Source organism: Phasianus colchicus, chromosome 27 (assembly GCF_987193195.1).
Source record: "Phasianus colchicus chromosome 27, bPhaCol1.hap1.1, whole genome shotgun sequence".
In the NCBI taxonomy this organism is placed as follows: domain Eukaryota; kingdom Metazoa; phylum Chordata; class Aves; order Galliformes; family Phasianidae; genus Phasianus; species Phasianus colchicus.
The window spans coordinates 4,351-60,140 of NC_143462.1; the positions used below are offsets into that span (position 1 = coordinate 4,351).

A 55,790-nucleotide genomic window follows, 5' to 3' on the forward strand; every position below is an offset into this window, starting at 1 on the left:
TATGAGGTTTGGAACTGGGCTTGGGAGCTGGGGTTGGGATGTTGGATGTGCATTGGGATGTGAAATGTAGGGTTGGGGTGTGGGGATATGGATATGGGGTGAATATGGAATGGGAGATAGGAAAATGGAATATATATGGGATGGGCTTGGGATGGACATGGGACCAACATTGAAGAATGTGGGATGGATTGGGGATGAAATATGGACACTGGATGGGATTGGGATGATAGTGGCATGGGATAAGTAGATGGAATGGACATGGGATGCATGTGGGGATAAGGATTCGGAATGGCTATGGATATAGGGTTAGGGATGGGGATAGGATGTGGGGGTATGGATGTGGGATGGGTTTGAGATGGCTGTGGGGTGGATATGATGGATATGGGATGGGATAACGTTGTGGGATACGGACAAGGGATGGCTACGAGATGGGGCTGTAGTGGTTATGGGGCCATAGGGGCGATGGGGCCAGAATGCTGCAGTCACCTCTGTTCCCAGAGTTCATCCCCAGTGTGACACACGGAGCCCCACAGCCGCTCCTCTGCCCTTTACCACTTACATGGGGAGGACATCCCCCATCCTCCATTATCAAAAATAAACCTTAATTAGAAAAGTGAGGGGTGTCAACCCCGCCCCATGGGAACAATGTTTTCTGTGGGGGAGGGCACAGACGGCGTCTCCAGAGGGCTGTCCCAAACTCTGGGGGGTGTTCACAACTCTAGGATATGACACCACCAGGGTGCCGTGAAGGTGTCCCAAGCTTTGGGGTGTGACACACGGATGTTTCCAATTTTGGTGGTGTGACATTGTCATGTGGTGTTCCCACTTCCCCGGGAAGTCCTCCAGGTGGTCACGGTGTCCCCAGCTTCGGCCCAATGTCCCCAGGGGGTCCTTTTGTCCCCTCTGCATGACGGTGACACCCGGCGCCAGCTGCCAGGAGTGACGCCCAATGGTGATGACACCGCATCACGGCTGTGACACACTGGTGTCACACAGTCCCCTCTGGTGGTGGCACAGAGTTCACCACCGTGCATGTCCCCGTCCTCATGGCAGACGATGGTGACAGCAACAGAGGTTTCCGGTGTCACCGGGTCCTGCGGTAGGCAGGTCTGGAGGGGTGACAAAGAACAGTGAGAGGCTCAGTGACAACATGGTGACAACGTGGTGCCGCCAGTGCCTGCCCCCACATGATGGTCAGAGTACAGGGAATGGTGTCACCCGATAGATGGTGGCACACAAGTGATGGTGACACCAGATGACGGTAACAACAGTGACAGCCAGGGATGGGGACACTGCGTCACGGCTGTTCCACATCGAGGTCACCCTGTGTCACGGCGTCACCTGAAGACAGTGACATTCAGTGACACCCAATGGCATCCAGTGAAGGTGACACTCAATGATGGTGACACCACCAACCCCATGTCACACCTGCACCAGACCCCACGTGTCCCCCAACTTTCCCCTGCCCCCCTCCCTGTACCCCTCCTCGTCACCTCTTCAATGAGGATGGCACCGTGCTGAAGTTGTGCCACCATGGCAGGGGGGACAGCATGGGACAGTCATGGACAGCCAGGGTGACAGCGTCCAGGAGCTGTAGGACGCGGATGGGGCTCTCAAGGTACGTTGGTACGGCCCCAGGTTCCATGGTTACAGTGACGGTGAGAACTTTGGGGACAAGTGGTTGTCCGGTGTCACCCGGTGGCCCTGGGGGGATTGTTTCCGTGGGGCTTTGCACAGGGATTGGTGGGAACCATCCATTTCTGAAAGGAAGTGGCAAAAAATATACAAGAAAAGTGACATAGTATTGATTTTAATGGAAACAGACATTATTGGGGGTGATCCCACGGGGACAAAGAAGAGCGAGAACGTGTCACTATGTGAGGTTGTCCTCAAAATCCCCATTGGAGACCTCTGGAGGACTCCAGGAACGCCTGGGGACCCCAAGACACCCATGGGACATCTCCAGACCCTTCCAGAAGACAATAGGACCCTCTGAACCCACCTCAGGACCCCCCCACATTCCACAGGATCATTCTGGGACGTCTGCAGACCCTTCTGGATGAATCCAAGGACCCCCTGGATCAATTTGAAAACCCCCTGCACCCTCCAAGTCCTCTCTGGGACATCCCCAGAGATGTCTCTGATGACGGGATGACTCCAGGACCACTCAGACCCACATGAGAACTCTCTGGACCCTACCAGACTCTACTGGGACATCTCCAAATCATCCCAGTGGCTCCTCGGAGCTCTTGGACCCATCCTGGGAGCTTCCAGATCCTTCCAGGGACCCCCAGGACCATTCTCGCGAGCCCCTGGACACCCCAGGATCCCTCTGGGACATCTCCAGATCCTTCCGTATGAATCCAAGGACACCTTGGATCCACCTGGGGACCAACTGGATGCCCCAAACCCCTCTACAACATCTCCAGATTCTTCTGCATGCCTCCAGGGCTATATAGGGCGGGGCTCGTGGGGAATCTATGGGCGGAAAGGTGTGAGTGGGGCTTCTGTGAGGTGGAAAGAGGGTCTGGAGGTGGAGAAAGGTTGGAAGGGGAAACTGAGGGATTGTGGAGGGCTTCCGTGGCGTGGAAAGGGGCTCTGAGGATGGAGAGAGGGGGTTGTGAGGGGGAAAAGAGCAGAACAAGGCTTCTGTGAGTGAAAAGGGGGCCTGGGGATGGACAGGTACATTGTGGAGGGGAACTTGAGGGGTGGAAAGGGGGCTTTTGTAGGGCAGAAAGGGGGGTCTGGGATTGGACGGGGGGTTGTGTGGGGGAAAAAAGGGGTGAGTTGGGTCTCTGTTGGGAGGAAAAGGGGTCTAGGAATGGAGAAGGGGTGGCAGAGGAAATCTGGAGGGTTGTGGGGGGCTTCTATGGGGTGGAAGGGGAGTCTGGGGGACACCTTAGGGAAGTATTGGGGGGGAGGAGAGTGGGATGTCTATGGGGTCGAAAAAGAGTCTGGGGGGAAACTTAGTGGCTTGTGGGGGGAAAGGGGTGAACAGAGTTTCTACAAGGCAGGAAGAGCATCTGGGGGTGGAGGGAGGGGTGGGAGGGAAGAGCCAGGGGTTGTGCGAGGCTTCTATGGGGTCTGGCTGAGGGGAATTGGAGGTCAGAATGAGGGAACTGACTCCAGGGGTCAGGGAGGAGCGCACAGGGGGGTACAGGGACCTCTAGGGGTCAGAAAAAAGGGGCCAGGAGGTGGGAGGAGAAGGGAGGACACGGGACCCTGGGGGTCAAATAGAGGGGAATGGGGGGTGGTAGGAGACTCTGGGGATCAGAATGGGGGAATTGGAGTGGGGGCACTCGGGGTGAGGAGAGGGGGTTCGGGGGTCAGATAGAGGAGACTGGGAAAGGGGGGGACTCTAGGGGACAGAATGGGGAGAGCGGTGGGGGGGGGGGGGGGGACACCAGGGATCAGAACGGGGGACTGGGGAGGGATGAGGGATCGGGGGGGGGACCCTGGGGATCAGAATGGGGGAGGCACAGAGGGGAGGGGTGGAAGAGGACTACGGCGATCAGAACGGGGGGACTGGAGGGGAGGGAGACCGGGGGAGGGTGTAACCCCGGGGGGCACATAGAGGGACTGGGGGGTGCGGGCGATCAGCGGTAGGGGGAGAGGGGGGGAGGGCAGCGGAAGACACGGGGTGGGGGAGGCGGCGAGACGCAGGGCAGCCGCCCCCGCCGAGGGAAGCCCCGAGCACAACGGAGACCCCGCGGGGCCGAGGCAGAGCGGCACGCGGCCCCCCCGCCGCCTTCACCCCGGCCCCCGCCCCGGCGCCCCCCGAACACCCACCTGTAGGAGCCGAGGCGGCGCCCGGAGCCCCGAGGCGCCCCGCACCGCTTCCGCACGGCCGCCTCCTCGGGTCGCGGCGTGATGACGTCACTCGGCGGGGACGGCGCGGCGCCGTAGCGACTGACCGGCGCTGAGGCGCCGTCGCCGTGGCGACGCCGTCGAACGGCACCGCTCCTGCGGGAGCCGCGCTGAGACGTGCGGCGTCTCCGGCTTCCCCAGAATCGCTTTCTCCAGGCCGATTCCGAGCTGCTGGCGCTTCTTGAAAGCCGAGCGCGCATCTCTGCCCGGTTTTCTCACGGCTCCTGCGGCGGCATCTCTGGCCGCTTGCTCCTCCGAGGAAGAACCGAGCGGTGGCCCGGCCGGGCTCGGTGCGTGGGATGTGAGAAGGGCACAGCCCGGAGCAGGACCTGAAGAACGAGCTCAGCTCACCGCTGGCACGTGTTCTGTAGTCCCCCGGGTCCTGCAGAGCTGCGCTGGACTCGCTGAGCAGCACGGCGTGGTGCGGGGATGTAAGAGCACACAGGTGCTCGGTAGACTTGCTGGGGCAGGAAGCTCTCACTGATGCTAAACTCGCTGAAACGAAGTGACTCGTTCAGGACACGTGCCTGAAACAAATGCTGGTTCTCTAGGCAGAGCTGCCGGACAGACCTGTCAGCACTGGGAATTAAGCACGGCAGTGAGATGAAGCCAATGATGCGTTCATGTAAGAGCAAGAGGTGCTTTGGAATGCCTTTATGGCTGCACTGCTCCTCGGGAAGCAGTTACACCTGCCGGCTCAATAAGAGCTGTCCCGTAGATGCTGTACAGCTGTGGAGCCTTTGCCCACCTGCACTGCATCTTTTAGATGCATCATTGAGAGGAATTGAACCAGCAAGGCTTCAGGGCTGAGCTCTAAGAATGGAAACTCCCTCAACTTTTGAAAGAGACCGGGTTTCTAAGGTCTTAAGACCTGGAGCTGGCAGGGCACACCCCTCTTGTGCCTTTCTCCCGACTGGTTTTTGGGAGACAGCAAATGGACACCCCTACAAGAAGTCTCAGGGTGTTTCCTTCTGACACTCTTATTATGGAAGTAAGAATACATTCCTGGCTCCATTTTGCTCCTGTGTCAGAAGGCAGAGATTTAAGCTACCTAAAGTCACTTTTCCACAAACGTTCCCACAGAAAGAAGCATCCAACATCTCTCTGTAGCTGCGGAGACCCTGACTTCTCAACCCTTTCCAGGTATGTTTTACTGTCTCTTTCCAAATTTAGAAACGGCAGCTGTGCAGAAAAACATGCCACAGATCCTGAAGTGTGGGCCAGCGGGGAGTTTTACCCCGTCTCCTCCCTGATGTCAATCTGAAGTGATCTCCTTTAGTCCTCAGTATAACAAACACATCCTGTGACCGTGCTTGAAGACAGTCTCCCTTGAGCGTTTTAGCTGAACTTGGTTAGCGCTCTTAAAACCAGCTGTGCAAGTGCTGCTTTCCTCCCCACTGTGAGGGATTGCTGTCAGGAGCCAACCAGTTATGCCAGGCACATCCAGCAAGGAGCTGCTGTGGCACGATGGGCGTGCGGAGCGGCTGTCTTCCAACCTGTCCTCTGCAGCAGTTAGCATTCTGCGGGTTACTCTTCCCCAGTTTGCAGAACAAATATCAGAAGTTGATGCTCTTTTGTGAAAGAGTAAATGTGGGTTGAAAAAAAGGCAGTGTGACATTCCTGACTGCAGGTGAACAGCAGCACAGATGCTGCCAGCCCCGCTGTAAAAGCTGGACTTGTTAATGAAGCAGCTTATCCATCTGTGTCGGGCTGTGGTATCAGGGCATTGCTCTTCAGATCTTTGTTTTCCATCTGAGGATTTTGTCCCAGCAGGGTTTGTGCCTCAGGATTTTGGGCAGGAGAAGGGCTGGCAGCAGCCCAGGGCAGGACGTGGGTCCCCTGGGGACAGCAGCTACATCCCCTGCCCCATCTGCACAGTGACCCTGGGCCATCCCTAGGACACCTCGAGACCCTCCTCCTCTGCACAGCCCCACAAAGCACGAGGGAAGGTCTGGGGTGGCACTGGTCCTCCTGGAATGGGGCAGGGATGGTGCCCTCCATCCCATCCATCCCCAGTGCTCAGGGCTCCAGAGATCCCCAGGGTCCCTCAGTGTCCCTGCACCAGTGCCACTCTTATCGTAACAGACTTCTTCCTTATGTCCAGTCTAAAGGAGAAGAGGAAAGGTTGTCAGGGGGTTTCCCCAGTGAGAAGTACAGTTTCAGAAAGGGACGTGTACAGAGAACCCAGAGGGATAACAAGGCAAGCCTAACAATGACTGCTACAAAACCAATGGTACAAAGAGAGAATTCACTGCCAGAAATATCTCACAGTCCAGTGATAAAGATTCACAGCTGCAAGGTTGTCTTCTAATTAAAAACAGTAATTACAAACAATCTGGATTTTTGAGCTGTTATAATAAATATTAGTAGGTGGGGATTGCTAAATGGTGCTGCAGTCTCCTACTCGTAACATCCTTGCTGCTTCATTCTGGGTGCCGTCACTGAGCAGCATCTAATGGAAGTTCTTCCCTGCTCAGCTGGCTGCCTTAGTTGGAGCCCTGATGGCAATGACGTGGTGATGGCAGGCTTAGTTTTGCTGTTTTCTCCTCGTCAGAATACTCCGACTTTTGAAGGAAGCAGCTTCTTGTTTCCTGCCTTCCTGCCTTCCTGCCTTCCGCCCTTCCTCCCTTCCTCCCTTTTAATTTTAATTCATTTGGAATATCTATATTCCATATAGATGTTTTGAATATCATTATTTGTAGTGCTGAAAACTTCTTTAGAAAACAGTCATACTCAGTTAAAAAGGTATAATAAGGATGTTAAAGAAAGAACCCTCTGATGTGTTGACCAGGGATGAACATAAAAACAGCTCCCAGTTAATGTATAGGCAGCTGATGTGACTGCCTCTGTCCTCAGCAGCTTGCTCAAAGGAGCCCCACAAAGCATTTCAGCGCTGGGCTGCTGAGGGAAGCTGTCGGAACAGGAGCACTGTGTCCTCTTGCAGAGGACCGGGATGCTTTTACAGCTGACTGACTGACGGCTGCTTTGGTTGTGGCCACAGCTCCTGAGGAGGGCAGCAGTGCTGAGAGCTGAGAGGAAATGGGGGAATGTTGCACCTCCTGGAGGATGCTGAGAAATTAGTGGCCTAGGGCAGGTGCTGGAGAGGAGCTGCAGGGTGCTATCGTGGCAGCTGGGCACTGCTGGTAGCACAACGGACTGTGCCTCTGCTAAGGCGACTGCAGTCACAGAGTGAGCAGTGAGGCAGCAGGCATACGAGGCTTGCAGCACTGCCTTCCTCCCGTCTCTCTCCACGTTCAGATTCTTGGTCCAGCCCACAAAGCAAAATGAAGTAGAGGAGGGAGGAAATGTGCTCATAGTTCTTGCTTGGTTCCTATTGCAGAGCAAATGATTGCCTGCTGTCTGGTAAAGCTCATGCAGAAGCACTGATGCTTTTGCATAATGAACTGCCACCCTTGTCTCCTGCCCGAGCCGGGACGTAGGGCACCCGCAGCCTCTGGGCAGCCTGGGCCAGGGCCTCGCTGCCTCTGGGGGAGGGATTTCTCTACACATCAACCTCAGTTTCCACTCTTGGAGTTCAAAGCCATTCCCACACGACAGTGGCTGTCTGCCAATGCCAAGTGGCACACAAGGTCTGCTCGTGGGTCAGGTAGTGACATGACAACAGTGTGGACAATTGTGATGGTACTTTCTATTTATTGGTACAGCACAGCCTAGAAAGCCCCGGTTGATGCCAGCTGTGGTTCTCTGGCTGTCAGATGATGCCCCCAAACGCACACACGGGGTGCTCCCACCTCCTGACTGATGGTGGAGAAGTGGGAGGGCAGAAGTGATGCTGGGGGGGGAAGGGGCGGGAGTCAGGGGGCTGCTGTGCCTGTCATACTTCCCCCAGACAGTTTTTTTTTTACAGGTGTTACATGATGATCCCCCTGAGGGGGCCGCTCCCACCTCTTGATGGATGGTGGAGAGGAGTGGGAGGGCAGAGGTGGTGTTGGGGGGGCTGGGGGCTGCAGGGCCTGCTTCCCCCTGGCATTCTGGGTGGTTTTCTGGGTGTTGGGCAATGCCCCCAAACTGACAACCTAGGGGGGCCGCTCCCACCTCCTGAAGGATGGTGGAGGGGAGTGGGAGGGTGGTGATGATGCCCAGGGGGACGGGGGGCTGCTGGGCCAGTTGGCTTTCCCCAGGCAGCGGTTGTCTGTCGGTTGGCCAATGTCCCCAAGTCTACACACTGCTGGGCTCGCTTCCATCCCCTGATGGATGCTGGAGGGGAGAGCGAAGGCAGAGGTGGTGCTGGGGGCTGCCAGGCCTCTCAGGCTTCCCTGAGGATGTGGCTGCCCCCAGGCTGAAACCCTGAGGGACCACTCCCGACCCCCGAAGGATGGTGGTGGGGGACGGGGGGGTGGTCTTGATGCCCAGGGCGGCTGGGGGGCTGCTGGGCCTGTTGCTTATCCGCCAGGGTGCCGTTGTTTGGGTGCTGGCTGATGAGCACAAGCTTCCAAGCCAAGCGGGTTCCTCCCGTCCCCTAAAAGATGGCGGTGGGGGACGGGAGGTGGTATTGATGCCCCCCAGGCTGCAGAGCCTGGTGGGCTGTGGGGCCCACGGGTGCAGCTGGGCCCGGCTGCTGTCAGGTCTGGCAGGGGCCGCCCTGGTGGTGCCATCCGGCCAGTGGGCAGGTGGTTACGGCTGCTGGCATCATGTCCATCTGCCAGGCCCCTTGAGGAGAGCAGGACGAGGGCAAACTGTGGCCGCAGACATCGTGCTGGGCTCCATCAGCTGCAGCGAGGCGCCTGTGGAGAGAGGAACGTGCTGAGGGCCCCTGCTCTCCTTCCTCAATGGCAAAGAGCCGCCCTCAGCTCTCAGCCTGTCTCAGGCCCAGCACTAAGAACGGGCTGCAGGAACGGCCGTGCCAATTCAAACATCTGATAGCGTAAATCTCAGACCACGTTAGCCAACAACTAACCAGCCTCTGTGCTGCTGGAACTACAAGTGCCTCCTGGCTCACAGCAGCCCTACATTAAAGAGTTGGGCAGGATGGGGGTGGGGGTGAACAACAACTCACTGGTTTCTCTGCCTCCATCGCCGGATAAGCAGACAGCACGTTATCATGGCTGCCAGCATGGAAACCAGGAAAGCTGCAGTCAGTGCCAGGCAGTACTTCAGTAAAACTTGATCTTCTGTGGCGTTTGCACGTCCTTCATCTTCCACACCTGGAGGAACAATGTGCTCACTGCTGTGTCTTGTGCCCTACTGGCAGTCTCACGAGAGGTCTGACATGGCCAAAAATGTTGTCTTTCACTTTGTTGGCCTCCAGGAACATGTGAAAATCCTCGGGCTGCAATGCTTCCCTGATTCCAGCGAAGCAAAGGGAACTCCCTAAGGCACTGCACATCAAGGCAGCGCCATAGGGAACCTCTTTTTGGCCTCTCAGCTTTGTTTACACTCTGGCTCTGCCACGGTCCAGACCTTCCTGGGCCATGGATTTGCTCCTTCTTCTCCATCATGCTCTAAGACTCCTTTTGCACTCGCCCACCCTCGCCTCCTGAGGCTGGGTAGTTGTCTGACTAAACAAATCTCACTAGAGCAGAAGGAGAGCGTGTGGATCTGTTTAATCAGGGTATAGACAGAAATACACTCACCACGTGCTGCCTTCTTCATGATTTTCATTAGTAAATGGGACAGTCTCTTGGAATATTTTCCATCTTCCCATGCCACTTTCCATCCCCCAGGACCTTAACAGAAAGCATTAAGATAAATCTTAGAGAAACAAAGTATTGAACTGAGCGGTCTTTTCGGTGAAGTCAACAAAGACAACAGCCACCCTGGGATGCCTGTGGGGCTCCAGCACAGGAAGCAGCCGAGAATTTGGCACAGCCTTCCCTGGAGGCAATTCTGCAGCCAAAGCATGAGGAGAACTTCCCACCACGCACTGCAATCTACACAACTGCACAAGGGCATCACTGAAGAGCAGATGGTGCCAGGGGATCGTGTGAGGACAGGGCACGCACATGCAGCTGTGCATTCTCACTCACGCCTGCAGACATGCCCGGCTGACATTAGGACTGTGAGCTGGCATCTCTCAAAGGAAGCAAAAACTCATGGCATACCAATACGAGTTGCTGGGGCTTCTGTCCTTGAGCTCGGCTGGGAAGCTGGAGACCATTCGACTCCACCCACACCTGTACACAAACACAGAGCAGCTCCTGTCAGACATGGCCAGGTACTTGTTTAGACTACAATGCCAGCTCCACAGCACTCTTCTCTCCCTGCTACACAGCAGCATCTGGCAAATAGCTGCTAGGTGCCTGCAGCAGCACCGTGCCAGTCCAAGAAGGAACCGTGTGCAGAACTGTCTGCAGAAGGGAAGGGGCTGGAAGGGGAAGGGAAGATCTGAAGGCCCTTTCCTTTGGGATAGCCCCACAGGAGGCTTATGGAGCAGATTATGCTGAACCTTTGGCAAGACACTGCTTATAGGCGCAGCTGTAAAGAGAAACATTCCCATTGTGTGTTGTGATCTCTCTCTTCCTTAGGGACCTGCAGTGACTGGAAGGGGCTCAGCTGATGACGTGGCACTCAGACTTGGGTCGAAAGTTGCCAAGCTGGAGAGGTGGGCAGTTGGCTGGCACCCAGGCTTCTCGTGCAGGAGAAATCACCGGGCAGTGAAAAGCTGAACCCTTCCTGAACTACCACAACCACATATGAGCAGAGAGTGTGAGATGTAGGCTGGTGACTTACCTCTGGCATCCAGCCCAGGCTCAGGAACAGGACTCTGCTTTGGTAATTCACCAAGAGGACCTGCAGGCACAGATGTGATCAGACACAGGTGAGGAGAGCTTCCACTGCACCTTGGGGCCTGGGGTTTTTTTCTGCAGTGACCTGCGAGGACTGACGGCAGGTCAGGGAATGACATGGCCCAAACAGCAAACGTATAGGTTCTCTCCTCCAAAGAGTGGCAAGGGCTGCCTTCCCACAGATATGTGACAACTCTCCAAATAAAGAAATACTCAGGACAGATCTGTGTACAGCCTTTGAGGCACAAAGAGACTTGAAAGACCCTTGGAGGTTCCTGAGTCCATCTTGTCTGGTGCAGTCTCTATCCTCTTATCAGCTCTCACTGACTGCATTTCCCTCTTGGATCCCCACAATGCTGGCCCCATGCTGGCTGTACCTCCCTCTCCCTGACGGAGCTGCCATCTGTGTCACAGGGGTTGTGCCGCACTCAGTGACATCTCTGTGTCTGCTGTAATGAAAAATAGCCTTAAATATGACAACCCCTTTTCTGGACAGTGCTCCTTGAAGACTTTGTCTGCAACACTGTGACCTCCCTAATGAACAGTTCAAGCCTTCAGGATTTGAGGGAAATGGCTTGTTAGGTCTTTCTGCACTGTAGTGAGCCCCACAGCGTGTGTGGTGTCCATGAACTTCAGGCACTGAGAGAAGACTGCTGTAACCAAATGATGAAGGTGCATTTAAAATGCTGTCCAGAAATGTTGGAGAGTGTTGGAGTATTAATTGGTCCCTGTGGGGCCATTACCAACAAAGCCTCCCCATAGCTGTGTTAGAGCAGACAATTGGAGGCCATGATCATAGGCAAAGGCCCTGTGCAGGTGCTTTGAGGTTGAGAAAGCCCTTGGTTTGTCTGATGCAACAGAAGGGTAGGGCCATCGCTGCAGCCTCTGGGAAGGGTGGTCCTGTCCCTCACTGATGGCCCAAGGCTCTCTTACGGTCAGTGGGATGTGGGTGTGGAGTGTCCTGTGAGGGAGAATGATAGGACAACTACTGGGCTCCCCATAGGGCTGCAAGGCAGCAAGGAGGCCCCCGTGGCACGAGGACAACACGTGCCCTCTTGAGCCTCAGCAGCAGATACAACTGCCACAGCCTAGAGGACAAAGACCTTGGTTTTCTGTCGGGGCCCTCCAGCATTGCCAGTGCTGTTACACAGAATCACAAAATGGCCTGGGTTGGAAGGGACCTCAAGGACCATCAATCTCCAACCCCTCTGCCACATGAATGGCCACAAACCTCCACATTTCATACTAGATCAGGCTGCCCAGGGCCCCATCCAACCTGGCCTTGAACACCTCCAGGGACGGGGCATCCACAACCTCTCTAGGCAGACAGTTCCGTTTCTGGCACGAGAAACTCAAATCTAACAAGCAGGGACACTGCAGGGGTTGGTGGCACTGTGGGTGTTGGGATCAGATGCCTCACTCTGCTTCGAGGAGAAACGTGCAAATGAAGAGTAGGTACCCATTCGTGTGTGTAAATTCTTTCAGTACACTCGGAGGCGAAGCGATTTGCATTCCTGGTCCACAAAAGAAATCCTGTAGCACAGAAAAGGCACCTTAGCCTTGCGTATGAACCACTCAGCACTCAGCTCTGAGCAGAAATGAAACAAATATCTCACGTCAATCTGAGCAGATCAGATCCTGGCACAGCCCTCAATTTCGGGGAAGCTGGTAACCCATTTACAAGTAAGGCTGTTCTTGAGACACTCTGTAAAAGAATTAAGAATAATTAATTGGTATCGTAGTCCAGGCCGAGTGGCTTATAGTAGACTCCCGCAGTGACGCCCACTTTAGTTCCCTGTCCCTCAATCCATACCCAGAGACTTTCAACCATGTCATTCATTACTAACTGTAAGCTCCATTCCATCCAGCCCACCAGTACACGCAGCAACCCCATCCCATCTCACCTGCCCTGCATCTCCGCCCTAGAGAGCCCAGAGCCATCCATCACACACAGCACACTCCTCACAGCACCATTCCCACCATGTCTCACTCATGCTGATGATGCTGCAGCACACAGATCCTCCAACTCTGGATGCCTACATGAAAAACAAGTAACAAATAACAGCCTTGCACATGGGCACCCGGGGGGCTGGTTGTTCCCTCTTAATGCAACTAAACATGACGTGTGACAAACCATGAGGGGAAATCCACCATTAAGATGATTTGTTCAGGATAAAATAATGGAAAAACAGCTTCATTGTCTCACCAAAATCAACTCCAATTCCTGCAAGCTGCATTCCAAGCACAGCAAATGAGAAGGCCCTGCTGCAGGAGATGCCAGACACACCTTCCCAAGGACAAAGCAAAAACCTTCAAGCTCAAAAGGGATCACTTGCAAGGCAGGCATGCACTGGAGAGCACTCTGATATCTCTGTGCTCTGGGGATGAGCAGCTTGTGCACCGCGTGGGTTTGCATTGCCTTCTGCTCCCACCACCTCCAGAAACTTGGGATGGTGCACTGAGGAAGAACAAGCTCAGCTTTTTGGAGTTTTATTGCAGACAAACAAGGCTTGGCGTCATACAGCCGCTCTGACCAGCTGATTAAAGCATTCAAGAAGAGCAGCAGAACCAATGTGCAGCACAGTTAGGAAGGATGATGGGGCTGTGTGAAAGAAATGCCCTCCCAAAAGCAAGCACTGGGCTGGAGGAGGCACCAAAACCAAATCCTGCTTGCACCTTTCCCTCTCTTCATTCCACGTGCTGACATTTGTTTTCAGAACAAAAACAAGACCACAGTGAAGAAAGCTTCAGAACAACTCAGCTACTTTATTCACCCCCTTCCCTTTCCACTACAAATGGTTCTCAGAAAACCTCCAAGAATCACATTACTGCTCTCCTGACCCTTCTCCCAGATTCATCAGAGCACTCACAGATCACTGAGAGCAACACATGCACAGACACACAGAACATCCCTACACTGCCGCTTCTCCTTAGGAAATGGCATCAAAAAGCTGCTGGCAGGAAGAGCAGAAGAGGAAAGCGGGCATGGTGAGAGAACTGCTTAGGGCAGCAAGGAAAGGCCATCTGAAGCTCCTGGCTTAAGTCCCTTCTGCAGAGGGTGCCAGTGATGCACCAGAAACACCACCTGCAGGGCCAGCGAGGAGCTCTGCCCTCTGCACAAAGCCCTTCTCACACTTAAGGCAGTTCTAAGGCTTCCAGCCACGTGAACTCACTGGTGCAGGCACAGATTGGACTTCACCCAAGTGCAGACACTCCGGAACCTCAGCAGGTTCCAGCTGTGGCCAAAGCTCTTCTTGCAGGCTGCACATTTGTAGGGTTCCTCACGTGGATACACTGGTGTGCTCCCAGTTGAGCTCCCAGCTCTGGACAGACCTCTTCCTGCAGTCAAGGCACTCACAGGGACTCCCCTGGTTGCTTCTCTGGGGACTACTGACGGTAGAGATCCAGACGAAGCTCTTCCCACACACTCTGCAGACAGGATTTCTTCCTTCCTGGTGACATATCGGCCAGCTGAGGTCTCCTTTGGGTCCTCACCTGCTGCCCCACAGCAGAGGAGTTTCTACAGGGAAGGTAAGAGGTGACTCTCCTTGCACACAGCCCTGGCAGAAATGTGCCACCTGGCAGAGGATTTCCTGTGGCTGTGACACATCCCACCCTGGACTCTGCTTTGTATGACCACTCAGCAAAGCAACTGCAGCTGGAGGAGAGCAATATGCATAATTCTCATGGAAAGAAGGAAAAGAGGATTCAGTTTGGCCACAGAGCTCTTCCTCAACTCAAGGGATTTGTAAGGTCCATCACCACACAAAGCCATAGTTGGTCACCAAGCTGGGGCTCTGGCTGAAGCTCTTCCCACGTTCATGTGTCTGCAGGCTCTGTACCTTGTGTGGCTGTGCTGGTAGGTAACGAGACTGCAACTGCTTTTGAAGGTTCCCAGCGTCTTGAGATGCTTCTACAGCCTGCGTGCGCTGTGGATGTGCTGGTGGATGTTGAGACTAGACCTGCGTTTATAGCTCTTCCCACGCTCAGGACACTGAAAAGGTCTCTCCCCTGTGTGGATGCGCTGGTGTTGCTTTAATTCAGAACTGCCCCTGAAGCTCTTCCCACACTCAGGACACCGAAATGGTTTCTCTCCTGTGTGGATGCGTTGGTGGGAGGTGAGGTGGGATCTCCTTTTGAAGCTCTTCCCACAGTCAGAGCACTTGTATGGACTCTTTGTTGAGCGTATGCACTGGTGGTTAATGATGCTGGAATCTTTTTCAAAGCTATTTCCACACTCGGTGCATGGATTCTGCTTTTTCTTCTGGCACACAACCTTGCTCCTGGGTTCTTCAAGCTCCTCTTGACCTATGTTGAAGTCCAGTGGGATGCTTCCTGTCTTTCGCAGACACTTTCCCTGTGACTTCTTGATGTGCTCACCCTGACCTTGCTCCAGGCCTCCTTGGACATCCCTTCTGATTTCTTCCACACAGGCACTACTGCATCGCCTTTCAGCCACACCACTTTCCTGCTGATCCTCCAGTATATCTGTAATCCCGATTCCTGCTGGATGAAAGAGGAAATCCAGAAATAGCACACAGTGCCCAAAATAAAACACAGAGATGGCTCTTCCTGCCCCAAACCTCTTCCCTCCACCACCTCACCTGGGCTGAGGTCTCCTGGCACGGCCTCAGGGCTACGCACATCTGGGATCCAGGGCTCTTCTCCTCCTTCAAGCAGGGAGATCACCACGGGTCTGGGGGCTGCAAGTGGAGCTTCAACGAGAGAAACAGGGGAGATGAGAACATTTCCATCCTTCTGGCACAGTGCCTGTTCAACAGCTCCACTCTGTGTCCCTCCCCAGGGAGAAACCACACTTTGGGCCTGAATGATACTGGCCCACAGCTTCCTTTCGAGCAAAGAATGCTTTCACAACTCTGAAAATTATGAAGGAATGTTTTCTTTAAAATTAAATTGTGAACGGCCTGTTTCTTTTCTGAAAATATATCAATGACCAAGGCATCAAAATGTCTATGGCAACTGAATGCAAAATCCTACATGGTAAAGGAGTAACCAGGGAGTCGTGTATGAGCCGGAGCTGGTAGCACCGTGCAGCGCACCGACAGAAGGGCTGGTTTTCTCCCTCCTGGATGATGCCCGCGTGCCAGCACCGACCCTGGGGCGTTTATGAGTCTGCCGTGCATGGTAATCCCTCCTGAAACTCACGCTTCTCAGTATTTCCTTTGTTGCTGTCGTCGTTATCAATATGTAACTGCACAGCTATTATTCTAGGCCCTGCCTGCAGAGGCTCATTCTGCACAGCCAAAGGTGCCCTAACGAGGAGGAAAGGCAGCAAAGCCCTCACCCAGCGAGGCCACGCACTGGTACGTCTCCAGCATCACGTCCCGGTAGAGCGCTCGCTGCGCAGGGTCCAGCAGCGCCCACTCCTCCCTGCTGAAATACACGGCCACCTGCGCAAAGCTCACGGGCTCCTGCAAGCAAAGAGGCTCCTTGCTGGGAACAGCCAAGGCCCAGGGAAGCAGCTTGCACAGGACACAAACTCCTGTCCCAGCCGCTTCTCTGGCCCCAGCACACACGTGCTGCATGAGGGCACCTCCCTCTCCCCCGGCATTCGCATCCCTCGCCCCTCGCCCTCTCCTGCCTGCTTCCCCCAGCCCCTACCTGACACGGATGTGCTGTGGCCATCTGCTGCTCTCCTGCAGGTGAGATGATCACGGCCAGAAGGAAATGTCGAACTGGAACCTGCAGGGACAAGAGAAATGGCAGGGGAGCTGTGACGGAACGCAGCAGTCCCTGTCCCAGCCCAGCCCTCCACAGCCCATCTGCAGGACACTGCCTGGGCGATGGCACAGCAGGCCTTGCACAGGAACACAAGCAGCAACAGCACGGGCAGCACTCTAGCTACAGCTGATTACAAATCACACAGCTGACTCAAACTGGGGGGCAGAAAGCACTGACACCCGGTTCAACAGCTGAGGGTACATGAACTGTATGCCTAAAGGCAATGCAGAGCAATGAGTCAGTCATCTTACCCCTAAACAGGGAGCAGCCCAAGCGCCCCTTGAGCCCTCCTGCACAGCATTGGGTGCACAACAGGAGCTCCCCACAATCAGGGATGTCTCTTGAGGTCACACCTGTACAGAGATCCCTCTCAGCTTGATGTCAAGACACCTTGCTGACACAGACCTTCTTTAAGAGACCCAACATTAGTTTCGAGCTTCCTGAGCTTCTAAGGGGTTGTGTTACAATGAATATCTGAAGGTAATCATAGAACTATACAAGGGCCTGGGTTGAAAAGGACCACAGTGACCACCTAGATTCAACCCCCTGCTGTGTGCAGGGTTGCCATCCATCAAACCGGGCTGCCCTGAGCCACATCCAGCGTGGCCACGAATGCATCGAGGGATGGGGCATCCACAACCTCCCTGGGCTCTTCCCGTGTGTCACCACCCTCTGGGTGAAAAACTTCCTGCTAATATCCAACCTGAATCTCCCCTGTCTCAACTTAAAACTATTCCCTCTTGTCCCGTCACTATCCACCCGTGTAAGCAGTCGATCCTCCTCCAGTTTATGCGTTTCCCTCAAGTCCTGGAAGGCCACAATGAGGTCTCCCTGGAGCCTTCTCTTCTCCAAGCTGAACGAGCCCCGCTTCCTCCTTGCACCAAGAATGCCTCGGAGGCTGCATTTCCCTCCTCTCCCCCCCACCAGGGGGCGCTGCTCCCCACTCAGCTCAGCACGCACCCGGCGCTCGCTTCCAGGGCCCGTTCTCAGCACCGGGTGCCCTTTGCACGAGGCAGCCTGGGCTGCGCTTTGCTGACGTGCTGCTCGGGCGGTTCTCCACGCGTGCTCCAGTCAGCCCACAGGCTCTCAGCTTTCCAGCGTCTATCACACGGCCCAGTGCCGGAGCTGGCGCCGATGCTGGACGTGCTCAGGGCCCGCAGCTGAGCGCTAAAGGCATCTGCGGCTGCCCGGTCAGCCCGAACAAAAGCCTCGGGAAGGGTTTGCACGACCCCAGGTGAGCCATCAGCCCGGCGCCAAGCGCACAGAAGGTAACGCGGAAAGGGCCGCTGGAGGCAGGTGTTGCTGCTGCGTCCCCGAAGGGAAACTGCGGGCTGCCGGGGAGGGCGAGGGGAGCGGAAACTAAGACACTCCAAAGGACTTATCGGGGAGCTGAAAGCTTCCATGGATCCATGCGTGTACAGCTGCGGAGCGAGGTCACCTCGTGCCTCCCGTGGCCCAGAGGGAGAAACACAGTCGCAGCTGGGCTGTTACACAGAGCCAAGCAGGCAGCAGAGCACGCTCAGCTCCTCTGCTCGCTCCCTCTCTGTCCCAGCTCCAACCCCTTCCTGTGGCCCTCGGATCCCAACCCGGGCTGCAACACGCCTGGGAACCGCTGCTCCCGTCCCCTCGGGGTGCTGCTCGCAAGGAGAGGGAGAGCTTCCTGCAGCACGGGGACAGTGCGCGAGGGGACGGGTAAAAAAAAGCACACAGAGCAACGGGAGTAAGGGATACAAGCAACCAAACAACTACTGCTACTGAACAAAATCTAATTAGTATTAATACTGCTTGACGGTAAGAACTCTGTGCCCTGATTTAAAAAGAATCTCTTTCTTGACGTCCCAAAGCTGCAGGTCATCTACTAGTCCTCAAGTAGTGCTGCAGCCCTCCCCAGTCCCTGCCTCGAAACGGCGTTCACCTGGAAGAGAAAAATGCCTGCAGCTCCTCCGCACGAGCCACGAGGGGCACCTACCTCGGGTGCGGAGCAGGCTGCTCCCACCTCTGGCGCAGGCAACCGGGCTCCTGGGAGTCGCGGAGAGCAGAGGATGCCGAGTGCCCGCAGCCCGGAGTTGGCCACAGGACGGCCTTGCTGCACCTCCTGCCGCCGCGGTGCTGCCCGGATGGCTTCCAGCCAGGCTCTGGCCGCTTCGGCACAGCCTCAGGTGCCGGGCAGCAATTCCCACAGCGAGCACGCCCCGAGCCGGCTGCCAGACCTTGGCAGTTTCGCAGCTCGTTCTCATGGCACGTCTGCACCCGGGGGAGGGAGGGGGGATGGGGGCTGTGTGTTGTCACGCTAATGAAGCGTCGCTTTCTGCTGGGTCCCTTGCTGCCTTTGCTGGGGACATTCGCACATCCTTGCGGTCGCACATCCCCACGTTGCTGTCCTGGCGCTCCTTTAACTCCTCTCACCCGTGAGCAGGTCCCAGCTGGAGGCAATCTCCGGCTGCCCTGCTCTCGAGGGCAGCATCTCCCTGCAGCTGGCTCACTTCCTCGCTGAGCGCTGCCCATGGCACTCATGGCACGTTTCTCCTCACTGAGCGCTGCCCATGGCACTCATGGCACGTTTCTCCTCACTGAGCAAGTGACGTCTGTTTCTAACGACTTCCTATCCTGCTTTCTCAGTTCAGTCCTCTCTGCACGGCATGAGCATGGTTAAGCTCTCTGCTGTACGAGGGCCGGCGCTGCTGTTTGCTGCTGTAGATCTACAGACTTTAAGGTCACCCAGAAGGAACCGCCCTCGGGGTAACCGGGGGTTTGTGTCCAGGAAAGACTGCTTCCTGTTCTGCTTCATTTTCTGTGGGGCAAACATGGCCTGCAAATTTCACTTGGCAGTGTTTAAACTCTACGCATCTTTCTGCAGGGGATGTTCCTCTGAACTTTGCTGTGATCACAGCCGCATCTCTTTCCTTTGCGCTGATAACCCAGTTGTACACATGGCCAAAAGTACTTCCTCCGCTCACGTCAGAGCTTTCCAAAAAGAAATGGTTTTGTAACACATTCAAAGGGCCGTTATCCCTAACGCAGAGGGGGTCAATGCATCCTCTTCTGACACTAATTCACTTCACTAGAAATAAACCATCCAATAAAGCTGTGGAAGCCAGAGGGCCTGTCTATAAGGGGGTCATTCCCCGCTTCACTCTTTTCCAAGAAGTTCTCTGTATCCCTGGAGGAGGAGCCGTTCCACTGAAGCACTAAGTCTCCTCCTGCATAATGTCCTTTCTAGTTCTCAGGAAGGGTCTTACATTGAGGCCTGTCTATAGCTGTACATTGAATTTAGGTCCTTTTTCCTATTGTTGCCATTTTATTTGCACACCTACGCCTACTTCCTGCTGCACCCCATAGTGTCCAATTGGTGGAGAGAATCGCACACTGAGGGATTTCCATTCCTCCATCTCTTGGCAAGGCTGTACGTATCCAACAATCAGGGAGCTTTAGGCTAACTGCTATTCCTTTAGTGATGTTTAAATAGGTATTTTCACGCCAGGCTGAAGCAAGTCTTATATAACACGTGCAACATATAAAACACATTCTAAACATATTGTCTCTTAATCCTTAGCTTCAATGGTCTGGTCTTCTTAATAGTTCACTGCGGTTGAGATGTCTTCTTAACTCACGATGTTTACTCCTTCACCTTGATCGCTATATATGATGTTCTGGAACCCCAAATCTTGGAATTATATCTTGTAACAATATTTTAGTTACTCCCTGCACCTTGTTGGTCCTGCAAGGGAAAAGCCTCTGGCCAGCCCGAAAAGGTGTCTGTTAATACCAGCGTACACCTATATATATTTTCTTGGGAATTCAGAGAAATCAATTCACCATTGTTGCCCAGGATAACGTCCCTTCCCTATTTGTCCCATGGCACCCTGGGGCCTGTTCTAGGATTACTCTGTAACCAAATCTCACATTGCTGTGTTACCTGCTTAGAGGCGGTGGATAAATTCCAAGCCACGATCTGTTGGCTCAACTATTCATACAGGGCCTCGGTTCCCCAGTGAGTTTTCCTGAGCTCAGCCATGATTATGGCCCATAACAGGGAGGCGGGAGCTATTATCTTGTTTTGAAGCCTGCACCTCTGTGTCCTCTGTTTCTGAATGCTCTCCAAGCCCCCTCGATTAGTTTATCCAGGTCCTGTATTTTGCTTCCTTTACTCTGTGTATCGCCGGGAGAAAAGAAGGACATTCTTGCTCTGATTAGCAAAAGACCTTGGGAGATGTAAACAAGTTCAGCAGAATGAAGGGAGAAAGCCGAAAGATTGTAACTATCTGTGCCAGACCGAGCCTCTCGACGTGATCACGAGGCGTCCAGCTTGTGCACCTGGCACGGGAGTGAGCAGATGCTATCAAGGTCAAGCTGACCAGTGGCAAACCTGAGGTGGCTGACAGAGGTGAGTGGCCTGTGTGCCACGGGATGGCACAAGAGGGACGAGCCCAGCTCTAGTGCCATCTCCTTCAGGGCAGGATGGAAGATCCAGCACTGCCGCATGCAGCAGGAGGGTCACAATTCATAAGACACTTGACCAAGAGCATATTGTTCAAGTTCACTGTACACAATAAAAGTTTTTGTTCTGCACGAACAACAGAGTCTGTGTCTAATTGCCACAGGTAAACCTTAGTCTGCTTTGCCCTCCTCAACCTGAATGAGGACCTCTGGATAGGATTTAAAAAGGGCATAGAGAGTTTTTACCAGTATTCCATAGTTGTATATCCATACGCAACACCACCTTGTCATCCCTAGGAAAGTCCGGAGCGCCTTTGCTGCTTGAGGTTCCACAGTCTGGCAAATCGCTTCCTTCCTTGTTGTTCTCTAGGGTTTGGAATCCAGCAGCAATTTCGTAACCCAAGGTTACTTGTGGCCACGCCATCTGGGCTTTCTGTGGAGAAACTCAATAGCCATCAAGTCCGAGAAAGTTTAGCAGACTAATTGTCCTTGCTATGCATACCTCCTTTGTTGTGGTAGCTATCAGAAGGCCATCCATGTGCTGTGACAGGGTTCCTTGTCCTGGGGCCGTACCCATTGCTCCAGTCTTTGGCAAGTTGGTTCCTGAAAAGAGTGGGACTTTTGTTTGTTTGTTTGTTTTAACCTCTGGAAAAGTGCTGTGCATGTAAGTTGTGTTGCTCTTCCTGAATCAGGATTCTCCCACTCAAAGGTAAACATGAGCTGATTCTCTGGACTCAATGGTGGACAAAAATGGCATCTTCTAGGTCCAGAACAGCAAACCATGCCAATTCACCTGATAATTTTGAAAGCAGCGTGTATGGGTATGCTACCAATGGGTATAAATCCTACACTATTCTATTGATGGCCCTTAAATCTTGTGCTCACACTCCAGTAACAACCCGAATTTCTGAAAACTGTCAATTATTGGCTGGATTCCTTTCCCATCTCCGAATTTGAGGGGGTACAGTTTAATCCAAACCAGCCGAGCTCCCTGCTTTATTCCGATTGCTAGTGGTGCTGCATTCTTAGCTCTTCCTGGGGTCTCTACTACCCACACCCCAGGATAGACTTGATCACTTCCTTTGTCTGGGATCCTGGTCCCAGCAGGGGTAGTGATCAATGCTAAACTAAGCACCTCCATTAACTGTTCTTCTTGTACCTTACATTCCAATTTTCCTTTCAACTTGATTTCAAGATTCCAGTTGTTCTGATAAATCTCGCCCTACTAAAGGCTTTGGTGAATTTGGCACCTACAAACATTTGTGTATCCCTACCTGTTTACAAATACGAAGTTGTAAAGACTTAAGAAAGTAAACCTCCTCACTTTTGCCAGTGGCTTCCCTTACGGTTACAAATTCATCACCTAATGGAGTTAGAGAAGGATTTAACACCCAATTAGATGCTCCAGCCTCTTCTACGAATACCACCCTTTGCAGCAATTCCTTCCTTAGCTTAATCTTCTCCACCCTTAACTGTTATTGTATCTATTACCAAATCCAGCGCCTCTTTTCGCACTAAGTGCTTTCCCGTTCCACCAGGGCAGAACCTCCTGGGCCCTTCAGCTCCCCTCCTTCAGCTCTTCCTGAGGAGATCTCTGGGTCCTAGAGCCCTGCTCTCAGCTCCTCCCCTCCTAAGGCTTCCCGTGCTAACACTGGGATATCAAGTTTCCCAGGTCTCTGCAGATGAAGGCTATTCGCTTCCAGCGTCTCATCTCCTGCCTTCGCAAAAACAATATTCACTGCTAAGTGCTCATCACCTTCCAACCACCACTGATTACATTTTTTAATTAAAGTTTTCTTGCTCACGAGGCCCCCAGGATCCCCAGCAATACCTCAAGTGGAATTTGCCTGGGAACTTCCTTTCCCCGTGCTCCTCCATACTAAACTTCACTGATTCTTTATTGTTCCTCAAGCCCACACCTTATAGCTGTACGTTAGTGTGACCAAATACATATTCCTCTTTAAACCCCAGCCCACAACGCCAACCGAAATGCCAATTTCCTCTATTCCACTGTAATTCCTGAAACCAGCGTGGTACGGGCGCTGTGCCACGATTCGTAGTCAGCGGAACGGCAGGGTAGCGGTGCTGCGCTGAGGTCCGAATCATGGAACCGGTAATTAAGGTAATACTTCAGCTGTGCAAAGATTACTGTGACAAGAACATTCCTTCTAAGAAGGAGGTCGCTGCAGTTATCTCCAGGTTAGAGCAGGAGGGGGAGGTTAACGCCCCCCAAGAGATTCTTGACCACTGGAGGTGGGACAATCTCACCTCCGCGCTCACGCAACATATTGTGAGCGCACAGAAGGGTGGATCTGAGCTAAAAACTTGGGGCCTGATACTAGGAGCGTTGAAGGCAGCCAGAGAGGAAAAAAACGTATCGGTGGAGGCTCGGTTGCTTTTGGGTCTCAGCGACGGGGCTGGGACACCGGACCCAGGGGGCTCCGGAGGGGGCTCAGGAGCGGTGGTTGTTTACAGGGACCGAGAGGAGACGGAGCCGCGAGCTGAACTGACAGTGCCCAGTCTGAAAGAAGACAGACAACAAGATAGCAGAGGACGTTCGCTGACTCACCCCCCCGCCACCATATCCAGACCGGTTGGGTGAAACGTTGTATCCTTTATCTGAATTGTGTCAGTGCGCCCTGGGTCAAGGGAGCAGAGGAGGGTACGACCCACACGGGCAAGAGCAGCTTACTGCCGGCACAGGGAGAGGGCAGACAAAAGGCCTGCTGTCTCAGATTACACCCAAGGGCAATAGCTCGGGCAATAGCTGGAGCAACAGCTCAGCAGATGAAGGGGAAGTTAGTTCTGGGAGAAATGTTAGGGCATTGTTGCGGGCCGCCCCGGGAACGCTTAACACCCCAGGAGAAATTATCCAGTGCGTCAGCCTGCGACATCAAAAATCTCTGCAGCGACAAGGGCCGTGTTTTCAGTGTGGCCAATATGTGGAGATAGAGCCTGGCAGGGTATCCCAAAGAACCCCCTTGGTGGCCTGTGTTACTTAGGGAAGCTAACAATGCTTGCTCCAAATTATACTGGCTGTCTTAGTGTGTCTCATAGCTTACATCCTAATAGGTGCCACCGCAATATGAGCCTGGAACCTGAGTGTGATGATGCAGTTAAGTTGTGGAGTGTCACAGTATGCATCTTTGTTTCAGCGGTAGCAGCTTTAGTCCAAATAGAAAGACTGGCATGTTGGTCTGCGAAACAAGCCAATATGACAACGCTTATGCTAAATGCAATGCTTGAAAATCTTAGTAGTGTTTGCCATACGCTGTTACAAAGTAGAGCGGCTATTAACTTCTTGCTGTTAGCTCAAGGACATGGATGTGAGGATGTTGAAGGAATGTGCGGCTTTAACCTCAGTGTGTCAATACATAAACAGCTACAATGGATGCAAAAACATATGCAGAAGATTAAAGAAGAGAGTGATCCCTTTGGCAGTTGGCTGGATGGACTGTTCGGGGAAATGGGCTCATGGTTAAAGCAATTGCTTAAGGTTCTCGCAATAGGGCTCGCAATCTTTGCATGTCTTTTGATTTGCTTTCTGTGCTTTATAGGATGTCTGCAAAATAGCCTGCAACAAATGATTGAGAGGACTTTTGACCAACGAGTAGAGTGTCTTAAGCTATGTGAGAGACTGTAAGAAATGCAACATAGGGCTATTAGGCAGTATGCAAATATCGCGCTGTAACGGGGCAAGGCTTTACCGAGCACGGGGAGGGGGAGATGTTGTCATAGGCGCTAACGAGATATCAGGCTGTGATGTGAAAGGACCCCCTGCTGTGTTTTGGTAGGCGATAACGGGGTATCGGGTTGTGACGCGATAGGACCTCCCCCACTCTGTGAGTACGTGTGAGTAACACGTGACGCATGCTTAGGGGGCTTAGGCGATAGGGATGTGTATGTAAGGGGTTGTTGTGCCTTAATAAATTGTCATTTGCTTCTACATCATATTGGTGTCAGTGTTGCTATGGCCCTAGCGAATGCAGATCGCTAGCCCCTAGGCAGCGCGGCCTTTGTCACGGTGGTTGCCGGAGGTAACAGCAGAGGATATGGGGATAGGGGCCACAGGCTGCAGGAGCAGAGTGCTGCTCAGGAGAAGGCAACGTGTGAGGTAAAGGTGGCACATACGGGCTTTTGTGGTCACCTTGGGTTATGGCTCGTGGGGTTATGGCTCAGGGCCACACCTTCGGGTCACAGGGCCCCCCGTCCCCTCTCCAGAGGAATTAAAAGCACTCCACCACCACCCCACACCCCCCCTTTTCACCTCAACCCACTCCCCACATCCTCACGTTCCCCTTGTGTCCCTATACGACCCCATATCCCAGTGTCCCACTTGCAGCCCTGTGGGATAAACAAAGTCATTATCTTGCTAACGTGTAAAAAAGCTTAGCAGTAAGTTGAGTCAGACACAAACACACAGGAGACACCTGACTCCTACATGTAACCAGTTGTTTTTGCGCGGGTATAAAAGGTTGTGAGCACCTACAATAAAGGTCCTTCGTTCTGCACCAGCAAGGGAGTCTGCGCCTCTCTCGCCACACCAGCAAGGGAGCTCGGAGCCCTCTTGCCACAAAGAAGAGAGGAGAGGAGAGAAACGATAGAGCAGAACAAAGAAAAAGGGAAGAGAGGAGCTTTTAAGGGGAAGAACAGGAGAGGGATGAGCAAGAGGGGAAGAGAAAGAGGTAAGAAGAGCAGATCTAAAAAGGACAAGAGGAAAAGAGATGGCGGGGAGAACAGAGGGAACAGCAAAAGAGGGAAGGGCAAATGGAAGAAGAAAGGAAGGAATGGGGCAGAGAAAAGAGGGAGAAGAGTGCAGAAAAAAAAAGGAGAGGAGAGAAAGAGAAAAGGCCACAGCAAACTGAGTTACTGAGAAAAGAAAAAAAGAAGGAATATGAATAATTTTTAAGTTCTACTAAAGTCAAAGTCTTATTAAGACAGATTTTTTTTTTTTTTTTTTTTTTTTTTTTTTTTTTAGTGTTTGTATCTTCTAGACAATTAAAGAATATTCAGGAACATTTTCAGTACATTTTTGTAACGTCTGTTTCATCTCAGCTGCTCTAAAATGCCCAACAGGTGTCGGGGGGGGATCATCTCCTTAAAGGCACTCAGAAAATCCCACTTCTTGTGTCTAACATCGACAAGCTTACCTTCATGAAGGAGTAGAGAGACTTCCCATATACGGTCAGGAATTCTCTTCTGATACCCAGCATATCAATTCCGGAGCGGGACACCACCGCTCCGATCAGAGTGTTGTCATCTGCATCCAGGCCCTGGAAAGCAAAGCAGCCACATGCAGCTAACAGAGAACCTGCTGGAGAATCACCCACAGACACAAAGGTCTCAGTGCCCAGTCTTGTGCAGGAGCTGCTCTTAATTAGAGCATTTTTGCATAATGGAGCGATCCATTAGCAGCTTGCTCCTGACTATTACCCTGATGTGCAGAAAAGCCTGAGCTGTCCTAGAAAAGCCAGTTTCCTGGCTGGCTGCAGCTTCCATCACACAATTGCCACAATGCTGCTGACTCAAGCATGCAAATGCAAGAAAGAAGCAAGCAATCTTACTCCACAATCTGTTTACCTTCATGGATTTATACAGTCTTTCAGCAAAACACGCAAGCTTGTTTCACGTGCACTTTACTGTAAGGAGAGACAAGAACAAGAGAATTAAGGTCAGGAGAAGCAGGAGCTTTTCCACACCGCTGCAGCACTTTCTTGGTGCAGGTGTTTCTTCTGTCAAGATGCAACTCCAGGCCAACAAACAGCAAACGCAGTGCAGGCATCCACAGTCAGTGATGTGCTGTGAGCTGATGTCTCTGCCTGCACACAGCAGTATTTGCATGAAGGCTTTCATGCCTCCTGACAGCAAACCTCTGCTGCCAAAGCTCCCTTTGGCCAGGCACACCATACCATACAGCACAATATACATTTCTCATCTGACTGGGTCTGTAAAGCATACAATCTTAGAACCGTTTGGGTTGGAAGGGACCCCTAAGATTATCTAGTTCCAACCCCCCTGCAATAGGCAGGGACACCTCCCTCTACACCAGGGTGCTCCAAGTCCCACCCAGCCTTGCTCTGTGCCCATAAACAAAGACAAACCCGTACGTAACAGTCACTCAAGGGAAGACACAGCACCTCTAATCATTTCATTTCTTTGTAGACAACATTTAAAAGCAGAGCGCTCACCTACAGGCAGCAAAGCATCTTCCAGGTCTCCTGCCATCTCAGATTTAATGCTGTTATGTCCTTGTTAGCAATGCCTCTGTACCATCAAAAACTAGGGGGAAGAGTCCATGGCGAAAAGTCAAAGAGATTCAAAGGACCGCTTTGCAACAAGCTCTTCATATACTGCATGAACATTCTTTCATCCCTGCAGCACTCTCAGCTAAATCAGGATCGTCCCACAGAAATAATTCATTTTCACTGCTAACAGTCTTGCTAATTGGCCTACCACAGCTAGTACCATTTTCAAGACCTGCTGCTTTGTGCTGCCAATCAAGTTTCTTAGCTCCTCTCCCCCCTGCCCCAATGGCAGTCACACTTCATGATCTCTGCTTTCCATGCTGGAGCTGCAGCCAGTTGGACTTAGGTTTCTCAAGTCCCTTTCAGTCTCAGGAGGGAATAAAACAGCCTGAATGGAATGGATGCAATGGGGCTCTCTCTAGGACACCTGCTGCCTCAGAAGAGTTCACATCTATTGGACAGCTACAGAGCTCCTACAAAAGCATCACACACAAACAAGGAAGGAAAGAAAAACCCAGGACACTGTGCAGGGGTCCTACCTCTCAGCAGGTGATCCCTGTTCCGTGTACAGAGGATGGACATAAACTGCACCTCATCTGTTCCCCACTTCTTCTCCCCCGCTTCGTACAGGCACTTCAAGACATTAGGGGTGACAAAGTAAGGCTCATGGAGAAGACTGGGCGTACAGGAGATCTTAAATCCCTTGCAGCTAGAGCACTGCTGGCGCGTACTTGTCTAGATCACGGATATTTTCCAACAAGTACCTACCAGGCACGGCAACCCACAGCCAAAATCTCATTGCCCCTGCCAAGTAGCCAGCCTGTCGAGAGACCTCTCATTAGAGACTTGCAAACAAGGCTAAAAGCATTATTTCCATTTCACAGGCTGGCTTCTCTTCACCATGCATCACCTGCACAAGAATAGATTGGGAAGCACATTACACGCACCTGAGCATCTTGCTGAGCATGGGCATCATCCACATACATTCCTTCATCTCTGTTTCCCTGCAAAGACACAAGGATAGAAGACTCAGTTCACCAGAGCATCTACTGGAAGCAACTCCTGAGAATTCCCCATTCATGAAAAGCTGCTGGGGATGGATAATGGAGTCCTTCAAAGGGAACACTAGCTTACAAATGAAACGCAGCTCAGATGTACTTTGGGCTTCCTTCTGAAACGAGCAGCAACCCACTTTACTGGGACATTTAAAGAAGAGCCCACAGCACTCATGCACACCCAGAGTCAGAGTTCCCTCCCCGGAGAGGCTGGGTTTGAGGAGCAGGCCATGGGACACACAGGGTGAGAAAAAGCCAGCCTGGAGCTCCTCACCACTGAGTGCAGAGCTGTGCCCACAGCTCTGAAGATTCACCCCCTTCTCCCCTCAGCTTGGCTCACTGTAGCGAGGGACACGAGGACCCTTCGAAACATGGGAGATGTGTCAGATACGATGCCATCCTCAAGGGAGCAGCCATATTCCAGCAAGAACACACACACAGCATCCGTTAGGAGCAGGGCCACCACCTGGGTGCTGCCCACATTTGCCAGCTGTAACCTAGCTAAGTACAGAACTGTGCCCAGGGCTCCCAGCAGCATTGCAGCACTCCAGCCATCATCATTAGTGCTACAGCCTCCAATTAAGAAGCGCAGACAGAAGGAAACTGACAAGAGAGCCTTTCGCACTCCTTATGAAGCTTGTAGTTCTCATTAATGCCACAAATCTCTCCATTGGTGCAAGAAGCCAGAATTTCCATCGGGCAACCTTCATCTGCTCCTGCTCCCTAGGGAATCACCAAGGCAAGACTTAAGATACCAGCACCTGCTTGTGACGTGCAACCAGGTTTCTTTAAGAGAGAGAAGACATGCATAACAAAGCAGTAAGTCCTTGGCCAGAACTTAAGCAATACAAAAGGAAGATTTCCAAACCTTCACAGCCCTCCTTAGTTCGTGCACGTCATACATGGTGGTGGGAGTCATCACCCCAATGATCACCCTCTCAAAATTCCCACTCTGCTCCGACTTCAAGTCATCAATCAAATCCTAGAAGGCGAAGAGGAGAAAGGAGTTGGCAGAAGGGACGGCCTTTGAGGACAGAGGAACTGAGCTGTTCAGCACTCCTCTTCAGGCTCCAACCCTCCTTGCATCAACAACTGCTCTGAACTGAACAACAAAACAACCTTGGTCAGGTGAAGTCTCTGCCGACCTTTCTCTTGTAGAGATTGGGTCATTTTTCACTTTGCGCCCAAGTGACACAACCACGTTCGTGCATCTCTGCAGACCACCCACCCTGCCAGTAGTGCTCTTAGAGGTGATCAGAACTTGCTGACGCTGGGAAAAATTTAGTTTGGTCAAGACGTCAGTGATGGCATCTTCATCCGTGCCTGCAAGAAACAAATGGAAGCTAGTCAGGATGCTTGCACAAGGATCAGAAGTGCCCTCTGGTCTTGTGCCACCTCCAGTCCCTCACACAGCCAGATCTCAACAGCTCCAGGACTACATCGATGCACACAAAGCTGCCAGGACCCACGCCACCAGAGCAGCTGCATTTCGGGACACGAAGGGCAGTTCTGTTTCCGTTTTTCAACAATTTTTAGGGCAGCTGTGCAGCAGAGCAGTGCAAGCAGCTATGCTTCCCTCTATCAAACCACCAGAGCAGCCATTCGCAGTGCTGGGGAAAAAATAAAAGTTGACCATGGAGGGAGATCAACTTAGCAAAGCCCGTCATGGCCTTCCTGAGTGCCTGCGCTTCTTGCTCAGCGCTGAAACTTGAGACCCCCTCGATTGTTGCCTAAGGCCACAAGAAAAGGATTTAGCAAAGGCAGACCGACGCATGCAGAGTTGAACTGGAAAAAAAAAAGAAGACAAACATAAAAGATGTGAACACAGAGATAGTAAAACTCCACCCACACAACTGATGCTTCTCTCTCACTTCTGTCTCACACGGCAGCCTGTTCTAGTGGGACTTCCCAAGCATATCAGAAAGAAGCCACGGGGGCACAACTGCATGGAGAACATATCTCCATATTGCTGCCCACAGAGTACCTGGTTTCCAGTGAAACAAAAGCTGGACCACCCGGCATCTGTGTTCAGGCCCACCAGGCCTTCTTCCTAGCAGTTCTCCACGTCAATCATAAAGCAATGCGCTCCCATCATAGCCCTAGTCCTGACTTCTCTTGTAGCAGGTAAGGACCAGTATTCTGCACCATTCCTTTTGCTCTGCTCGGCACTGGGGAGGCTGCAGCTGGAGAACAGTGTCCAGCTCTGGGCTCCCAGTACAGGAGACAGCTGGACATGCTGGAAAGAGTCCAACGCAGGGCTACCAAGATGGTGAAGGGACTGGAACACCTCTGCCATGACAAGAGGCTGAGAGAGAGGGGGCTGCTCAGCCTGGAGAAGGGGAGCTCAGGGGGATCCCACCCACGGCTGTAGAAGTTCTGCACAGAAGTTTGTCCTGATATCCAACCTAAACTTACCCCATGCCTGTGTGTCCTGCGGAACCCCACAGATGTGACAGTGGGCTGCTTCTCAAAGGAAACCAGCGCTCGGCGTCGGGAGTGGAGGAGGAAGCAGCTGATCCTGCCAATAACGCTGCCATCGCGCGTCCCTCCCCGGGACTCCCACACCTTCCTCTCCCCAGCCCCGCTCGGCTCCTCGCAGGCTGCAGACACTGCTGAGGCACTCGCGCTCCAGGCCGTCATCTTCTTCCCGTGCTGCCGGACCGCTCTCTGCAGCGCTGCGCTGAGCTCCTGCTGCTGCACCAGAACCGCAGCTCCCGTGCTGACGGACGGCGGAACTTCGTGCCGGCACCCACAGCACGCGGCCCCCGGGCTGCTGGCGGCACGGCAGGATGCTCCCGTCCCCGCCTCCCTCCCACCGCCCCTCGGCTCCGGCATCCTCCCGTTATCCGCCTGAGGAAACGAAGGCCCCGCACAGGGCTCTGGACGGGCTGACCGACGGCTGATGCCAACGGAACGACGTTCAACACCGCCACGCGCCGGTCCCGCACTTCGGTCACGACGACCCGAGGCATCTCTGCAGGCCGGGGGCAGAGCGGCTGGAAGGCCGCGCGGAGGAAAAGGATCCGGGGGCGCGGGCCCCGGGGCCCCGGAAGCGGAGCGGGCGCGCGGCGCGGGGCAGCGCCGCGGGCAGCCGGGCCGGGGCCACGCGGGACGCGCGCGGTGATGACGCAATGACGGCGCGACCGCGGGCGCAAACGACCCCGCCGGGAGCGCCCGCCCCGTTCCGCGGGCCGACCAATAGGAGAGCGGGAGAGGCGGGGCCGAGCGCGGGCTCTCCGCCAATGGCGGCCGCGGGATTCCGTGCCGGGAAAGCGGCGCTCCGCCGCCCCGCGTCCCCGCCGCCGCCCGCCCCGCGCCTCGGGGCCCCGTCCGTCCCGCGTCAGAACGGAGCCGTCCTCCGGAGTCGGCGTCGCGGCGGGGCGCCGCCGGCTGAGAACCGGCGGCTGACTGCGAGCGGCGGGACGCCCGGTGTCCGGGAGCGGCTCCTGGCCGAGCCGGGCAGCCCCGAAAGAGAGGGACCGACCCCGCCGATCGAGACGCGTTCGAGCCCGGCAGAGTCGGGCGGCCGCCTTCGGTTCCGGCTCGGCTCGGCTCGAACGGTCAGCAGCGCCGTGCTGAGCCGCTGCCCCGCAGGCGGAGGACTCGACTGCCGTTTTCTGTATTCACGTCTGTCCGAGAAGAAAGCTGGCGGCGCTGGCGCTGACCAGGGAGAGGGAGGCCGGGGGCCGGAAAGCTCTCGGGCTGCGGCTCCAGGGCAGGCAGAGGAAGTCACGGCGCCGGTGACATCAGCCGGGCTGCTGGGACCTGCGGTGCTGTCACGCTGCGTTTCCGTGACGACGGCGGGCTCTCCCCGAGGAGCCGAGGGCAGCTTTGCTGCTGAGTTCTTTACCCGACGAAGCCCGACGCGGGGGGGCTGGGCAGACAGTCTTGGCAAAGAGGCCCGTGCTACAGCAAGATTGACAGCACGACGCCTTTTGTTCCCCTTGAGCCCTGGCCAGGCTTCGGGGTGAAAACCAAGAGGAGAAAGAGGGCAGCGGCTGTTCCCCCGGACTGCTCCGTACATTGGTTTACTCCGTGCTAGAAAGGCTGGAGATGCTTGCAGCAGCTCTGGACGCCTCACTCGTGGGATGGATGCATTGCTGTGCAACTTCCCCATGGCTGGGAGAGGTTCTTCAGATCCTCCCTGCAAACGGGGCTCCCCAGTGACTGCGGATCTGGCTGATGGTAAAGTGCTGGGGCAATTGGTCGTGGATCTTTCTTCACCACTGTGCTCACGTGGCAATGAGTAGGCCCACTGCCTTGCTTATTCCCTTTACTGCTAAGCTTCTCTTTTGGCTATAGACGCTGCCAATATTACTGTTGGTTTTATTTTGTCATAGGCAGTAAAATAAGCCTATCCCAAAGACGTTGGTGTCTTTGTTGCAGCTGTTGAGCCCACCGATTGGCACAACAGCATTAACACATGATGGGCACGTAACTTGGACATCAGGAACGTGACTTCAAAGGCTTCAAAGCATCGGGAATGTCTCCTTTGGAGAGAGACTGAGAGGTTTGGGCTTGTTGAGCCCGGAGAACAGAAGGCTCATGGGAGACCGTGTGGCTGCCTTTCAGTACACGGGGCCTCACAGATCACCCTTGCTGAGGGTGAGCACTATTCCCTCATCGAGGACATTGATGAAGATGTTGAACAAGACCGGACCCAGCACCGACCCCTGAGGAACACCGCTGGTTACAGGTCTCCAACCGGACTCTGCACCGCCAACGACGACCCTCTGCGCTCTGCCAGTCAGCCAATTCTCAACCCACCTCACTGTCCACTCATCTGTCCACACTTCCTCAGCTTTGTCATAAGGATGTTGTGGGAGACGGTATCAAACGCCTTGCTGAAATCAAGGTAGACCACATGCACTACATCCACCCAGCCAGTGACAACATCGTAGAAGGCTACCAGTTTGGTCAAGCATGCCCTCCCCCTGGTGAACCCTTGCTGATTACTCCTGATAACCTCCTTTTCTTCCAGTTGTCTGGAGATGGCATCCAGCACAAGCTGTTCCATCACCTTTCCAGGGACAGAGGTGTGCCCAGGTGGCCAAGAGGGCCAACAGCATCTTGCATTAGAAATAGCGTGGCCAGCAGGAGCAGGGAGGGAATCATCCCCCTGTACTCAGCCCTGGTGAGGCCACGCATTGAGCACTGTGTTCAGTTTTGGGCCGCTCACTACAAAAAAAGACATTGAGGCCCTGGAACGTGTCTACAACTTCCTGAATGGAGGCTGTGATGAGGAGGGGTTTGGCCTCTTCTCCCAGGCAACAAACAGGACCTGAGCAAATGGCCATAAGTTGTACCAGAGGAGGTTTAGGTTGGACATAAGGAAGAACTTGTTCTCTCAGAGAGCAGCCAGGCACTGGAATGGCTGCCCAGGGAGGTGGTGGAGTCGCCGTCCCTGGCAGTGTTCAAGAGGCATCTGGATTAGGAGTTACAGGATATGGTTTAGTGCTTGTGGCAGCAATGGTGATGGAAGGATGGTTTTTTCTCCTTTCCTTTTTCTTCTTTTCTTCCCTTTTTTACCTTTTTTCATTTTGTTTTCTGTTTTCCATCTTTTCTTTCCCTCTCCCCTTTTCTTTCCCTCTCCCCTTTTCTTTCCCTCTCCCCTTTTCTTTCCCTCTCCCCTTTTCTTTCCCTCTCCCCTTTAGTACTTTCTTACTTTTCATCTTTTAGATTCCTTTCTAAAAGAAAAGATAGAATGGGAGACAATAATTAAAGAAACAAAACCTGCTTTGAAAGCCATGGGGCCGGATGGATTGAACCTTGGGGTGCTGAGGGGGTTGGCAGACGTGGCTGCCAAGCTGCTCTCCATCATCCTTCAGCAGTCCTGGCTAATTGGGGATGTGTCCTGGCTGTCCCTGAACGTGTTTAAAGAGCTCTGGATGTGGTGCTCAGGGACATGATTGAGTGGTGGGTTGTTAGAGTTAGGGGAGTATGGTCAGGTTGCGGTTGGACTCGATGATCTTTCAGGTCTTTTCCAACCTGATCCATTCTATGATTCTATGGATTTAACAGCAGCGTTCTTGTGGGAGCTGCATTGAGACTTGCAGTGTCTCTGGGTCCCCAGAATTACTTTCTCCAAGCTGATTCGTAGGTGCTGGCACTTCTTTAAAGCCAAGAGCAGCTGCTGATGGGAGGAAGGTAGTTCAGGCTCATGAGCTCTGCAGCATCTCCCAGGATGGTACCAGAGGAGGCAGGAATGATATTGCAGAAGATGAGAAGCTCCCCAGCAGGAAGCCAGAAACCCTGCGGGAGAGTCAGAGCACGTGTGGATGCCCAGGAGGTAATGCAGCCCCAGTATTTGAGAAGCGCGTGGCCATGGAGCTGCGGCCCAAGAACAGAGCTATTCCGCCTTTGCAGAATAGCTGGCATCCCAAGAAGGACTCGTCTGTCCTTGTAAAAAGCAGGGGGAGGGCACATCCAAATGCTTGCTAGTTGCTTGGGAGCTCAAATCCTCCAAGCTGGAGGCAGCGTGGGGGTAACATCTCCTTGGTCCGATCGTGCAGCACCTGAGCAAGAACTGGCTGCACGAGGGTCATCTTAATTTCTCTGTTCTTTTACTTAAATAAACCCGTTGGGAGACCGTGGTGTTGATTTCCTAAAATTTGGATCTGGGAGGTGAGCACGCCCTTTGCTTATGATGGAAGCACAGAAGTGATGCGGGCACTCGCTGAGGTCACAGTCATCGCCGAGGTGGGAGTGTTTGTGGCACAGCCGGTGAGCAGAGCTGGTGCTCTGGTGAGCGTGCTGCACGCAGAGACTGAGCTGTGAGCTTTCCTTGAGAGATCACCCTGCGAGAGCCCGTCGGAAGCACCGCTGCGGCGTGTGCGTGAGCTGGGCACAGCTCAGGCTGAGCAGGCCGAGCAGGTGAGCTGGGTTTGGTGCTGGGTGGTTGCTGGGAGGTGTCTCAGCAGGAAAGCTGGGCTGGGGTGGGCACGCTGCATCAGCCCTCGTCCCGGCTGGCGGTGAGACAGAGGGAGTTTTCTTCAGGACAGCAACACCAGCCATGTGCTTCAAGGCGCGTAACTATTGAGGAGATGGAGAACACTTGCTGTCAGAAATCATGGCAGCTGTACAGGAGCTGGGTGTATTTTGGGGACAGTCCTTGTAACCAGCTGGTTTCGAGACATTGCCCTGCCCAAGAGTCTAAACTGCACAGCAGAAGAATGCTGGGAAAATGCTTCTTCCTCACTGTTTTTCACTTGCAGGTTCTTTCCTTAGGGTTTCTTTTTCCTTTCCAAAAGGAGATTTTGGGGATCGAGGCACTTGAAGAGAGAGTGAAGCCAGCTCTTTCCAACAGTGCAGGCAGTCCCTGTGGAGAGGACCCTGGGAACTTGAGGTTCCCCTGAGACGTTCCCCAGCATGTCTCAGCAGGGAGACGGACGCAGTTACCATCGCTGCTTTGCGCGTGGAAAGGTATGGCTGGGTTTCTTTCGCTTGGGTTTCTCCTTTCTCTGGTTTTGGAGGGGAAGGGGTGGAGCAGGGGGAGCCCTGCTGGTCCTTTGTTAGCTCAGTAAGCGGCTGGGTTGTGCACTTGCAGCAACAGGACAGCATTGCCAGGCTCCTTAACCTGCTGGGGCAGGGTGGGAGCAGAGAGCGGGCACTGCCCTCCTGCCAGCTGCGCCTGGTTATGGTTTGCCAGCTGCCCTGGGTTTCTGCTGAGAAGTTTGTTCTAGCTGCCTGCAGTAGTAAAGGGTGGGGAAGAAATAGTGGTGAAGAGCTAAGGCTGTGTACGGTAATTTTGCATGGGTTGAACTGTGGCACCTGAAGTCACTGTTTCCCTCGGAATAATGCTGGTGTTTGCAGGTGTGTTGGTTTAACCCCCCGAAGTGATGTCTGAGAGCGCCCGTCTTCTCCACCTGAACGATGAGAAAGCTGGATATGCCCAGAAATTGCAGCGCGTGCAGATGTTGTGAATGCGCTCCCAAATGTTTCCGTTAGTGATAACTAACGTCTCAGCACTCTGATACCCATCTCTGGCACCATCTGGAACGCTGCATCTCTTTGCAAACGTTGGGTGCCCGTTTCCATGGCCCTTCCTTTATTTCTCTCCTCAGAAGCAGCGCGGCGCGGTTCCCTGTGCTAGGGAGCAGCACCCAGCAGGCTGCCAGAGATCCAACAGCGCCTTGCAGCGCACAGAGGGACGCGATGGGGACAGACCATCCTTAGCACCACGCAAAAGTGAGTCTCTGCAGTCCTCTGTCATGAAGTATGGAAGAATGCATTTTAAGTATTACTTCTGAGCGGTGCAGCACTGCAGGGATGTCCGGTAATCATGGTGGAAGCATTAGAGAGGCCAACAGCAACAGATGGCAGCAGTGAGACAGAAGTGTGTGTGTAAGTGGTGGTGCTCAGAGCTGAGTGCATTCCCTGTAGGGACAAAAAATCCGTGCCTCGACTTTTGCAGCTGATAGCGTTTTGTGTGCTGACGCAGCTTTGCTCTGCAGCATGCAGAGCTGTCAGGCAGACTGGGGTTCCTCTGCTGCCACCTGAGCGGGAATGAGAGCAGTAGTGCTTTGTGCAAGCGCACTGCAGTTTAAAGATCAGTTTCTGTTCTGGCTGTAGAAGAGTGTCTTTTGGTTTTTGTGGTGGACGTGGGCTAACAGGACAGTGCTGCTCCTGGTGTCTGTGAAATCAACACACAATCTGTTGTTGTAGGGACGGAGCCTGCGCGTCCATGGAATGGTGCTGGGCTTGGGGGGAAACGGAAAGCCTCCCCAGGTAAGAAGCTCTTGTGAGCTGTGGTGTGGGTACCTGCCTCTAAATAGGGCTGCATGAAGGGCTGTGTGGGATGGAGGAGAAAAGAAGGGGCACTGCAGATCTGTGCTGACTGCAGAAATGGCACAGCGTTGTAGCAGCAGAAAGGCCAATTGAAGAAACTACGCTTGAGGAGCAGAAGTTTGTGGTTGGCTGTGCTAAAATGCTCCTCCAAAGAGATGCTCTTCATGTCTTTCTTGTTTCCTTTCTGACAGAAGCTGATGCAAGCAGGCTTGCAGTGAAGCGCAGCCTTGCAGGAAGCCAGGGGAGGAGCATGGAGTGTGGCACAGCCCCCAAGAGAGGTACAGACACACAGCAGCATCTGGGTTTGGTGCACTGTCTTTCTAGTTAGGCTTTCTGTCTGTCCTTTCCTGGGACTGCTGTCGTTGCGTGTTGCTTGAGATCTTAATCCCTGGGGATTACAGTTGCCTTTCCTGTCCCAATTGGAAATGGCCCACAGTTCAGCCAAGATCCCAAGGTCCATTGCTGTGAACACTCGAGAGTTCCTAGCACTGTGGCCCATTTTGCAGACCGAAGGCAGTGTGTGACTCTCTTTTAATCTTGCTGCTTCCCCTTGCTTGATTCAAACAGGGAGAGGTGCTGAGCCAAACGGCAAGATGTACGCAAAAGCTCCTCTCCAGGCTCCAGGAGGGCTTCCTGGAACAGCAGGTCCCAGCAGAGGGGAAAGACCTTCCCCTGCAGTTGACAACCACTCCCTCTACAAGACCTCTGCAAGAAAGCGCAAGGGAGTGGAGGAAGAGGAGCAAAAAGCAGAGCTGTGGCCTGCCAAGAAACAAGTGAAGGTGGAGCGCGATGGGGAGAAGGCTCAGAGCCCACATCAGAGCAGAGGCGGTGTGCCAGCTCCAGCAACACACCCTGGGCCTGCCCCAGCGCCGACTGAGCGGTTCCGGACCTCAAAGCGAAGAGGTAGGAAGGTGCTGCAGCTGCCCTGGTGAGGTGCTTCCCTTATCAGGTGCATGGAGTTTGTTTAGGATTTGCTTTGCTTTCTCCTTCTCTCTGCAGAGAGGGGAAAAGAGTAGAAGGCTGCCGAGTCCAATGGCAAGGAAGTGCCAGAAAGTGTAACCCTCTCTTTTCCCATGAAATCCATGACGGCCTTCTGCTTGTCCCACTGGAAATACCCTTCCCTGAGAGGCTTCCTAACCTGTTTTCATGTACCCATGTTTCCGCGGTTTTGCTGTTGACAAACTGAATTTCTCTCCTCTTTCTCTATAGCAAGACGACAACGACAAAAAGAGAGGAGAGCAGAAATGAAGAAGGCTGCTCTGAGAGCTGCCGCTGCACGTGCAGAGGTGAGTCCTCGGTGAGCACAGACACGGCTCTTGTTGTTCTCTGTCTGTCAGATGTGAAGGGGATTGTAGAATGCTGGGGGAAGCGGTGTCCTACTTTGACGCTCACTTTCTTTCTTTCCAGTCCCCCACAATGAACAGCCTTGTGGAGATGATGGAGAAGCTGCAGCTGAAGGACTGAGTGGAGGAGCATCAGAAGGCAGCGGCTTCGTGGCAGCAGCCCAACTTGGCACTCTGGTTGCAGTCCATCAATAAACAATTGGAGCTTTGTATTCACAAAGAGCGCACGGCCTGATTTGTCCAGTGGCACTCAGTGAGCTGCTGCACCACCTCCTCGTTATTCCACTCGCGGCGCTGGGTCAGAACTCCCACATCTCCATCAGGGGATGCTGCAGGTTATAGAAGCAATGGACGCACCAGTCCTTGGCCCTGCCCATAAACGCACTGCCTGCAAAGCACGTGCACAGCACTGCAAGTAGCACGGCCTGAGCACAGGCGCGCTGAGTTAGAGAACAGCTGTCTCGAGCTGTCTGAGTTTCTCGGGGCAGCACTGAGCAGAAGTGAGCGTGTGCCCCTCACCCTGCAGGCGTCTCTGTTGGGGGAAGAGAGGCTCCGCCGGCTGCCTGATCCCAGAAGGCAGAGGTGTTCTCCTGACTTCTCTGCAGTGCTACCTTGCCTCATTGTCCCCCCTCTCTTCAGCCGTTTTGATGCTACTTTTCATCCTTTGGGCAGAGCTTGAGTCACTCTCATCATCGCACAGCTTTGTACTGAGCGGTGTGGAATTTTCTGGCTTTGCTCTTAAAAGCCTAGGCTGAAAACTGCAGCGTGCATGCTTAGTTTACATGGGGACATGGGGGGGACATCCCCTAACCCCCATTATCAAAAAATAAACCTTAATTGCAAAAGTGAGGGGTGTCAACCCCCGACCCATGGGAACAAAGTGGTCCGTGGGGGTGACACTGTGGGGGTGTCCCCATCTCCAGTACGTGACACCACCAGGGTGCCATGAAGGTGTCCCCAACTTTGGTGGTGTGACAGCATGATGCTGTGTCCCCACTTCTCCAGGAAGTCCTCCAGCTGGTTACAGTGTCCCCAGCTTCGGCTCAACATCCCCAGGGGGTCCTTTTGTCCCCTCTGCATGACGGTGACACCCGATGCTGGCTGCCGAACGTGACACCTGATGACGATGACACCGCGTCACGGCTGTGCCACGCTGGTGTCACACAGTCCCTTCTGGTGGTGGCACAGAGTTCACCACCGTGCGTGTCCCCATCCTCATGTCAGACAATGGTGACAGCACCAGAGGACTCCAGTGTCACCAGGTCCAGCTCTAGGCAGGCCTGGAGGGGTGACAAAGAACAGTGAGAGGCTCAGTGACAGCATGGTGACAACGCAGAGCTGCCTGTGCCTGGCCCCATGCGGTGGTCAGAGTACAGGGAATGGTTCTCACCCGATAGATGGTGGCACACAAGTGATGGTGACACCAGATGATGGTAACAACAGTGACAGCCAGGGATGGGGACACTGCGTCACGGCTGTTCCACATCGAGGTCACCCTGTGTCACGGTGTCACCTGAAGACAGTGACACTCAATGACTCCCAGTGGCATCCAGTGAAGGGAAGAACCAACAATGGTGACACCACCGACCCCATGTCACACCCACAGCAGACCCCACATGTCCCCCGACTGTCCCCAGCTCCCCTCCCTGTACACTCCTCGTCACCTCTTCAATGAGGATGGCACCGCTCTGCAGTTGTGCCAGTCCTCTTCTTGGTTGCAAGTGTCCCATTTGGTATTGTCATCCAGTATTTTTGGGAGAAAACGTGTGGTAGTTCTAAGAGAAGGGGTATTTCTGGGAGCAAATCTCCTCTTTTTGGAAGAGAAGGTGAAATTTACCACTGAAATGTGGTATTTCTGGGAGAAAATGACATACTTGAGGGAGAGAACTCGGAAATGGTGGGAGAGAATGTCTTCTATTCGAGAGCAACTGTGGTATTTTTGGTGTGACGACTGGTCCTTTGGGGAGAAAATACGGTAAATATGGGAGAAAATGTCCTCTTGAGGAGTGTCAAGTAGTACTTTTGAGAGAAAATGTCAGGTATTTCTCAGAAAACTGCTGTTTCTGGGAGATAGTAGCATCCTTGGTTGGAAAATGACAGGTGTTTGTGAGAAAGCTGGTATTTTGGGAAAAAAGGCCGTATTTTTAAGACGAAGCTGGTATTTCTGGGGGAATATGTCCCATCTTTGGGAGAAAAGTGGTCTATCTTGGAGAAAATGTTGTGTATTTGGGAGAAAACTGGTCTATCTGGAAGAAACTGCCATTTTTCTGGGAGTAAGTGTGATCCTGAGGAGCGTCAAGTAGTATTCTTGGGATGAAACATGAGGTATTTCTAAGAGTAGTGGTATTTCTGGGAGAAAATGTCTTGTTTTGGGGGGAAAAGATCACATGTATGTGAGAAAGCTGGTATTTCTGGGAGTAAACGCCATATTTTTAGGAAAAAATGGGTATTTCCCAGATAATCGGTCACATAGTTGGAGAAAAGTGGTCTATCTGGGAGAAAATGTCCTTGTTTTTTGGTGGAAGAGATCATGTGTAGGGGACTAAAATAGTGTTCCCGGATGAAAATGTCACGTATCTGTGAGAAAAGTGGTATCTGTGGGTCACAGTGCTGTTCCCCAGGGGTCGGTGCTGGGGCCTGTCCTCCTCAAGATCTTTCTTGATGAGCTGAGGGCACTGAGTGCACCCTCGGGAAGTTTGCGGATGACACCAGGCTGGCTGGAAGTGTGGATCTGCCTGGGGGTAGCGAGGCCCCACAGAGGGATCTGGACAGGCTGGAGAGCTGGGCTGAAGCCAATGGGATGAGTTCCAACAAGGCCAAAGGCCGGCTCCTGCGCTTTGGCTGCAACAACCCCAGGCGACGCTACAGGCTGGGGGCGGAGCGGCTGGAAGATGCGTAGAGGAAGTGGACCTGGGGGTGTTGATGGATGCTGGGCTGAAATGAGCCAGCAGTGTGCCCGGGTGGCCAAGAAGGCCAATGGCATCCTGGCCTGCATCGGGAACGGTGTGGCCAGCAGGAACAGGGCAGTGATTGTCCCCCTGTCCTCAGCTCTGGTGAGGCCGCACCTCGAGTGCTGTGTCCACTTTTGGGCCCCTCACTGCCAGAAAGACATCGAGGCCCTGGAGCGGGTTCAAAGAAGGGCGCCAAGGCTGGCGAGGGGTCTGGAGCACAGAGCTCACGAGGAGCGGCTGAAGGAGCTGGGGTTGTTCAGTTGGAGAAGAGGAGGCTCAGGAAGACCTTACTGCTCTCTAGAACTACCTGAAGGGAGCTTGTAGTGAGCTGGGCTTCAGCCTCTTCTCTCATGTCACTAGTGCCGAAAAACGACGTTATAACCCACAAATATCAGTGTTCTCCCAAATACACGATGTTTTCTTCCGGAAAGATCACTTTTCAATCCTAAATACGACAATTTGTTCCAAAAATGAGATATTTTCTCCCGGAAATACAAGCATTCTCCAAAATCCATGATATTTTCTCCCGGAATGCCAGCTTTATCAGAGATATATGAAATTTTCTTCCAAAAATATGATATTTCCTCCCAGAAATATCAGTTTCCTTAGAAATTCTTCACGTTTCCTCCAAAAAATACAACATTACAATACCCCCCCTTCCCCATAATGTGATACTTTCTCCAGGGAGTCACAGTTTTCTTAGAAATACCTCATGTTTTCTCCAAACAATATGACATTACAATCCTCAGTATGACATTTTCTCCCAAAAATAGGACAGAATATACCAGTTATCTTTACAAAAATATAACGTTTTCTCCCAGAAATACCAGTTTTCTCCCCCAAAATAGGACATATTCACCCAGAAATACCAGTTTTCTCCAAAAATAGGACTGTAGCCATCGGAGATCTGCTGGAAGGACAGACGGCCAGCTCCAGGAGCTCCAGGAGGCTCCTGGAATGCAGCCATGGTCACTTTGTGCTCCGGGCGTTGGGCAGACCGACCAGAGGTGAAGCGTGGCTGGATCTGCTGCTCAGCAGTGCGGAGGAGATGATGAGTGAAAGGCGTTCAGGTTGGGGCAGCCTGGCTGCAGTGAGCACGGCTTGTGGGGTTGGTGATCCGAGGGATGTGGGCATGGCAAGGAGTGGGGCAGGACCTGAGCTTTGGGACAGCGAGCTTTAAGCTTTCACGGGCTGATGGCCCAGATCTCTGGGGATCTGTCTGTAAAAACAAAGATGGTGAGCAAAGCTGGCTGCTCTTCAAGGCTGCCTTCCCTTCTGAGAGCACAAGAGCTCTCCGTCCCTCTGAATAGAAAGCAGAGGACGCAGGAAGCCCATCGGCTCGGCGCAGACCTGCTGGGCAGCTGGGGGCAAAGCAAGGAGCAACGAGCTCTGCTAACAGGCCGTGTCACCTGGAGCAATACAGGGCTAACAAACAGGCCGTGTCACCTGGAGCAATACAGGGCTAACAGGCCGTGTCACCTGGGAAGAATACAGGGATGTCTGGACCTGCAGACGTGGGATCAGGAAACACAAGGCGCAGAACTGAACTTGGAGAGGGACGTGAAAAACAACAGGAAGACTTTCTACACGTGCATTGGCCAGAAGAGACAGGTCAAAGCAAGTGTGCCTCCTTTGTAAATGTAAAAGGAGAACTGCCTGCAACAGATGGAGAGAAGGCTGAGGTACAGAATGAGTTCTGTGCCTCGGTCTTCACTGGCAGCCAGGATTCCAGTGTTTGTCACGTCCCTGAGCCCTGCATCCATAAACCTCCAGGTGGGGACCGGGGTGGTAAATACCCCCTGCTGTGAGGGCAGAGCAGAGAGACTGCCTGATGAGATTGAACGTGTGCAAGTCTATGGAGCAGATAGATGGTGAGATGTGAGAGTGAACGTGTACAAGTCTATGGGCAGGATGGCGTGCATCTCAGGGCTCTGAAGAAGCTGGCTGCCGAGCCGCTCTCCATCATATTTGAGAAGTCGTGGCTGTCTGGTGAGGTCCCGGATGCCTGGAGGAAGGGTCACGTCACTGCCGTTGGCAAGAAAGGGAGCAAGGAGGACACGGGAACTACAGGCCGGTGAGTCTCACCTCTGTGCCTGGGAAGATGATGGAACAGATCCTCCTGGATGACATGCTTGATCACATGAGGAGTGAGCGTGTGATCCGAGACAGCCAGCACGGCTTCAGCAGGGGAAGTCATGCTTAACCAATCTGGTGGCCTTCTGTGATGGAGTGACGGCATCGGTGGACAAGGGGAGGGTGACCGATGTCATTTCCCCGGACTTGAGCACGGCCTTTGACACGGTCCCCCACCACATCCTGATCTCCAAACCGGAGGGATGTGGATTTGATGGGTGGACCACTGGATGGATAAGGAATTGGTTGTAAGGCCGCAGACAAAGAGTGGTTATTAATGGCTCTATGTCCAGGTGAGGCCAGTAATGAGCGGCGTCCCCCAGGGGTCTGTCTTGGGACTGGTGCTCTTTAGCATCTTTATCAATGACATCGATGGTGAAATCGAGTGCACCCTCAGCAAGTTTGCTGACGACACCAAGCTGAGTGGTGCGGTTGACACGGCTGAAGGAAGGGATGCCATTCGGAGGGACCTCGACAGTTTGGAAAGGCAGACCCGGGTGAACCTGATCAGGTCCTACACAGCACAGTGCAAGGTTTTGCACTTGGGCCGGAGGAATCCCAGGCATCCATACAGACTGGAAGGAGCGGTCCTTGAGAGCAGCCCCGTGGAGAAGGACCTGGGGGTCCTGATAGATGAAAAGCTTAGCATGAGCCAGCAGTGTGCCCTTGCAGGTGGGAAAGCAAATGGGATCCTGGGCTCCATCAGAAGAGGGGTGGCCAGCAGGGACAGGGAGGTGATTGTCCCCCTCTACTCCGCTCTTGTGAGGCCCCATCTGCAGTACTGTGTCCAGATCTGGAGCCCCCAGTACAAGAAAGACAGGGAGCTGTTGGAGAGGGTCCAGAGGAGGGCCACAAAGATGATCAGGGGACTGGAGCACCTCCCTTATGAGGACAGGCTGAGGGAGCTGGGCTTGTTCAGCCTGGAGAAAAGAAGGCTGCGGGGTGACCTCATTGCAGCATTTCAGCACCTAAAGGGAGCCTACAAGCAGGAGGGAAGTCAACTCTTGGAAAGGGTAGAAAACTGCAGGACGAGGGGAAATGGTTTGAAGTTGAGGGAGGGAAGATTTAGGGTGGATGTCAGGGGGAAGTTCTTTACAGAGAGAGTGGTGAGGCGCTGGAACAGCTGCCCAGAGAGACTGTGGATGCCCCATCCATCCCTGGAGGTGTTCAAGGCCAGATTTATGGGAACCTGGGCAGCCTGGTCTAGTGTGAAATGTGGAGGTTGGTGGGCCTGCAAGTGGCAGGGGGGTTGAAGCTTCATGATCCTTGAGGTCCCTTCCAACCCTGGCCATTCTGTGATTCTGCTATTCTTGTAAGTGATATCCTTTAGTCTTCAGTATAACAGACATTCTGTGACTGTGCTTGAAGACAGTCTCCCTTGAGCGTTTTAGTTGTGCTTGTTTAGTGCTCGTAAAACCAACTGTGCAAGTGCTGCTCTCCTTTGTGAGGGGATTGCTGGCAGGAGCTAAGCAGTTACCACAGGCACCTCCAGCAAGGAGCTGCTGTGGCAGATGGGTGGGTGGAGCAGCTGTCTTCCAACCTGTCCACTGCAACAATTAGCATTCTGTAAGCTACTCTTCCCCAGTTTGCAGAACGAGTATCAAAAGTTGATACTCTTTTGTGAAAGAGTAAATGCGGGTTGAAAAAAAAGATGATATGACATTCCTGACTGCAGGTGAACAGCAGCACAGATGCTGGTCACCGCCGCAGAAAAAGCTCGACTTGTTAATGAACATCTGTGTTGGGATTTTGTACAGCTGACCTCACCTGCCTCTCATTCCTTGCCATCACCCCCTTTTTCTTCTAAGGTGAAAAAGACAGCCTTATTCTTTGTGAGTCCGTAATTGTGATCGTTTATTGATTGAGTACAACCAGATAAGACATGGAGTGCCAAGTTGGGAGGCACTCGCAGCGCTGCCCTGTAACACCACACACTGCAGCTGCTGCCTTCTGATGTTCTTCCTCTCAGTCCTTCAGATGCAGATTCTGCATCATTGCCACAGGGCTGTTCATTGTAGAGGACTGGAAAAAAACAAAGTGTAGAAATAGGACAGAAACAATCTAGGGAGACCTCACTAAGAAAGTCTGAACAGTAAACTTCCACAACAGCCCCATGCAGAACAGCAGGTGACTGCCATTCAGATCACTGACATTACTTCCCATAACACACAGCTTCGCTGCTGTCCCCTCCCTTCCCTACCTGAGCTGCATGCCCTTCCTTTTCCCTACCTGAGCTGCTTGCCCCTCGCCTCCTTTTTCTTGGTGCTCTTGCCTTTTCCTGCTACTCACTCCCAATCTCAACACTTGCCTGCTCTGCTTGCTGCTCTGACAAGTGCCTCTTAACTCTGCTCGCAGCTTCTCTCCTTCTGCATGCCCTTCTCTATTCCCTTCTTGTGCCCTTCAGGCTTCTGCTCCCCTTGCTGAGCAAGCCCATGCCCGGTAGCTCCCCTTCAACCTCCTCCGCCCTTTGCCTTTCTCCACACAGATGCTTGCTTCTGGCCAGCACTCCTGCCCGCTGCCTAGCCCACAGCCCGCATCTCTTGGGGAGACAACAAGGTGGCCTGGAGCTACCCACACCTCCTCCCGGGCACGGCTTCTCAGCTTTGCTTCAAGCCCACAAAAAACCCCAAGGAGCTCCTCTTACCTTTGCGCTCAGCTTCTTCTCCTGCCATGCAGCTCCTGTGCCAGGCCGGGGCTCAGCTCTTCCCACACTCCTCCATTCCTGCAAGATTGCTTTCTCTCATTCACTGCCTTCCTTTGCTTTCCTTTGCTCTGCTACCCTTAGCTTCCCTACTTGCTTTCTCTACATTTACGTGCACCGCTTTGTACTTTTGAGTCTCTTCTTTGCCTCTTCTTTCTCTATTTTCCCTTCAACCCTCCCCTCCCCTCACCCCTCCTTCCCATTTTTCCCTTCCTCCCCTCCCCTCTCCCCCCCTCCTTCCCTTCCCCTCCCCTCCCATACCCCCCCTTTTCTCCCTTTCCCCTCCCCTTCCCCCTTGCCTTATGGCAAACTCACTTTTCCTGCTCTTCACTCCCTCCTTCTTCATTCTCCTGCCTTTTGCTGCTACTCTCGCCTTGCTTTCCCTTGCTGTGCTTTGCTTTGCTTTCTCTACATTTGTGGCCATCCAGTCTTTTCTCAGCTGTTATTCTTGACTGTTTACTTGGCTTTTTTCTTCTTTTCTCATTTCTTTTTTTTCTGACCTTTTTTGGCTTTATTCTTTTTCTTCTTTTTTTATGCTTTCATTTCTTTTTTCATTTCATTGCACTTGTTCTTTTTTTTTTTCTCTTTTCGTTTTTTTCTGTTTTCTTCTATTTTTTCTCTTTTGGTTTTCTTTTTTCATTTTCACTCTTTTTTTCTTTTTTTTATTCTTTTTTTCTTTTTTTTCATTGCACTTTTCTTTTTTATTTCATTTTTCTTTCTCTTTTCTCATTTTTTTCTATTTTCATCTTTTTCTTTTTCATCTTGGTTTTCTTTTTTTGTTTTCCATTTTTTTTCTTTTTTCCTTTTTTATTTTTTTCCTTTATTACTCTTTTTTTTCCTTTCTCTTTTTTCTTTCACCTTTTTTCTTGTTTTTCTTTTTTTTTTTTTTTTTTTTTTTAATAATCATAGGTACTCCTGAAACCCCCTTTAAGCCCTCCCTACCCTCCCCATTCTTTCTTTTCTCCCTCACCTCCCCCCCTGCCCTATCCTACCATTCCCTTGCCTGCTCTTCTTACCTGAGCTGCTGTCCCTTCCTTTACCTACCTGAGCTGCTTGTTCCAAAAATTACCTAGCTGACCTGCTTGCCCCTCACTTTCCCAGCTGAGCTGCTGGCCCCTCTCATTCCCTACCTGAGCTGCTTCCCCCTAACTTACCTAGCTGAGCTCCTTGCCCCTCGCTACGTACTTGAGCAGATGTTTGCTCACTTGGCTTCCTTACTGTTTGTCCCCTCACTTACCTACCTCACCTGCTATCCACTCACTTTGCTAGCTTAGCTGCTGTCCCCTCCCTTCCCTAGCTGAGCTGCATGCCCTTCCTTTTCCCTACCTGAGCTGCTGTCCCCTCCCTTCCCTAGCTGAGCTGCATGCCCTTCCTTTTCCCTACCTGAGCTGCTGTCCCCTCCCTTCCCTACCTGAGCTGCTTGCCCCTCGCCTCCTTTTTCTTGGTGCTCTTGCCTTTTCCTGCTACTCACTCCCAATCTCAACACTTGCCTGCTCTGCTTGCTGCTCTGACAAGTGCCTCTTAACTCTGCTCGCAGCTTCTCTCCTTCTGCATGCCCTTCTCTATTCCCTTCTTGTGCCCTTCAGGCTTCTGCTCCCCTTGCTGAGCAAGCCCATGCCCGGTAGCTCCCCTTCAACCTCCTCCGCCCTTTGCCTTTCTCCACACAGATGCTTGCTTCTGGCCAGCACTCCTGCCTGCTGCCTAGCCCACAGCCCGCATCTCTTGGGGAGACAACAAGGTGGCCTGGAGCTACCCACACCTCCTCCCGGGCACGGCTTCTCAGCTTTGCTTCAAGCCCACAAAAAACCCCAAGGAGCTCCTCTTACCTTTGCGCTCAGCTTCTTCTCCTGCCGTGCAGCTCCTGTGCCAGGCCGGGGCTCAGCTCTTCCCACACTCCTCCATTCCTGCAAGGTTGCTTTCCTTTGCTCTGCTGCAGTTAGCTTTCCTACTTGCTTTCTCTTGATATACATGGATTGCTTTTTACTTTTTCTCCTCCTCTGTGCCTCTTTTTTTCCCTGTTTTCAGCACTTCCATTTTTTTTTTTCTTTTTCCATCTTCTTTTTTCTTACTTTTCATTCTCATTTTTCCTTTTGTTTTTTTTTTCCCCGCCCCCTGGAGATTCTCCCCCTGTATCCCCCTCAGCTTGCCTGTATCTGTGCCTCCAACTGGGTCTTCTCTCTCACATTCCCGTCTAGTGCCCGGTGTCGCCCCACATTACCCTCTATTTCGCTGTGCCCACGCAAGCCCCCTATTGTCTCTCTGCAGCCTTTTATAACCTTACACCTCTCTACTTCCCCCCCAATCCCACCCACAGACCCCTGTCATACCTGTTTCTCTATACCACGCCTACAGCCCTCCCACTGCTCCCTGTAGCCCCACATCCCCTTCTATCCCACCTCTATTCCCCCTACAGCCACTCATAGAGCCACAGTTTCTTAGGTCCTCCCCCAGCTCCCTATATCCCTCCCCGTAGCTCTCCCCAGCCCCTCCCACCCCCCAATGCTCCCTATAGCACCGTGTCCCCCCGTTACCCCCTTACAGCCCTCTGCTGCCCTAAATCCCCCTGTACCCACCCCTATCGCCCCATGTACCCCGATACCACAGCCGCTGCAGCCCCGCCTGCCTCCCTATCCCCCCCCCCGCCTTCCCAGCCCCTCACCCCACCAGGCTTCCTCCCCTGTCCCGGCGCCGCTCTCCGTCCCTCCCGGCTCCGGCTCTGCTGTGCTCAGCACCGCTCCCGTCGTGCCGCGGTTCCGTCTCGGTGCTGCCCGGACAGCTCCGGCGCGCAGCGGCGGTGCGGGGCGGCCCGGGCTGCGGGAGCGCCGCCGCCTGAGGGGAGAAGAGCTCTGAGCCAGCTGCCAACGGCCGTTCCCGCGCGCCGCGCCTCAGCCAATCGGAGCCAGCGCCGCTGCCGTTGACCAACGAGAGCCCGGGGGCGGAACGGATCGGAACGTGCCCAACGAGAGCCAGGGGGCGGGACGGACCGGCACCTGACCAATGAGAGCCCGGGAGCGGGACGGACCGGCTCCTGCCCAATGAGAGCCCGGGGGCGGTGCGGCGTTGCGCTGCGCTGTTGGTGGGAGGAGCGCGGCAGGGGGCGGGCCGTGGGTGGGGCCTCGGGGTGCGCCCTACTGCTATAGGGGGTGCGAGATGGGACTGGGATTGACAGGTGGGAGGTGGGGCTTGGATGTGGGGTTGGGATATGAGGTTTGGAACTGGGCTTGGGAGCTGGGGTTGGGATGTTGGATGTGCATTGGGATGTGAAATGTAGGGTTGGGGTGTGGGGATATGGATATGGGGTGAATATGGAATGGGAGATAGGAAAATGGAATATATATGGGATGGGCTTGGGATGGACATGGGACCAACATTGAAGAATGTGGGATGGATTGGGGATGAAATATGGACACTGGATGGGATTGGGATGATAGTGGCATGGGATAAGTAGATGGAATGGACATGGGATGCATGTGGGGATAAGGATTCGGAATGGCTATGGATATAGGGTTAGGGATGGGGATAGGATGTGGGGGTATGGATGTGGGATGGGTTTGAGATGGCTGTGGGGTGGATATGATGGATATGGGATGGGATAACGTTGTGGGATACGGACAAGGGATGGCTACGAGATGGGGCTGTAGTGGTTATGGGGCCATAGGGGCGATGGGGCCAGAATGCTGCAGTCACCTCTGTTCCCAGAGTTCATCCCCAGTGTGACACACGGAGCCCCACAGCCGCTCCTCTGCCCTTTACCACTTACATGGGGAGGACATCCCCCATCCTCCATTATCAAAAATAAACCTTAATTAGAAAAGTGAGGGGTGTCAACCCCGCCCCATGGGAACAATGTTTTCTGTGGGGGAGGGCACAGACGGCGTCTCCAGAGGGCTGTCCCAAACTCTGGGGGGTGTTCACAACTCTAGGATATGACACCACCAGGGTGCCGTGAAGGTGTCCCAAGCTTTGGGGTGTGACACACGGATGTTTCCAATTTTGGTGGTGTGACATTGTCATGTGGTGTTCCCACTTCCCCGGGAAGTCCTCCAGGTGATCACGGTGTCCCCAGCTTCGGCCCAATGTCCCCAGGGGGTCCTTTTGTCCCCTCTGCATGACGGTGACACCCGGCGCCAGCTGCCAGGAGTGACGCCCAATGGTGATGACACCGCATCACGGCTGTGACACACTGGTGTCACACAGTCCCCTCTGGTGGTGGCACAGAGTTCACCACCGTGCATGTCCCCGTCCTCATGGCAGACGATGGTGACAGCAACAGAGGTTTCCGGTGTCACCGGGTCCTGCGGTAGGCAGGTCTGGAGGGGTGACAAAGAACAGTGAGAGGCTCAGTGACAACATGGTGACAACGTGGTGCCGCCAGTGCCTGCCCCCACATGATGGTCAGAGTACAGGGAATGGTGTCACCCGATAGATGGTGGCACACAAGTGATGGTGACACCAGATGACGGTAACAACAGTGACAGCCAGGGATGGGGACACTGCGTCACGGCTGTTCCACATCGAGGTCACCCTGTGTCACGGCGTCACCTGAAGACAGTGACATTCAGTGACACCCAATGGCATCCAGTGAAGGTGACACTCAATGATGGTGACACCACCAACCCCATGTCACACCTGCACCAGACCCCACGTGTCCCCCAACTTTCCCCTGCCCCCCTCCCTGTACCCCTCCTCGTCACCTCTTCAATGAGGATGGCACCGTGCTGAAGTTGTGCCACCATGGCAGGGGGGACAGCATGGGACAGTCATGGACAGCCAGGGTGACAGCGTCCAGGAGCTGTAGGACGCGGATGGGGCTCTCAAGGTACGTTGGTACGGCCCCAGGTTCCATGGTTACAGTGACGGTGAGAACTTTGGGGACAAGTGGTTGTCCGGTGTCACCCGGTGGCCCTGGGGGGATTGTTTCCGTGGGGCTTTGCACAGGGATTGGTGGGAACCATCCATTTCTGAAAGGAAGTGGCAAAAAATATACAAGAAAAGTGACATAGTATTGATTTTAATGGAAACAGACATTATTGGGGGTGATCCCACGGGGACAAAGAAGAGCGAGAACGTGTCACTATGTGAGGTTGTCCTCAAAATCCCCATTGGAGACCTCTGGAGGACTCCAGGAACGCCTGGGGACCCCAAGACACCCATGGGACATCTCCAGACCCTTCCAGAAGACAATAGGACCCTCTGAACCCACCTCAGGACCCCCCCACATTCCACAGGATCATTCTGGGACGTCTGCAGACCCTTCTGGATGAATCCAAGGACCCCCTGGATCAATTTGAAAACCCCCTGCACCCTCCAAGTCCTCTCTGGGACATCCCCAGAGATGTCTCTGATGACGGGATGACTCCAGGACCACTCAGACCCACATGAGAACTCTCTGGACCCTACCAGACTCTACTGGGACATCTCCAAATCATCCCAGTGGCTCCTCGGAGCTCTTGGACCCATCCTGGGAGCTTCCAGATCCTTCCAGGGACCCCCAGGACCATTCTCGCGAGCCCCTGGACACCCCAGGATCCCTCTGGGACATCTCCAGATCCTTCCGTATGAATCCAAGGACACCTTGGATCCACCTGGGGACCAACTGGATGCCCCAAACCCCTCTACAACATCTCCAGATTCTTCTGCATGCCTCCAGGGCTATATAGGGCGGGGCTCGTGGGGAATCTATGGGCGGAAAGGTGTGAGTGGGGCTTCTGTGAGGTGGAAAGAGGGTCTGGAGGTGGAGAAAGGTTGGAAGGGGAAACTGAGGGATTGTGGAGGGCTTCCGTGGCGTGGAAAGGGGCTCTGAGGATGGAGAGAGGGGGTTGTGAGGGGGAAAAGAGCAGAACAAGGCTTCTGTGAGTGAAAAGGGGGCCTGGGGATGGACAGGTACATTGTGGAGGGGAACTTGAGGGGTGGAAAGGGGGCTTTTGTAGGGCAGAAAGGGGGGTCTGGGATTGGACGGGGGGTTGTGTGGGGGAAAAAAGGGGTGAGTTGGGTCTCTGTTGGGAGGAAAAGGGGTCTAGGAATGGAGAAGGGGTGGCAGAGGAAATCTGGAGGGTTGTGGGGGGCTTCTATGGGGTGGAAGGGGAGTCTGGGGGACACCTTAGGGAAGTATTGGGGGGGAGGAGAGTGGGATGTCTATGGGGTCGAAAAAGAGTCTGGGGGGAAACTTAGTGGCTTGTGGGGGGAAAGGGGTGAACAGAGTTTCTACAAGGCAGGAAGAGCATCTGGGGGTGGAGGGAGGGGTGGGAGGGAAGAGCCAGGGGTTGTGCGAGGCTTCTATGGGGTCTGGCTGAGGGGAATTGGAGGTCAGAATGAGGGAACTGACTCCAGGGGTCAGGGAGGAGCGCACAGGGGGGTACAGGGACCTCTAGGGGTCAGAAAAAGGGGCCAGGAGGTGGGAGGAGAAGGGAGGACACGGGACCCTGGGGGTCAAATAGAGGGGAATGGGGGGTGGTAGGAGACTCTGGGGATCAGAATGGGGGAATTGGAGTGGGGGCACTCGGGGTGAGGAGAGGGGGTTCGGGGGTCAGATAGAGGAGACTGGGAAAGGGGGGGACTCTAGGGGACAGAATGGGGAGAGCGGTGGGGGGGGGGGGGGGACACCAGGGATCAGAACGGGGGACTGGGGAGGGATGAGGGATCGGGGGGGGGACCCTGGGGATCAGAATGGGGGAGGCACAGAGGGGAGGGGTGGAAGAGGACTACGGCGATCAGAACGGGGGGACTGGAGGGGAGGGAGACCGGGGGAGGGTGTAACCCCGGGGGGCACATAGAGGGACTGGGGGGTGCGGGCGATCAGCGGTAGGGGGAGAGGGGGGGAGGGCAGCGGAAGACACGGGGTGGGGGAGGCGGCGAGACGCAGGGCAGCCGCCCCCGCCGAGGGAAGCCCCGAGCACAACGGAGACCCCGCGGGGCCGAGGCAGAGCGGCACGCGGCCCCCCCGCCGCCTTCACCCCGGCCCCCGCCCCGGCGCCCCCCGAACACCCACCTGTAGGAGCCGAGGCGGCGCCCGGAGCCCCGAGGCGCCCCGCACCGCTTCCGCACGGCCGCCTCCTCGGGTCGCGGCGTGATGACGTCACTCGGCGGGGACGGCGCGGCGCCGTAGCGACTGACCGGCGCTGAGGCGCCGTCGCCGTGGCGACGCCGTCGAACGGCACCGCTCCTGCGGGAGCCGCGCTGAGACGTGCGGCGTCTCCGGCTTCCCCAGAATCGCTTTCTCCAGGCCGATTCCGAGCTGCTGGCGCTTCTTGAAAGCCGAGCGCGCATCTCTGCCCGGTTTTCTCACGGCTCCTGCGGCGGCATCTCTGGCCGCTTGCTCCTCCGAGGAAGAACCGAGCGGTGGCCCGGCCGGGCTCGGTGCGTGGGATGTGAGAAGGGCACAGCCCGGAGCAGGACCTGAAGAACGAGCTCAGCTCACCGCTGGCACGTGTTCTGTAGTCCCCCGGGTCCTGCAGAGCTGCGCTGGACTCGCTGAGCAGCACGGCGTGGTGCGGGGATGTAAGAGCACACAGGTGCTCGGTAGACTTGCTGGGGCAGGAAGCTCTCACTGATGCTAAACTCGCTGAAACGAAGTGACTCGTTCAGGACACGTGCCTGAAACAAATGCTGGTTCTCTAGGCAGAGCTGCCGGACAGACCTGTCAGCACTGGGAATTAAGCACGGCAGTGAGATGAAGCCAATGATGCGTTCATGTAAGAGCAAGAGGTGCTTTGGAATGCCTTTATGGCTGCACTGCTCCTCGGGAAGCAGTTACACCTGCCGGCTCAATAAGAGCTGTCCCGTAGATGCTGTACAGCTGTGGAGCCTTTGCCCACCTGCACTGCATCTTTTAGATGCATCATTGAGAGGAATTGAACCAGCAAGGCTTCAGGGCTGAGCTCTAAGAATGGAAACTCCCTCAACTTTTGAAAGAGACCGGGTTTCTAAGGTCTTAAGACCTGGAGCTGGCAGGGCACACCCCTCTTGTGCCTTTCTCCCGACTGGTTTTTGGGAGACAGCAAATGGACACCCCTACAAGAAGTCTCAGGGTGTTTCCTTCTGACACTCTTATTATGGAAGTAAGAATACATTCCTGGCTCCATTTTGCTCCTGTGTCAGAAGGCAGAGATTTAAGCTACCTAAAGTCACTTTTCCACAAACGTTCCCACAGAAAGAAGCATCCAACATCTCTCTGTAGCTGCGGAGACCCTGACTTCTCAACCCTTTCCAGGTATGTTTTACTGTCTCTTTCCAAATTTAGAAACGGCAGCTGTGCAGAAAAACATGCCACAGATCCTGAAGTGTGGGCCAGCGGGGAGTTTTACCCCGTCTCCTCCCTGATGTCAATCTGAAGTGATCTCCTTTAGTCCTCAGTATAACAAACACATCCTGTGACCGTGCTTGAAGACAGTCTCCCTTGAGCGTTTTAGCTGAACTTGGTTAGCGCTCTTAAAACCAGCTGTGCAAGTGCTGCTTTCCTCCCCACTGTGAGGGATTGCTGTCAGGAGCCAACCAGTTATGCCAGGCACATCCAGCAAGGAGCTGCTGTGGCACGATGGGCGTGCGGAACGGCTGTCTTCCAACCTGTCCTCTGCAGCAGTTAGCATTCTGCGGGTTACTCTTCCCCAGTTTGCAGAACAAATATCAGAAGTTGATGCTCTTTTGTGAAAGAGTAAATGTGGGTTGAAAAAAAGGCAGTGTGACATTCCTGACTGCAGGTGAACAGCAGCACAGATGCTGCCAGCCCCGCTGTAAAAGCTGGACTTGTTAATGAAGCAGCTTATCCATCTGTGTCGGGCTGTGGTATCAGGGCATTGCTCTTCAGATCTTTGTTTTCCATCTGAGGATTTTGTCCCAGCAGGGTTTGTGCCTCAGGATTTTGGGCAGGAGAAGGGCTGGCAGCAGCCCAGGGCAGGACGTGGGTCCCCTGGGGACAGCAGCTACATCCCCTGCCCCATCTGCACAGTGACCCTGGGCCATCCCTAGGACACCTCGAGACCCTCCTCCTCTGCACAGCCCCACAAAGCACGAGGGAAGGTCTGGGGTGGCACTGGTCCTCCTGGAATGGGGCAGGGATGGTGCCCTCCATCCCATCCATCCCCAGTGCTCAGGGCTCCAGAGATCCCCAGGGTCCCTCAGTGTCCCTGCACCAGTGCCACTCTTATCGTAACAGACTTCTTCCTTATGTCCAGTCTAAAGGAGAAGAGGAAAGGTTGTCAGGGGGTTTCCCCAGTGAGAAGTACAGTTTCAGAAAGGGACGTGTACAGAGAACCCAGAGGGATAACAAGGCAAGCCTAACAATGACTGCTACAAAACCAATGGTACAAAGAGAGAATTCACTGCCAGAAATATCTCACAGTCCAGTGATAAAGATTCACAGCTGCAAGGTTGTCTTCTAATTAAAAACAGTAATTACAAACAATCTGGATTTTTGAGCTGTTATAATAAATATTAGTAGGTGGGGATTGCTAAATGGTGCTGCAGTCTCCTACTCGTAACATCCTTGCTGCTTCATTCTGGGTGCCGTCACTGAGCAGCATCTAATGGAAGTTCTTCCCTGCTCAGCTGGCTGCCTTAGTTGGAGCCCTGATGGCAATGACGTGGTGATGGCAGGCTTAGTTTTGCTGTTTTCTCCTCGTCAGAATACTCCGACTTTTGAAGGAAGCAGCTTCTTGTTTCCTGCCTTCCTGCCTTCCTGCCTTCCGCCCTTCCTCCCTTCCTCCCTTTTAATTTTAATTCATTTGGAATATCTATATTCCATATAGATGTTTTGAATATCATTATTTGTAGTGCTGAAAACTTCTT

General features: G+C 53.7%; 2 protein-coding genes, 2 long non-coding RNA genes and 1 pseudogene across 19 annotated transcripts in view; 2 read left to right on the plus strand and 3 right to left on the minus strand.

Annotated features, from left to right (window-relative positions):
• The window catches only part of LOC149914749 (uncharacterized), an 8,186-nt gene extending 4,302 nt beyond the window's left edge, over nucleotides 1–3,884 (minus strand). Inside the window, exons 1-2 of the long non-coding RNA XR_016460185.1 lie at nucleotides 3,790–3,884; nucleotides 1–1,760 (exon numbers count right to left, since the gene is read on the minus strand). The exon at nucleotides 1–1,760 is cut by the window's left edge and continues 537 nt beyond it. This is a non-coding gene — a long non-coding RNA (uncharacterized LOC149914749). The remainder of the gene's footprint in view (nucleotides 1,761–3,789) is intronic.
• A 9,475-nt stretch (nucleotides 3,885–13,359) lies between these two features.
• LOC149914750 (zinc finger protein 621-like) lies at nucleotides 13,360–31,187 on the minus strand. 12 transcript variants are annotated; one of them, XM_090125534.1, is made up of 10 exons: nucleotides 28,961–31,187; nucleotides 27,985–28,815; nucleotides 27,806–27,857; nucleotides 26,981–27,670; nucleotides 26,373–26,431; nucleotides 25,943–26,065; nucleotides 16,236–16,316; nucleotides 15,919–16,045; nucleotides 15,218–15,328; nucleotides 13,360–15,119 (listed from the first exon to the last, which is right to left on the minus strand). In XM_090125534.1, the coding sequence occupies exons 5-10, from the start codon at nucleotides 26,376–26,378 to the stop codon at nucleotides 14,527–14,529; spliced, it is 1,041 nt and encodes a 346-aa protein (XP_089981660.1). In that variant the 5' UTR covers nucleotides 26,379–26,431; nucleotides 26,981–27,670; nucleotides 27,806–27,857; nucleotides 27,985–28,815; nucleotides 28,961–31,187; the 3' UTR covers nucleotides 13,360–14,526. The 12 variants fall into 12 exon arrangements, with proteins under 12 accessions (XP_089981660.1, XP_089981661.1, XP_089981657.1 ...); XM_090125535.1 differs by having other exon boundaries at nucleotides 26,981–28,815; nucleotides 28,961–29,415; nucleotides 30,508–31,187; XM_090125531.1 differs by having other exon boundaries at nucleotides 26,981–28,815; nucleotides 28,961–30,397; nucleotides 30,508–31,187.
• LOC149914751 (uncharacterized) lies at nucleotides 22,070–25,333 on the plus strand (annotated as a pseudogene).
• Nucleotides 31,188–31,422: 235 nt separating the features above from the next.
• Nucleotides 31,423–38,442, plus strand: LOC149914752 (zinc finger CCCH domain-containing protein 11A-like). Of its 3 annotated transcripts, none has more exons than XM_090125579.1 (8): nucleotides 31,423–34,965; nucleotides 35,307–35,514; nucleotides 36,156–36,279; nucleotides 36,757–36,819; nucleotides 37,071–37,157; nucleotides 37,447–37,782; nucleotides 38,089–38,165; nucleotides 38,287–38,442. In XM_090125579.1, the coding sequence occupies exons 2-8, from the start codon at nucleotides 35,461–35,463 to the stop codon at nucleotides 38,341–38,343; spliced, it is 798 nt and encodes a 265-aa protein (XP_089981705.1). In that variant the 5' UTR covers nucleotides 31,423–34,965; nucleotides 35,307–35,460; the 3' UTR covers nucleotides 38,344–38,442. The 3 variants fall into 3 exon arrangements, with proteins under 3 accessions (XP_089981705.1, XP_089981706.1, XP_089981707.1); XM_090125580.1 differs by having other exon boundaries at nucleotides 35,343–35,514; XM_090125581.1 differs by having other exon boundaries at nucleotides 35,399–35,514.
• A 5,821-nt stretch (nucleotides 38,443–44,263) lies between these two features.
• LOC149914753 (uncharacterized) lies at nucleotides 44,264–53,090 on the minus strand. Of its 3 annotated transcripts, XR_016460155.1 has the most exons (5): nucleotides 52,996–53,090; nucleotides 48,672–50,968; nucleotides 47,834–47,965; nucleotides 45,951–46,028; nucleotides 44,264–45,328 (listed from the first exon to the last, which is right to left on the minus strand). It is a non-coding gene; the product is annotated as an uncharacterized LOC149914753 (long non-coding RNA). The 3 variants fall into 3 exon arrangements; XR_016460157.1 differs by lacking the exon at nucleotides 52,996–53,090 and having other exon boundaries at nucleotides 44,270–45,328; nucleotides 48,667–48,928; XR_016460154.1 differs by lacking the exons at nucleotides 48,672–50,968; nucleotides 52,996–53,090 and having other exon boundaries at nucleotides 44,271–45,328; nucleotides 47,834–48,658.
• Between the last annotated feature and the right edge of the window lie 2,700 nt (nucleotides 53,091–55,790).

What these genes read in the sequence shown, in the direction of transcription:
- LOC149914752 (XM_090125579.1), top strand. Translation starts at nt 35,461, where the DNA reads ATGTCTCAGCAGGGAGACGGACGCAGTTACCATCGCTGCTTTGCGCGT. An exon ending in GCTGCTTTGCGCGTGGAAAG is followed by an intron (nt 35,515 to 36,155) that starts GTATGGCTGGGT and finishes TTCTCTCCTCAG; the next exon opens with AAGCAGCGCGGCGCGGTTCC. An exon ending in TGGCACAGCCCCCAAGAGAG is followed by an intron (nt 37,158 to 37,446) that starts GTACAGACACAC and finishes TGATTCAAACAG; the next exon opens with GGAGAGGTGCTGAGCCAAAC.
- LOC149914750 (XM_090125535.1), bottom strand. An exon ending in CTCTCTACTCCTTCATGAAG is followed by an intron (nt 16,317 to 25,942) that starts GTAAGCTTGTCG and finishes TTGTCCCTGCAG; the next exon opens with GTTCCAGTTCGACATTTCCT. An exon ending in GCCAGGAGACCTCAGCCCAG is followed by an intron (nt 15,120 to 15,217) that starts GTGAGGTGGTGG and finishes TCTTTCATCCAG; the next exon opens with CAGGAATCGGGATTACAGAT.